The sequence below is a fragment of the Wolffia australiana genome, chromosome 13 (genome assembly GCF_029677425.1).
Source record: "Wolffia australiana isolate 7733 chromosome 13, ASM2967742v1".
Taxonomy (NCBI): domain Eukaryota; kingdom Viridiplantae; phylum Streptophyta; class Magnoliopsida; order Alismatales; family Araceae; genus Wolffia; species Wolffia australiana.
In genome coordinates this window covers 4,428,628-4,500,716 of record NC_135847.1, presented here as the reverse complement: position 1 = coordinate 4,500,716, position 72,089 = coordinate 4,428,628, and the positions used below count along the sequence as shown (strand labels likewise).

The 72,089-nt window shown below is 38.2% G+C and overlaps 3 protein-coding genes across 6 annotated transcripts; 2 read left to right on the top strand and 1 right to left on the bottom strand.

Moving 5' to 3' along the window:
* Nucleotides 1–17,238: 17,238 nt before the first annotated feature.
* LOC144711025 (uncharacterized) lies at nucleotides 17,239–20,189 on the top strand. The gene has a single exon (XM_078584935.1). The coding sequence runs from the start codon at nucleotides 17,279–17,281 to the stop codon at nucleotides 19,859–19,861; it is 2,583 nt and encodes an 860-aa protein (XP_078441061.1). The 5' UTR covers nucleotides 17,239–17,278; the 3' UTR covers nucleotides 19,862–20,189.
* A 5,596-nt stretch (nucleotides 20,190–25,785) lies between these two features.
* LOC144711406 (uncharacterized) lies at nucleotides 25,786–26,121 on the bottom strand. Its single transcript, XM_078585392.1, has one exon. The coding sequence runs from the start codon at nucleotides 26,119–26,121 to the stop codon at nucleotides 25,786–25,788; it is 336 nt and encodes a 111-aa protein (XP_078441518.1).
* An 11,549-nt stretch (nucleotides 26,122–37,670) lies between these two features.
* FAB1A (1-phosphatidylinositol-3-phosphate 5-kinase FAB1A) lies at nucleotides 37,671–48,937 on the top strand. Of its 4 annotated transcripts, none has more exons than XM_078585261.1 (12): nucleotides 37,671–37,787; nucleotides 38,017–38,933; nucleotides 39,024–39,755; nucleotides 39,839–39,992; nucleotides 40,067–40,411; nucleotides 41,207–41,947; nucleotides 42,595–42,926; nucleotides 44,906–45,029; nucleotides 45,103–45,216; nucleotides 45,599–46,128; nucleotides 46,576–47,044; nucleotides 47,872–48,937. In XM_078585261.1, the coding sequence occupies exons 2-12, from the start codon at nucleotides 38,338–38,340 to the stop codon at nucleotides 48,205–48,207; spliced, it is 4,473 nt and encodes a 1,490-aa protein (XP_078441387.1). In that variant the 5' UTR covers nucleotides 37,671–37,787; nucleotides 38,017–38,337; the 3' UTR covers nucleotides 48,208–48,937. The 4 variants fall into 4 exon arrangements, with proteins under 4 accessions (XP_078441387.1, XP_078441388.1, XP_078441389.1 ...); XM_078585262.1 differs by lacking the exon at nucleotides 37,671–37,787 and having other exon boundaries at nucleotides 37,810–38,175; nucleotides 38,274–38,933; XM_078585263.1 differs by lacking the exon at nucleotides 37,671–37,787 and having other exon boundaries at nucleotides 37,810–38,933; nucleotides 39,027–39,755.
* The last annotated feature ends 23,152 nt before the right edge of the window (nucleotides 48,938–72,089 follow it).

Here is a 72,089-nt window from a genome sequence, read left to right as displayed (position 1 = left end):
CCAATCAATATTTGTATCTGCCTCACTTTTTATCTACTCTAGGCTATCTATATTTCTTCTCTGTGTGAGAGGAAAGAATGGGAAAACACCCAACGAGTGGGGAAGAAAAAAAGAAGGTTAGAGAGAGAACAGGGACACTTAAACGTGGTAGCGGAGGGGGAGGCGGCGGCCGCCCATACGCGTAGGAGGCCGGTGTCCAAATAGTCTTCAACGAGTCTTAGCTGTCACGGACGATACCCTTAGCTTTCACCTCTCTCTAGATCTGTCACACTATCTACTCTCTCTCTGGATCTTCCCCTGATTTCTGTCTCTTTCTCTGTCTGTATTCCTCTCTCTTTCTCTCTCCCTTTATATCTCTTGATTTCTGTCTCTTTCTCTGTCTGTATTCCTCTCTCTTTCTCTCTCCCTTTATATCTCTTGATTTCTGTCTCTTTCTCTGTCTGTATTCCCCTCTCTTTCTCTCTCTGTCAGTATCTCTCTCTTTATCTCTCTTCCTCCCTGTTTTTTATCCCTCTCCCTCTGTCTTTGTTTCTCTCTCTTTCCCATTCTGTCCCTCTCTCTTTGTTTCTCTCTCTTTCCCTTTCTCTCCCACTGTCTTTGTTTCTCCATCTTTTCCTTTTTCTATCTCTCTTTGTATTTTTTTTCCCGTTTATTCTGTTTCCCTCTTGTCTGTATTTTCTCTTCTGTTTCTCTCTCCCTCTGTCTGTATTTTCTCCTCTGTTTCTCTCTCTCCCTCAGTCTGTATCTTCTCGTTCTGTTTCTCTCTCCCTCTGTCTGTATTTTCTCCTCTGTTTCTCTCTCTCCCTCAGTCTGTATCTTCTCTTCTGTTTCTCTCTCCCTCTGTATTTTCTATCCGGTTTCTCTCTCTCCCTCAGTCTGTATCTTCTCTTTTGTTTCTCTCTCCCTCTGTCTGTATTTTCTATCCGGTTTCTCTTTCTCTCCCCCTCTGTCTGTATTTCTCTCTCTTTCTCATTCGCTCTCCCTCTGTCTGTATTTCTCTCTCTTCTGTATTTCTCTCTCTTCTGTATTTCTCTCTCTTTCTCTCTCTCTCTCTATGTATATATCTCTCCAATGTCCTCTCTCTCTAATCTCTGTCGAGTTTCTCTCTATTTATCTCTAGCTTTCTCTTTCAGGGTCTTCACACGATTGAGTCAATTTCCATTTTCTCTCAAATCATCTCCAACTTTTCTTTTCAGGGTCACCATTTTCTTTCCATTTTCTCTCTATCTATCTCTAACTTTATTTTGCCTGGTCATACCACTGTCCCCCTTTCTCACTCTCGATTTATCCCTTTCACCCTTTCTCTCTCTATCTATCTCTAACACTAGGACTCCACCTCTCTCTATTTTCTCTCTCTTAATTTCGCTATGCTTTTAGGGGTTTGCTGTACTGGTCTGCATTAAATGCCAAGTTAAAAGGGAGTTACTGTGGAAGTCAGCACATTCTCTCACGTGTAGTGAGAACCTTGTTGGGACTCTAACACCATTTGACTTCTTACATAAATTGCAAAATCTTTTTTATTCACCTCTTCTCCTTTGCGCGTGCTCTCCTCTCTCTCTTTCTCTTGCGCGCTTTCTCTCTCTATATCTCTCCCACCGGCCCTCTCTCTCTTCTCGCTTTCCACCGTCCCCCTCTCTCTCTCTTTTCCCGTCTCCCGCCGTCTCTCTCTCTCTCTTCCCGTCTCCCACCGTCTCTCTCTCTTCCCCTCTCCCACCGTCCTTCTCTCTCTCTTCCCGTCTCCCACCGCCTCTCTCTCTCTCTTCCCGTCTCCCACCGTCTCTCTCTCTCTCTCTTTCTTCCCGTCTCCCACCGTCCCTCTCTCTCTCTTCCCGTCTCCGACCGTCCCTTTCTCTCTCTCTTCCCGTCTCCCACCGCCTCTCTCTCTCTCTCTCTTCCAGTCTGTTGAAGACACGCCAAGTCCAGGGAAGGTTTTTAACTCCGTCTCCCACCGTCCCTCTCTCTCTCTTCCACCGCCTTCCCGCTATCTCTTTCCTATCAATTCGTAGATGACTCGGTATCTGCTGTTGTGAATTGTGACGGGCATGTGCCTTCCAACATACTTTCACGTTGGAATAAAATAGACCTTTCGTTTCCATAGATAGGCATGTGCCTTCTCGATACTTCGACTGTGTGCGAGACAGTTGGAGAGAGAGACGGGTAGGCGCCAAGTGAATGAGAGATAGAAGTAGAGAGAGAAACGTGTAAACACTAAGAGAGAGAATGATAGATAGAGACAGAGAGGTAGAGAGAGAATAAGAGATAGAAATATCGAGAAAGAGTGAGAGATAGAGAGGTAAAGTGGTAGATAGAGAATGAAGATAGAGTTATAGAGAGAGATGTAGAAAGAGAATGAAAGAGAGATTTACAGAGATAGGGAGGTAAGGAGGTAGAGAGAGAATGAGAGATAGAGGGGGAGAGACTTGTACACTCCAAGAGAGAGTGAGCGAGTAATAGAGAGGTAGAGAGACAATAGGCGATGAAGGGAGTGACAGATAGAGAGGTAAAGAGACAATGAAATATAGAGAGAGACGTGAAGAAAACAAGAGAGAGAGAGAGAGAAATAGAGAGTTAGAGAGACAATAGGCGATAGAGAGAGAGTTACTTGTAGACAACATGAGAGAGAGATAGAGAAATACAGAGGTAGAGAGACAATAGGCGATAGAGATAGAGTTACGTGTAGACAACATGAGAGAGACAATGCGAGATAGAGAAAGAGACGTGTAGACACCAAGAGAGAGAGAGAGAGAATGCGAGATAGAGAGAGAGATGTGTAGACACCAAGTGAGAGAGATAGAGAAATAGAGAGGTAGAGACAATGCGAGATAGAGAGAGAGACGTGTAGACACCAAAAGAGAGAGAGAGAGAGAGAGAGAGAAAATGCGAGATAGAGAGAGAGATGTGTAGACACCAAGTGAGAGATAGAGAAATAGAGAGGTAGAGATACAATGCGAGATAGAGAGAATGGATATTTGTATTTCTATTTGTATTTGTCTGACTGTATTTGCATTTTTCTTTGTATATGTATATATTTTTCTTTATAATTGTATTTATATTTGTTCCTATAGTTGGGTGAATATTTATATTTGTATTTATATCAATAGTTATATCATATTTATAAGTTAATTTATAATTCTGAAACAATGTGTAGTTCCTTAGTTGGCAGAAGGGCCTAATAACCATTCAGACATCCCATGTTTGACACGGAGCTGATGCATAAAACTATTCCCACCCTCTATAGATATTACTGCAGTTCTCTGTCCAGTTCTCTGCACCCTCTATTCCCACCCTCTATAGGGAGCGAGGGAGCAAGAGAGAGAGCGAGAGACAGACAGACAGAGCGAGAAGAAGAGCGGGAGAGAGAGAGAGGAAGAGAGGAAGAGAGGGAGAAAGGGAGCGAGAGAGAGAAAGAGAGAGAGAGTGAGGGAGCGAGAGAGAAAGAGAGAAAGGGAGAGAGGGAGCAAGAGAGAGAGAGAGGAAGAGAGAGAGAGGGAGAGTCAGAGCGAGAGGAAGAGAGGAGAGAGGAGCGAGCGAGAGAGAAAGAGAGGAAGAGAGAAAGACAGAGAGAGAGAGAGAGAGAGAGAGAGAGAGAGAGAGGGAGAGGGAGGGTGAGAGGGAGAAAGAGAGAGAGCGAAAAGAGAACGAGATATAGAGACGGACTTAATAAGAGCGAGAGATAAATAGACAGACACAGTGAGAGAGAAAGAGAGGCAGAATAAGAGAGAGCGAGGAAGAGAGAGAATATATAGAGTAAGGACGATAGATGGATCGATAGAGAGAGAAAGAGACAGAAAGAGAGAGAGTCCATGCGCCATACTTCACATACGACACGAAACAAGTAAACCATTACTCCTAAGGTTCCCTGAACGCTTCACGTGGATGGACAGTCGAGTTTAGCCGCCTTCGAGGTCTCTTCAATTTCTGTAGAAATTGAAGTAGGCCCCCCTTATCAGCCTTTATTCCAGCAGGCCCAACGTCAATGTCTTATCATCTCATTCCGGGGGCTGCTGTGCTACTTGTTTGTGCTTCCCCAACTTGGAAAACATAATTTGCTGGACCCCAGCTCTTGTATTCGTTCTACACACTTCAGAATATTGGTATGTAGATAACGATGATAATGGTGATAGAACAAGACCAACTTCCATGCATTGCGTAGTTTCTCACAAATTCAAATTTCGTCAAATTATTTAAGGGATACTTTGGTGGGCAAGAAAGATCTTTGATATATTTGGATATGATGAACCTGACTTTAATGGCACTAGTTGAATGCTTTGGTGGTCAATATTTATACTTCGGTGAGAGTGGGGTTTGTATTTAATAGTACAAATCAATAGCTTCACACCAAGTAAAAGATTTTGTGTTTTGTCCTGCATTCATATAAGATTGATACACAAATGAAATAAATATATAAAATTTATTTTATTCTCGTTTGTTGATTGCTTAATCTTGATCATTAGGATACAAGGAATTTTTGTTTACATCTGTGCAAAATTGAAATTATCAGATTGTTTTTTGGCATAATAGCATGTTTGCAAAAAATAATATTTTATACTCATATATTCTACTGAAAGATCAAATGAGAAAGGAAAATGTCAAAATCGTGAAGAAATAGTTTGAGTCAAGGCAAATTTAACCATATTACCTGGGAATTCAAGGGATTACTTTGGTAAGCCAGATTACTTTGTCAAGCCATTCAATGAGTCGAGATCAACTTCTATTTTTTTGTGTCTTTTACTAATTAAGTGTTCAAATTGATTGTATTCATACAGTTTTTTTAACAATGACTGCACTAACACACAATATCTACTGTTAGTGCACGGCCTTCCCATGTTGTGTCAAACAATCAAACTTGTCTTAGCTTAATGATGTTGTGATTTTATGTTCACCAAACTAGGAATCAATTTGGTAGACTGTTAAATCAGTACCATCCCTTGGTGCAGTCATTGTTTGTTTAAATTTTAGGATATTAAGAAAATAATCAATTCAGCCAATTCATCTTAGAATAAAAAAATACTCAAATCCATTATGTTTGAATATCATGTTGATATACCACATCACTTGATAAACTAAACACTTAATGCATAATGATCACTGGTATCAGCAAAACCGTTTGTTTTGTCACCCTATGTCTCAATACTATCTCAAAGAAACAAAACCAATGAACCAATAAAATTTCAAAGTAAGAAAAATTATATTATAGTGAAAAGATTAATGACCTCGCTAGTCTCTTTCAAATATTTATAAAAAAATATTTGGATATCAGTCAAAGAAATTCCATGCATAAAGAATAAATGATAAACAATTAACTATCACATAATCTATCTTACAGTTATTATTTTGTATGATATCTAGGTAAACACAAAGATGATAGATCCTTATGAATTACATACATTGACCAAACTTAATCCAATGAAGGCCTACATGAATTCAAGATGTATTAGTTGATCAAATCGATTAGCTATTAATGTATCACGATAACTAGATAATAACTTGGTCGATGCACAAATAATAAACCACATCAAATATTTTGTCTATATTGGTACATATTTTCTCCATCAAGGACTTAATAATAATGTAATATTTTGTAAAATTAAATCTACGTTGGAGAAGAAACAACTACCAAATAATAACTACATAACACCTCATTTAAATATGTTTTTAAAATAAATGTAAAAACTAAATTGAATTACTCTATTTATGATAAAATAATTAACTCCAAAAGTCACTAGATTTATGTGACCCTTGACTTATCAATAAATAAATCATAAAAAATGAAGAAAATAGAACCTTAATTTATCAATAATATTTGAGGGTATGATATATAAAATGATTTTCGAAGGCAGAAAATTGTTATTAAAGGATTTACAAATCTTCAGATATCTTGAGGATGTATGACAGTCTTCCAGGTCAACATATGGACTTGTGGTATGATTTATATTTTCAATAAAATTTAATAGTTATTAAGAAAATGAGAAAGTTATTGCCTAAAAATCCTTGAATGAGAAAGATAGAGAGGCACAAAATGTCAATTTGACTTCATTTTAATCCCTCAAACCAAAGTAAAATGTAGCATAAAATAAAATAAAATTTCTTATTAATTTTAAAATAAAAAAGTAAATTCTGGAAAAGATAGATGTGAGAAAGCAAACATATGTCAAAACTTGACCATATAGATTCGTACTGTCTTGACCTTGCACTAGGTCATACCATTTTGGGGTCATAGGACTTCGCCTTTATAATATCTAAAATATTTTGTAGGAGATAGGGCTAGAAGGAGATAGTGATAAGCGGAGCAAAAAGGGTTTTCCATGAGATGGGAAATGAAAACTATTAGCCCCACACGAGGTATGTGAATAAGTGATTGTCTGATAATGATAATGAACAAGGAATGTCCGTCTTTCTGCTAAACAGGATCTATTGAACTCATAATTCATTAGAGATTTTTTTATGAATGTCAACTAAGTATCATAATTAAATTGCTCCCGGTTGTTAGATCATTTGATAACCAGAGTCATTCTTTGATAAATGATCACTATAAGCTACAAGTTCTTTTGCAGCTATCACCTTCATGAACTTGAAAAGTTTAGGTCTACTCAAATATTTCTATGATTCTTCCATGATTGTTAAAAAAATAGACTTCCCCTCGGGGTTTGACTGGTTCAATATGAAATGGGAAGGTCAAAGAGGCTAGAATGGGGGATATAAACCTATTAGATCTGAAGAAAAAATGAAGTTAATATCTCTTTTAAAGGTATGGGGATGGTAAGGATACCCCTGCCAATAGAGAAATGTGTAAAACAGTTAAATAATATTGGGAAGGCCAGGGGCTCCTTGTGTCTTTTATAGGCATCTTTGGGCATTACCTTGTCTCTTGGACTGTCTCTGACCTGAAAAACGGACCTTGGTCTGCCATTTTTTTTCAGAAGACCGGGGTGTCAAGTTATTAACTATTATGGACTATTATGCAAGTCACATCATAGATAAAGCAATGTTCCCACCATGATAGCAAACCAGTTTGTGGGTACATGATAGTCTCCTCAGTATTATGGACTATTAGCTCAGACATTCATGCAATCCTCAGTTAATGAAAAGTTACACATGGACCAACTCATGATTCTAGGAGGACAAACACTGACTCATGCTCATGGGTGGGTATTGTGCTGCCCATCTCTGCTTGCAAAGTAGTGGAAAGAGGTTTCAAAATTGTGACTGCCAGTGGATGATGGTCCAATCCAGTCAGGCATATCGCACCCAAAATTCACTGAAATCAAGAAATATAGTTTCATTGTTCTACAAATTGTGTCAATAAATGTCCAAAACTATGGGCGTGGACGAGTGGGTTCCGAGTGTAATTGGGATATATATACTCGCTCCACGCCTAAAAACATTGAAAAACACTTCACTTAATAAATAAAAACCTCCTGGGTGGCGTCCAGGGCACGGATGGATCGGTCTACGGGCACAACCCTAGGGTTGGCCGTACCCGGCACCGTGTTTTTGTCAATAAAAAAAATAAAATAAAAAATGTCTTATATACTCTATTAATCATGATTCAGGAAAGATTGAGAAAAATTTAATTCGTCATTGGTGAATGAATCTCTAAAAAATTACCCTGAAATAGTTTTATTAAAATACATAAAATATTAATAAAATTGAAATATAAAAATATAAACAGATTTACGCATTATTAAACCGTAAAACATTAGGGATTTTTTGGAATTTTTCTTTGACCACTATCTGATGAGTTAGTCCCAAATAGAATAAAATTTAAAAATTTTCATTTGTGTGTTTAAAAGTATGTTTTTATAAACCATTTTTACATCTAAAAAATTTATGATCAAATGATACATATGTTAAACTATGAGTTAGGGAATTTTTGTCACTTGAAAAAACTTAAAATCAAAAGATTAGATTTAGTTTTGTAAATATGTTGTTTCTATTCACTCATATTTTCTTATTTATAAATCTCTGGATATTTTTTAAAATTATTTTAAAAATTAAGATGTCATTTTGATGGGCTTTTTTGTGGAAAAATTACATTAATTTTTTGTTTTCTTTATTAAATTAAAAGGAAACATTAATTTGAGTCATTCATAAGCTTAAGTCAGACTGGTACCCTAAAGTAAGCGTAATAAATCATGACTGAAAATCAATCAGAACCATAACTTGCCAATCAAGAAATTTTGTTGGCCTTGCAAATAAGGTAAGCCCTACCAAATCAGACTTGCCAAATCAGACCTGACAAATCAGAACTTTAAAATGACATAGATAACAACCTTGTGCACATCCATTGACTTTGACTTATCATGTTGACCATTCAAAGTCAAAGATGAAAAGTTGGAATACCTTTTATAAAAGAATGTGACATTAAAAAGACATTTAGAATGTTCATCTTGGAAAATAAAAAACACCATTTAGATGTTGCTTTGCAGCTCACATCAGTTGAATTGAGGCACCATATTCAACATAATATTGCTTTGGCACCAACTTGTTGCTACAACCTAAAAGAAGCATAGACATACATCACAATTAAAGAACACACAATTGGAAAAGGCAATCTAAATTTTGAATAATAGTAATACCATAAAATGATCTCAAAAAGTTTTTGTCTTTATAGTCATCCTTCACAATTTCCTCCACTCCACCATCTTGCTCTTTTTTCTCCTCATCGACTTTATAAGCCCAACACTTTAAATTCATCAGTATGGATACAGATTCCGTAGATGGCCAGCCTCTTTTGAAAGTGAAAATCCCTATTTCTTTGAAAAAAGATGTTATGATGGCACAATCAAAGCACAAATAGGGAGTAACTCCTTTGCAACAACTACAACAGGCGGATATTTTGCAAACCCAACTTCAGACCACCATTTGAGTGGGTCATCACGAGGACCAATACACGGCTCTTCTAAGTATTCATCTAATTCATCTCTACTAAATTTTTGACTTGGACTTGCAATTGTGTTTTTAGGCTCCATCAATGCAACCATTAATTTTGAGAATTTTGCAAGTATAGATGGTTGTTCTTCAATAATTTGTTGGTTGGTTTAAGTTGAAGAGGTGGACACTTTATTGAGTAATTGTACAGTTGTGTGGATGATGGAAAAAAATTCACCATCAGGAATAAACTCTAGCTTCTTTCATGGGTCTGACATTGTCACAATGGGGAACATATGCTTCAACTTCAAGTGATGTTGATAATCTATCAACTTCTATTTCATCTTAAAATATGCAATTTTAAGTGATGCTTAGAGATCAGGATGCATATCATCCAGTAGATGAATACCAGCGTCTAATTGATCTAATAGAAGTTGATGTGCCCTCAAAGCTGTAGATGTTGTAGTGGCTTATGACTGTGGAAGGATGTTAGTGGCATCATGAAAGCCTTCTAGTTCATCAGAATACTTTCTCCAAAGATCACACTCTTCAGCCATGATTGACTAGCTAACTTTTTTGTACTTAGATAATCATTTGCCATCAGGTTTAATAAAATTCATTTCTCATTAGCTGCTTCAATCATTTCATATGTAGAGTTCCACCTGGTGGGCAAATCTTCGATGAGCAATTTTTTATTTTCCATGCCTAAATCGTGGCATAAAGTACGATAGAGGTTAACTCTCTATGGTGAAGCTCCAGCTGCAATGACTAGTCTTCAATATCTATATAGCATTTCTTTAAATGAAATCTGAGCATTACTGAGGAGGATATATTGGTTGTCAATTTTTCACAAAGTGATATTGTCGCCCTTACAATTCGAGTTAATGTATCTGCTAAATGTTTTTCAAAAGAAGGATTTGATTCAGAAAAATTTAAGGACCTTAAATACCTAGCTCCTTCAGGCCTCGTTGCACACCAAAGTTTAGAACATGTGTCATGCATGGTCCATGATATTGGTCGGTGAAGTCTAAGTCATAACCCTTCATGAACATTTCTAAAGTTTAAATCATGGTTTTATTATTATTGGCATTGTTAGATGTCATTACATGTGCCTAAGAAACAAAGGGAAAACCTTTCAAATTAGTAATTACTAAATAACAAGTATTAATTATGACTTACCTTGTTTGTGAGATTATAATCATTGAAAATGATTTGTACTACCAAGTAAGCACCTTGATGAGAACCAATTAATTGGAAAACACTGATTACTCGTTCACAAAGTATCCATATGGTATCAATCTAATGTATAGTGATCCCAAGTATAGCTACTCGATTTGAGGTTTTCCAAGTGTCCATCGTTAGTGATATTTTTTCTGTTGTCCTGTGTACCTCTTTCAGCTTCAACTTTTCCTGCGTATAATTTTCAGCTGTCGTGAGTCGTATGGTCTTGGAACTTGGAAATATGTGTCATCACTTTGTTCATAGAAGGTTAAAACATTCCTAAATTTTGGATTGTCAATAAGTGACAATGGCAGATACACACTCACAATAAGGTCCAACAAAAGTGCTTTTGCTTCATCGGGAGATCTGCGTGAATACTTTGTGGTCTTTGTAAAATAACTTGAGATAGGTTTCACAGTTGTAGGAGGTTTTAAGTCATTGTGTTTTTGATACCCCATGATTTTAGATGCTTCCATTACTTTAATGTGCCCCCTGTCTTATCCCTGGCCACTATTATAAGTGTTCTTTTACAAAGTTTGCATTTGTAATTATCGTCACGATTTTTAATATAGTATTGAAAGATAGGAGATGAATTTTTATGATGGAAAGTTAGTGTATCATACATTATCTTTAAATCATTTCTTGTAGTGCACATTACATGTTCTTCACCCAAATCCATTAATCCAAAGTTGATTAGACTGGGAACTTAAAGACAAAATAGTGAACAACAAATCAAGATGACATAGTGAAAGAGTATAAACCAAGATAATAACAAATAAGAAAACCAAAATAAATCCAACTTGAACAGGAAGAAAAATATAATAATAAAACTATAAAGGAAGATGAAAAGAAGAATAAAAGAAGAAATGGAAATGAAAATGAAAAAGAAGAAGAAGAGAACAGAAAAAAAGGAGGATAAAAAGGAAGAATAAAACTACAAGAAGAAAAGATAAAAATAAAGGAGGACGAAAATAAGATGAATGAAAGAAGAAGATAATAATAACAAGATAGGAAGATGAAAATAAGATGAATAAAAGAATAAGAGAACAACAAGAAGAAAGGAAGATAAAAATAACATGAATAATAAGATAATATAATAAGGAGAAGAGAATAAAAAATAAGAAGACAACCAAATGAAAAAAATGAAGAAGAAAAAAGAGGAAAACAAGAAGGTGCGAGAAAACAAAATGAAGAAGACAAGAAGAGAAGAGAAGAAGAAAGGAACAAAGGAAGAAGACCAGATGATATGAGAAAAGAAGAAGAGCAGAAGATAAGAGAAGAAGAAAGGAATATGAACATTAGAAGAAAAGAAGAACAAAAGTAGAAGAGAAGGAGAAATGAGGAACGGAAGAGCGCGTGGAGGGTGGTGGTTGCGTGAGGCGACAGGGAGCGTGGGGGCAATGGACATCGCATCAGGCGACAGCGATCGCTGTAGGACAGCGATGAGCGTGCGGGCAGTGGCGAGTGTGCAGGGTAGTGCTAATCATGTAATATGGCGACAAGCGCACGAGGCGACGGCAAGCACGCAGTGTAGCAGCGATCGCGTGGGCAATGTCAGGTGGATAGAATAAAATTATCAGATCCTACTACGATAAGCATGGATGATCATGTGGCCATTAGCGTGGTGACACTAAGGATAAACAACAGGTGCTCTTTAGAGAAAGAGTTCATGGAAGTAATTTGTGTGAATCCCTTACTAGTGTCATACTTATGTGTCAATAAGTTTGATTCATATCATGGTTGTATAAGTACTCCATTGACTACGACTCTACAAGTATTATGCGTAAGGGTGAGCATGTTTTGACTAAGACATTTGAGTCTCCAACCACGAGATTCAAACATGTCTTAGCTAAAAAATGGTAACAAATATACAAAGGTGATTGGGGAGTCAAGAGGGGATCATCTGCCCGTGGTATAAAAGGAGATTAACTTGAGGAAATTGATGCATCAAATACTTGGCCAAGGTAATGGGATATTGGACAAGGTGTTCTCCTATGATCCACATTTGATGATTAACAATACTCTTAGGCCATTGGGGAGTCTAATATGGATCATAGGAGAACACCTTGTCCAATATCCCATTACCTTGGCCAAGTATTTGATGATTAACTATACTCTTAGGCCATTGGGGAGTCTAATGTGGATGACGGATTATATATATACAATAACCAATGAAGGTAAAGATTCTGTGAGAGTATTGAAACACTACTCTATATCTTCGGAGCATGAGGTGTAGCTTGGCACCCACAACTGGAAACTTAACCTATTGATTGGGTTAAATCAATCAACATATAGATTAATTAATAAGGTTGATCAATAATGGTATTGGACATTTAGAGTTAGACGGTCACACACATAAGATTACATGACATAGGAAGATATACTTTATTAAGAAGAACTTTTCTGAAAGTTCTTAATAAGAATTTTTTTTTCATTGATTTAACCCATTTTAGGTGTCCATGCCAGCCAGATCTGGGCTCCCCCCGTCTTCTTTATCTTACTATCTACTTATTCTACATGGGTACCTTGATGGTGAGGAGATCAAAAAGATATTGAAGAAGTTGGGGAAAGAAGGATAGGAGATTGAATGGTCCTTTGATCTCATGAATACTTCTAGATGCTGGGCACGTGTATGACTTGAAGACAATCTCCAAGGGAGAAAGTCAAGGGAGCAAAAAGTTTCCTAAAAGGTTAAAAAATTCACTTTCTTTAGATATTAATTGAGAATTGATTTCAGCCTTTTCTCCATGGAAAAGTGTTTTTTCGAGCATCTATTTGCAGCCCAGAAACAAACACCACTTCATCATTCATTCGCATGATAATAGACTCCAATGGTTTTGAGATATTATTATTATTTGAGATAAGGAACCCTGATGGATTCCCTAGATGCTATATTAGAAGAATTGGTTATTCAAGAAATCATTTAATAAGACTTCAAAAAATAGGTGTTAAAGATATAAAGTTGACAAAATTCCTTCAAAAATTATTAGAGAGATAACTTAATATTAGATGAATTGGTTACAAGTTTTAGTTAGAGATTTGGGTTTGATTTGTATCACCACTCATTAAAGACCTTTAAATCCAAAAATAATGAACGTTTGACATGCCAATATTCAAACTTAGACTAACTTATTTATAAATTTGGATTTGTCTGGGACAAAATAGATGTAAAAAATATTGATTAGATAGTATAAGCAGAAAATTGCTCATTAATTAACCCATAACTAGGGTTGATTGTTTTGTCAACTTCATCTTGAATTTCAACACAAACTTTTGGTATAAGATCAATTGATTCTAGTTTGGCTTTTATTAAGAAAACTCAGATCAACATTTTATCTTCCTTTAAGTTCTTCAACCTCTCACAATTTGAGGTTTCATACATTATAACTTTATTTATAAAATACATGTTTAGATATATACAAGGTCCATTATTTTATTTTAATGAAAAAAGACATTAAAATAACATAAAAGTTAATATTTTAGCGTAGATATATTTTCAGTAGGATATACCTAGAAAGAACTCTATGGAGATACTTATTATTTTTTAATTTTCATTGAATTATATTTATTTTTTGTCTTTTAAAATGAAAAAAAATTCAAAATATAATGCTTTTAAGTTTGCTTATTTTAAGTATAAAATGGAGTCAAATCTTAAGCCGGAAATAAACCTAGAATCCTAAATATGTCTTCGCTTTTTAGAATATGATGATTTGCATAAACAATCCTTTTTATAAAATGGAATAAACTTACAGATATGGTGAATAATGTGGACCCTCTAATGATCATGGTATGGAATTTCAGAAATTTATTTTAATTATTGACATGTATTATTGCTTGCACCTAAATATTTTTGAACTTCCCTAAAATGATCATATTTTGTACTGATTTTACAGTATTCAATTTGTCAGATCCAATTATTGCTTCTAAATACGATAGACGATGTCAACAAGTGTAAAAGCTCCTATATTGTGAAACAATTACTGGGCATTCTTCTACTTGTGCATGTAATATTTATAGCTTTAATATTTATTCTTTTACATGTAATCAATCAATATCATGGTAAAATCATTTTCATCATAATTTTCAAGATAATATTTTTAAATAATAATTATCTTTGTGATACTTATTTAAAATTTATAGTTATGCTCAATCACGAATAATTATCACTTTATATATACGAAACATTAGAAATATGGGGAATAATGGTTTGCATGCCATGCATCATCAACTATCATCTACTGCTGATGGGCTTTCTTAAACTCAACATGGATATGCAACCAGAACAATGTGAGACCAGATGGTGGAGATGACATCCTCTAAGACTGGGACGGGAGAATTATCTTAGATTTCTCTTATTTTTAGGGAATTCAAACTAAAAGAGCAGCGACGCTATGTTGAAACATGATGTCATGCTCCTTTGTGAGGAGAGAAACCTTCACATGATTATCACAGAATTTGATTCCTAAATGTTGATCAGTATTGTGTGATACCATGAAAAATGTACACATAATTCAATCCATTTGATATGAATTTAATAATTTCATCTTGTTGAAATATGATGATCCAAGCTTGGAAAGAGGTTTTTACACTCAAGACATGAGCATCATCACTTTAGAATCCTAGATCGTATTTTTAAGCATTACCTCCATGAGCCATAGCTAAGAAAAATTTTTAAGCATTAAAACAAATAAATTATTAAAAATATCTAAAACATATAAATTTATTTCTTCTTGTCACTTATAGATTTACTTTAATTCTCGAAAAACCTCTAAAAAATTACTACCGTTTCATGTCGTTTCACTTGGAAACTAAAGCTATAACATCCATATAAAAATCTATGACCTTCCTAATATTAAATAAAATTAGGAAAAAAAATCTAATATAAATTTCCATTTAGTCTTGGATATAAATCCAGAAAATTTTCTTAAAATATATTTTACATTTCTAAACAAATTATTTCCAATTTCCAAGCTTACAAAAATTCAGGAACTAAACTAATGACGTAAAATTCAAAAACTCTATGCTTCAGGTAGGTTATTTTCACACTAGCGTCTACAGAACACTTGGGTAGGCATCACATAATGTAGGGAAAGGAAGGCTGATGCCACAAGCATTTGTGACCAGCTCCCAAAGGGGAACTTGAAAGTTAATGCACTCACCAACTATGTAGTATGTTTTTGCAATCACTCTCTATTCTCAACATGTATGGACCGTTCCAGGAAATTACATATCAGTACTTACTTTGAGTGCCTCAGCATGCCATAAATTCACTCATATTAGACTCTTACACTCGCAAATCAATAGAAGTGGTTTTTGTGGAGGGACAGAGGTGGGTACAAAAAATGACTTGCATGGCCACTGTCTACACCACATAGTTCCTACAACTACTCTTTCTGTTGTTGTTGAGGGCAACATGCCCTTCTCCTACACACACCAGTGCCATCGGGAATGAGGAATAATTCCTTGCGTAGAGGCATACTCCGCGACCCACCAAGGTGTGACTGTTTTATGCATTCCACATCTGTAGTAGGTGTGGAGTCATATGTAAATTGGAATATTCATGCTCTCCGGATTCCAACTATTTTTTAACCTTTTCATTGATCTCCAATTGATGTCGGTGTAGTCATCGACTAAACATCAACACCTTGACAACATCACACATCATCGTCATCATCGAACATTGATGGCAGTAGATCTAACTCAACAGTACAACACAAATAACATTGAAGGGTGTGGAATAAGTTAACGATGGCACAGTACGAGAACAATCAACGTCTTCAGTCCATGTCAATCGTCATTCTCCCTAACTGTTTGTTAAACTCATCAAGATCCGTAAACTTCAACTGCTCATCAACCTCATCGTCAACCGACGATGCCATTGTCGTCCAAAGTTGACAGCAATACATCATGTCGACACTGTCATCTATGATACATCAACTACTCATCAACAACATCGTCAACATCACACATCATTGTCATATGACAACATCAACAACATCGTCAACATCACACATCATTGTCATATGACAACATCAACAACATCGTCAACATCACACATCATCATCATCTGACAGCATCACACATCATTGTCATCTGACAACATCAACAACATCATCAACATCATACATCATCGTCATCTGACAACATCAACAACATCACACATCAAAATCATCTGAAAACATCACGCATCATCGTTATCTGACAACATCAACAACATCTCACATCATTATCATCCAACAACATCGTCAACATCACACATCATCGTCATCTGTCAACATCAACAACATCACACATCATCGTCATCTGACAACACCAACAACATCACACATCATCGTCATCTGATAACATCAGCATCAACAACATCACACATCATCAACATCACACATCATCGTCATCTGACAACATCAACAACATCATCAACATCACACATCATCGTCATCAGACAACATCAACAACATCATCAACATCACACATCATCGTCATCTGACAACATCAGCACCATGATCAACATCATATATCATCGTCATCTGACAACATCAACAACATCATCAACATCACACATCATCGTCATCTGACAACATCAGCACCATGATCAACATCATATATCATCGTCATCTGACAACATCAACAACATCGTCAACATCACACAACATTGTCATCTGACAACATCAACAACAGCATCAGTATCACACATCATCGTCAATTGACAACATCGTCAACATCACACATCATCATCATCTGACAACATCGTCAACATCACACATCATCGTCATCTGACAACATCAACAACATCATCAACATCACACATCATCGTCATCTCACAACATCGTCGACATCACACATCATCATCATTTGACAACTTTAACAACATCGTCAACATCACACATCATCACCATCTGACAACATAAACAACATCGTCAACATCACAGATCATCATGATCTGACTACACCAACATCATAACACGAGTAACATTAGTGAGTGTGGAAGATGGTCGACAGGGAAAGAGTACGAGGAACGGCAACCATCATTCTCCCTAACTATTTGTTAAACTCATCAACCAAGATCCCTAAACATCTTCCACTAATGAACCTCATCGTCAACCGAGGACGTCATCGTCATCCAACGTTGCAGTATAAAATGCTGGATTTCGAACTCTGAATTGAAGGGGGGGAGACTCTAGAGCAAATGCAGCGGCGGCGGCGCTTCTTCTCCGCGGCGGCGACCGGCAAAATCGCCGGCGGAGCTCCGCCGGCCATCGCCGATCCCGTAGAATCCATCTCCGCCGCTTCCAGCCGACATTCGAGAGCAATTTCCGACGATTTTGATGGCCAGGAGAGTCGTCTCTCGCAACTTTCCCGATTATTTTCGAATTCCCGTTCTTCTTCCTCGAAAAGTTCGAATTTTGAATGCTTCCCCCGTCCGGATCTGGAGCTAGCCGATCGTTCCGAAGAGGGCATCATCAATTGTCTGCTGGAGAAGCAGCTCAACCCCCGGGACGCCTTGAATTTCTTCATGCGGATCAAGCGTATAGATCAATCCTTGTGCGGGGTGGATGCCTTCTGCGTTCTGATCCAGATTTTGGTGCAGTACCAGCACTTTTCAGCCGCTCGGGCGCTTATGATTAAAGCGTTTTCCGATCAGAAAGGCACCGATTTAACCCTCCTGTCAGCTCGCCTGATACATTGCTCCAAGAAATACGGGTTCGACTGTGATTCCAAGGTCCTTGACCAGGTCTTGACCTGTTTACTCCGAGCAGGCAGAGAAGAAGACGCTCTGGCGAGCTTCTACGCCATGATTAACCATGGAGTAACCCCTCATATCACTGCAAGAAACTGCCTTCTCTCCGCTCTATTCAAAACTGGAAAATCAGATAAAGCTGGCAATCTGTATGAAGAAATGCGCCAGAGAGGTATGGATTTTGACTGTTTCACTCTTGATATTATGATGCAGGCTTTTTTGAAACAAGGTAAAGAGATGAAGGCTGAGGAGTATTTCTCTGAGATGACAGCCAATGGGTTGGTCCCCGATGCGGTGGCCTTCTCTACTGTAATTCAGATTCTCTGTAAAAAGCCTGATCATCGAAGAGCTTGCCAGCTTCTTGATCAGATGAAAAGCTTATCCATGATTCCTTCATCCACGGTCTACACCTGGGTGATTGCTGCCTGCGTGAAGGAGAGAAATTTAACCCAAGCCCTTCAATTGAAAGATGAAATGTTGTCATCTGGCTGGAAGATGAACGTGTTTGTGGCCACTAGCCTTGTTCAAGGTCACTGCCAAGAAGGGGACTTGAACTCAGCGATGGAGTTGCTATCTGATGTAGTAAACAGGCATGGTGTGTCCCCCAACAGTGTGACTTACAGTGTTTTGATTGATGGGGCTTGTAAATGCGGTCGCGTCGAGAAGGCCTTGGAGGTTTATCAAGAAATGAAGATAATGGGTTTCTTTCCAAGCACTTATGCTGTAAACTGCTTGATAAAGGCTCTGCTAGAAAGTGATGACTTGGCCGCTTCGATTAAGCTGTTTGATGAGAGTGTTGCCCTGGGCATGGCCAATGTGTTTACCTACAATGTTGTTATGCATTGGTTTTGTTCACAGGGGAGGATGAAAGAAGCTTATGATGTGTGGGATAGGATGGTGGAGAAAGGGATCAAGCCCAGCATTGTTTCTTACAATAACCTCCTTGTTGGTCACTGCAAACAGGGAGATGTGGACTCGGCGGCGATGCTGTTTGAGCAAATGTTGGGGTTGGGGGTGAAAGCTGATGTCTTTTCGTTTACGACTATGATTGAAGGGTATTTCAGGAAGGGAGATGTTGACTCAGCCTTAGATTTGTATGGGACTATGCTGGGTTCGGGTGTGTCTCCCAATGATTTCACCTTCAACACCATCATCACTGGGATGTGCAAGATGGGTCTCCTTTCTGAAGCCATGGCCATGCTCACTAGATTCAAGGAAGAGCAGGGGTTTCAGCCTATGTGTATGACCTACAACAGCATCATTGATGGTTATGTGAAGCATGGTGACATAAGTGAAGCGCTCTCCGTCTACCATAAGATGTGTAATGACGGTATCGCCCCTTCTGTGGTCACCTACACCATCTTCATGGATGATTACATCAAGAGAGACAGTGGGGACTTGGCAATGAAAATTAGAAACGATATGATCAGAAAGGGACTCCAGCTTGATGTTGCCGCGCATAATACCGTGATAGACGGGTTCTGCAAGAATGGAAACATGGACATGGCTTTAAAGCTCTTTAATGAACTGCTCGAGAGCGGCTTCTCGCCGACTGCAGTCATCTACAACAGTCTCATAAGTGGGTATAAGAGGCAGAACAACATGAAGGCATCATATGATCTGTATAAGAAAATGTGTGAGGAGGAAATCCCTTGTGACGTGGCCACTTACACAACTATGATCGATGGGTCGTTGAAGGCGGGTGATCTCGGCTACGCGTCGGAGTTGTTTGATCATATGATGTCCAAGGGGATATCCCCAGATTTTGTTACTTACTCATCTTTAGTGCAAGGGTTTTGTGGTGGAGGGAGTCTTGCAGATGCGAGAAGGATCATTGATGAAATGAATAGGCAAAACAAGACCCCCAGTGCCCTTATGTACAATGCCTTGATTCAAGGGTATTTTCGGGAGGGTAATTTGGAGGAGGCGTTCAGACTGTATGATGAAATGCTGGAAAAGGGTATTGCATCGTGTGGCCGAGGGTTTGGTATTAATAACAACTCAACCAATCAGGGGAGTAAGTGTACTTAGTGGCTGATAGTTAGAATTTGTGGCTTGAGCTTTTCTTTTGTAAAACCAAATACTTAGAATGCATGCCGCATGAAATCATCCAAGATTGGAAAAAAGATGGAATTTTGTTTTGTGCAGATCAGATTTTGAGGTAACATCAGGATAACTTCGCCACTGTGTGAAGCTACAGATGATGGCCTGTCTTGTACACTAATTCTTTGAGACCAGACACAGGTTAGTCTCCCTCTCTCTCTCTCTCACTATCTCTTCCCCTAGAAGTATCTCTCTCTCCCTGTGTCTCTCTTGTCGACATGCAAATTCTCTCTTTATTTATTTCGCTCTTGATCTATCCGTGCAACTCTTCCTGTATCTATGTCTCACACACTCTTTATTCGTATCTCCTTTTATCTCTCCATTTAAATCTCTCTCGCTCTCTCTCTCTCCTCTGTATCTCTTTTTAATCTTTCTGTGTGGAACTCTTTCTCTCTCACACACAATCCCCTCTTTCTCTGTATCTCTTTTTATCTTCTTGTCCCTCTTATTCACATTCTCTCTCTCTCTCTCTCTCTCTCTCTCTCTCTATTTGCATCTCTTTTTAATCTCACCATGAGCTGTGCTGCTCATGCAATCATTCTTTCTTTGCATCTGTTTTCACACTCGCTGTATCTCTCTCACCCTCTCTGCCTCTTTCTCTCTCTCTCTCTCTCTCTCTCTCTCTCTCTCTCCTATCTTCTTCCTCTTTTTTATCTCCCTCCCGCTATCCACCTCTCTCCCTCCCTCCCACCTCTTCTCCCTCCCTGCCTCTATCCACCTATATATACTGCTAACAAACCTACACTTCCTTTATATATTGCTCTTCACGCACTCTCCCTCTCTTTCTCTCTCTCTCTCTCACACACACACAAACATACACTTTCTTTATATATCTCTCTCATACACACTCTCACTTTCTCTATCTCACACATAGGGTTTGACTGTCCCGGTCTGGTTCCGGTCTAGTCATGTTGACTAGTCAATGTGAAAATCAAAGAAGAAGAATGAAAAAAAAGCATGGAAAAAATGATAAAATAAGACAAAAAGAAGAACAAGAATAAAAAGAGAAAAAGAAGGAAAGAAAAATGAAAGAAGAAGAATAGAAGAGTAAGAGAGGAAGCATGGGAGAAGAAGAAAATAAGAAAAAAAGAAGGAAAGAAGAAGAATAGAAGAGTAAGAGAGGAAGCATGGGAGAAGAAGAAAATAGGCAGAAAAGAAGAAGAATAGAAGAGTAAGAGAGGAAGAATGGGAGAAGAAGAAAATAGGCAAAAAAGAAGAAAAGAAGAAGAATAGAAGAGTAAGAGAGGAAGAATGGGAGAAGAAGAAAACAAGAAAAAAAGAAGGAAAGAAGAAGTACGGAAGAACGAAAGAAGAAGAATAGAAGAGGAAGAGAGGAAGAATGGGAGAAGAAGAAAACAAGAAAAGAAGAAGGAAAGAAGAAGTAAGGAAGGACGAAAGAAGAAGAATAGAAGAGGAAGAATGGGAGAAGAAGAAAACAAGAAAAAAAGAAGGAAAAAAGAATGAAAGAAGAAGAATAGAAGAATAAGAGAGGAAGAATGGGAGAAGAAGAAAACAAGAAAAAAAGAGGGAAAGAAGTACGGAAGAACGAAAGAAGAAGAATAGAAGAGGAAGAGAGGAAGAATGGGAGAAGAAGAAAACAAGAAAAAAAGAAGGAAAAAGGAATGAAAGAAGAAGAATAGAAGAGTAAGAGAGAAAGAATGGGAGAAGAAGAAAATAAGAAAAAGGAAGATGAAAAAAGAAGAGAAGAAAAAAAGGAAAACGGCAATGAAGAAAGAAAGTAGAAGGTATGAAGATGAAAATAAGAAAAAAGGAAGACAAAACGATTAGTAAAGAAGAACAAAGAAGGAAGGAAGATGAAAAGAAGGAGAAGAAAAAAGAGAATAAGAAAGGAGGATGAAAAGATCAATAAAATAATAAGGATAGAAGTTGAGAGGAACATGAAAAGATGAATAAATGAATAAGAATAGAAGAATAAAGGAAGAAGAAAAGATGAATAAAAGAATATGAATATAAGAAGAGACGAAAATAAAAGCAAGAATCAAATTAGTAAAAGAAGAAACGAGGAAAAGAGAAGAAAAATAAAATGAAACGAGGAGGAAATAAAAAAAAAAGGAAAAGAGGGAAGATAAGAGGATGAGAGAGAGTGAACAGGGAAGAGGGAAGGAGGGGGGGTGTGAATGGTGAAGGAGAGAAAGAAAGGAGGGGAGAAGAACATGGAAGAGAGGGGGTTGTGAATGGTGAAGGAGAGAAGGAGGGGGGAAGAGAGAAGAAAGGTGAGTAATAGAATGGGAAGGGGGGATGGCGAATGGGGGAAGAGAGAAAGGGGGGAGTGTTAGAATGGGAAGAGGGGGGTTGACTAAATCTGGTCTCATACCAGTTCTGTCCCACATACCTGTTCCGGACCGGTCCACCCTGAAATGGTGAACCTGCGGTCTCTGTTCAGTCTGACCAGTCCCCGGTCCAAAATGGTGAACCATACTTACAAATATACACTTTATTTACATGTAAATATATCACACACAATAGTACACTTTTATTTTACATTTAGGACAATAGGACGCCCCTTAAAGTTCTTTATTAAGTTTATCTGCTCATCGTAGCGGTTTCTGCACTAGTTGCTGTTCATCCACAATTCCTACTCCGCTCGATCATCATCTAATTTCTACACTCCTGATTTACCACCACTTCTCTAGAGCTTCTCTCGCCTGTGGCTGTGACCTTCTTCAGTGAAGCCCCCAATTCTCAGGTTATGAGCACGATCAGTATTTGAATCTCGTTGAAGTATTCATATGGTATCCATCTGCTTTGGGCGTGTCCATGGTTATGAAGGGGTTATCCCTAGTAAACCACTATCAACACGGCTGCTGGCCCAACCTTTTGTATTTGCAATGCCTTCTTCACGAAATAGCATCCTGAAGGTTGATTTGTGATCTCGATTAAGATAAATATTACTATTTTGTAATTAAACACTGTAAATATTTGTGTATGGAATGGGGGCATTATGTGCATTAAGGTCAAGGATCAAGATAGAGGATTTGGTTTTGGGATCATTTCAACTATGATTTGATTCGTGGTCTTTGATGGAGATGAATATGAATTAGATTAGAGTGTCAATTGTCAAGAACAGAACGGAGTGAAGAGTGAGATTTAGTGGTGGATGATTCAGTTTTGAGATATGTGATGCTGAAGATGATGAGAATAATATGGATTATCCCCTGTAACATCCTTAATTAGGTGCAGTAATCAAGAAAATATTTGTTGAATTGAAAGGATTTCCCATAAAATCTATTAGAAGAGACCTGAGTATGGGGTAATCTGTGCATTGAGATTGTGGATGTTGGGATAGAATCCCTGCTGCCACACCTTTTCAGCACCAAGAGAGAAAGTAGAAGAGAACAAGGGAAAAAGAAGAAAGTACAAGAGAAAACAAAACAAAAGTAGTTCTAGTTTTCACAGTTCAACATTGTTCCTTTTGTCGAAGGAACATATAAATGGGAGTGAAAATAGTCATGACAGAGAACTTAAAATTAAGTGGGACCCATATACTCAAGGTTGCCCCCACAATTGCCCTTATGATCTTGACATCGATCCACACAAATGCTTTGAACTCCCAACTTCACATATAGCTCCACAAACTTTAGCCTTCTGGGAGCTTTTGAGAATATGACAGCCAGCTGATCTTTGAGCTGACATGGTGCACACTAAATTTACCTTCTTCAATATACTCCAGATAAAATGAAACCTCATGTTGATATGCTTCAAGTGACTATGGTATACATGATTCTCATTAAGGGCAATAACATACTTGTTGTCCACAATTATTTTCAAAGGCTTCAGGCTTTCTTTTTTATTTCGGCAATCAACCTAGCCAACAAAATTCCCTGACATGCCATCAAATCATGGATATATACTTGGCCTCATATGAAGAGAGAGAAACAATCTTCTATTCCTGTGAGGCCCAACTTTTCAGGTTTGGCCCGAGGAAGAGTGCCATGCCATTTGTGCTCTTATGATGAACAAGGTCTCCATTGTAGTCACTATTGCAAAACCCAACCAACATTTTTATCTGACAGCTTTCTCATAAGATAGACCAAGGTCTAATGTTCCCTTGGTATACATCAAAAGCCACTTCATCACCATCAAGTGTTCAACCATGGGTCTCTCCATCTACCTGGTTAAAATTCCAGCATAATAATATTCAGGTTTGACAAATATATAAACGACCATTCGTCTTCTTAACACAAGCCAAGAGTCTCCCTTGCTAGTCATATATGACATAGCAGGCATCCGAGGATCTCCCTCACTTGTATTGAGTAATGCATGATCCAAAGTCTTTATCAAGGTCATCAACATGGCTGACACTAGGGTTTGCCCAACCGATATCCATCCATCATCCAGTATCGGACAACCGATATCCGATATCCGGGAAAAAATGGGATGGTGTCGGATAACGGATATCAGATATTGGTCGATATCCGTCTAGAAGGGGTTAGACAGATATCGGTATCGGATATCGGGGGGGTGAGGACGAATAGGGTATCTGATACCGGATATCGGTTTTCCGTATCCAGATTTCGGAGACGGAAACCGGATGCCGGATATCGGTTTGCGATATCCGGATATCGGAACCGGTATCCAGATATCGGAACCGGTATCGACCGATAAAAATAAACTTTACTTCACATTCTACCTGTTAGTTTTAAACGTATTGTATGGTTTTTGATTTATGATCAATGCCCATTAATATATAGTGTGCAATTTTTTTTTCTTCCATATGGGATAACAGGATTCAAAGTTAATGTAAACTCTGAATCCCGTTATCCCACATGGAAGATGTTAAAAAAATTTCTCTGTATAAATTAAATGAGGCTGATATATTATTTAATATTAAAATAATGTTCATATCTATTACCGCTCAATTTTAAGAGCGTTATATATATAAATTATTTAATTAATGAGTACACCGTCCAATAAATAGAAACAAAATTTTCTATATCTTTCCATAGGGGATAAAGGGATTCCGAGTTTAACACAAAACCCGAATCCTTTTATCTCCTATGGAAAAAATTAAAAATCCGCAACTGTATATAATAGTTGAGATGTATGACCAAATAGAAAGCTCTTCCGATTCACCCGTGCCCACGTTATCTATGCGAAATGCGGGATATCTAATAAATCAAATTATTTTTATAATAATTCTATGTGGATATCGGTTTTCGATATCCGCATCGGATATCCGATATCGTCATTTGCCCCGTTGAGACGTAGACGGATGTCGACATCGAGACGGATATCGGTATCAGATATCGCCACTGTAGCAACCGATATCCAATACCGATATCCGGTATCCGGATATCGAAAAAAATGGATACCAGAAAATGTATTTCTGGTATCTGATACAGCATCCGTCCCGATACCGGCATCCGGTATCAGTATCGGGACGGGCGAACCCAGGCTGACACACCCTTCTCATCAATGCTGACTAAGTTGGCTTCTCCTCTTTCTTGTCGTTGTAACGTTCATAAGAAAAATGCCCAACTTTTTTGACATTTTAATACTTAATTTTGGACTTATCTAGAGGATAGTAGTCTTCATCCTTTCCCCCTCTGGTGACTTCACTGCTATAGCCACGACCTCTTTTTCTAACATGCCCACATCAACGCTCACAAGAGCTTTAATATTCCCTTTTCTTCTTGATATTTTTGATGGCTCTTGCTAGAAGAGCTTGCCTCCTTAACTGGAAATCCTTCAATTTTTCTTCATGATTTTTTAGGGATCCGACTATTTTTTCAACATCATTAACTACATTTCCCCTTAATACTCAATGGCGGATGTAATGGGATCAAATTTTGCTGGAGGAGCTTGGCCACCACGTCTCCTTCTTCTATATTTTATCCCATGGCCTTGAGCTGAGTGACGATCGTAGAAAATTTCCTTGCAAAGTCAGTCACGGGTTCATCTTCTCTCTTCATGAGCAGCTCAAACTCGCGTTCGAGGGTGTGAACTCTAGCCTTCTGGACATAAGCAGCTCCCAAATTCTTCACCTTCAAAATCATCCACGTCTCCTTAACCGTCAGCTTGTTGTCCAACTGAGCCAACACATCATCAGATATTGGACCATAGATAATTGAAAATGCTTTTTGATCCTTATTCTTCATCACCGTTTTTGCCTCAATAACTTCCCATAAACTGTTCGCCTCCAACAAATGAGCATTCTTATAGCCCATAGGGATTAGTTGTTCTTGGAGAGAATAGGAAAACCATGACCAATCTCTATTAGAGACCTGGGCATCATGACAGATGTTCTAGTAGATGTGCCCTATATTAAAGACATCCCACAAGCTTGAGAGATAGAATCACCAGTCCATTGTTGCATGAATCTGCTCATGCTTCTTCGTTGGATCATACTCCAAGCTCCAAAACCTGCTAATCCCGGCTGCCACACCTTGACAGTACCAAGAGAGAGTAATGATGGGAGAGAGCAAAGGATTTAGAAGGATGAAAAAGAGAAAACAAAACAGAAAACCTCGTTCTAGTTTTCACAGCTCAACATTGCTCCTTTAATCAAAGGAACACAAAGCAAGAAGTGAAAATAGTGATAAGCAGAAACTTAAAGTTAATTTTTACCCATCTACTCAAGGTCACCCTAACAGAGGTTTAAGGCCTAGGATTTGACTTAGAGATATTTGTGGTTGTGATTTGAATAGTCATCTCAATTAAGATGAATATGAATCAGGATTTGGTGGGGTTCACGATGAAATATTAGTCAGATTGGGATGTGTGCAACAGCTTTACGAGGGAGAGCATACTACTATTCAGAATATGAATTAGGGTATGAGTTCAAGTTTCACAACTTTTCCACAATGATTTGATTGTGATATTGATGAAGTCTGAATTAGGAGCAATTTTTAGGTAAAAAATCGCGATAGATCTACAATCATTTGGCCTGGCTAGAATAATATGGAGAGCTTAACCTGTCAAAAGTTCATAAATCCGGATTAATGTAGGAATTCCGTGAGGATTTATTGATGAAGATGATAATGAGACAAAGAAGAACTGATAATTACTTTTTGGAGAATGGATATGAACATGAATTCAAATGACTGAATGAATCAGGATTAAGCCAGGAATATCAAAAATATTTATCCACTTAGGAATTCCAGGATAATTTGATGATGTCCATGGGAAATTTCCAGTATGTCACGAAGGTATTTTTTTTATGAATTTCTGGGAAGGATCAGAATATTTTATATGGGGTCAATTTGGACAGAATGTGGTGAAATTTTGGTTCATTTATAAGGAAGTATGGTGCAGCATGGTATTGACACCAAGTGCATGAATCACATACATAAATTAATATTTTAATATAGATATTCTCATATAAAAATATTTAATTTATAATCTGAAAGTCTTATTGATATATTATTGCATGGTATAATTGACGATAATTGATTTTTTAAATGCATATATTAATTAATATATCATAGATATTAGATATCGGGTAGACATGATTGACAAATAACCAAGCCATGGGCTTCTTCCTCTGAATCCAATAAGAATAACCTGAGAAGAAGAGGAAGGAGATGAGGAAGATGCAGAAGAAAAATAGGAAAAAGCTTAGAAACAGGAAAAAATGGAAAAAATAAAAAGAATAGGTCAAAAAAAAAGAAATAAGAGAAAGAAGGTTAAAAATATAAAATAAAGAATAAAAATTATAATTTGAAGAATACGAAGAAGTAGAAGAGGAATGAAATGAGAAAGATACAAAAGAAAAATAAATAAGTTTAAAAGAAGAAAAAAGAAATAAGAATCAAAATAAAAAGGAAGAACAACAGGAAGATGAAACATAATAAGGAGAATAATAATAAGGAAAAATAAAATGATAAATAAAAATAAGAATAAGAGAGATGCTTAACTGAAATAAAAAGTGTACAAGAAAAATTTTAAAAATGTTGATGAGGAGGAAGGAGTCTTTGATCGGAATGAAATTCAGAATAGGCACTTGACTAAATGACCCACCTAAAAAATAAACATATCTTTTCTGTTTCAGCATCAATTCAGATTGGCTCTTTTTTCATTTATAAAATGCAGTTTGGGGAAAAATATCTGGAAATCAGCCATAAATTGATACCAAATCCTCAAAATTTTGTAACTTCAAAATGAAAATTTTTTGGTCTACACCCTTTATCTCAGGTTTTTTATCAAAACATGCAGAAAAAAAATGAGGAAGTAATATATCTGGAGAAACTGACTAACCTACACACATTTCTCACCTTGATGTGGAGTGTCTTCTTCCTCATTTTTTTGGCATTAACCGGTTCAAAAACCACATAGAATCGCACAACTGTACTGCCGGAAGTTCTGTGCGGTGTCCGGGGCTGATGCTCGACATATTGCATGGAGTTTGGTTGGAAAATTTGATATGAAACATGAAAATAGATGCACAACAGAGCGCAGAAAATTCCATTCCTAACGAAGAATTTAGTTTTCAAGTTGGTACAGAAAGAAAGACAGAAAATTTCAAATTTTCATGTAATTTCTTATCAAAAAATATTTACGGACTGAATTTAATTACAATGAACTAAAAATGAGGAAGATTAATTACAATAAAGATTATTTTTATGAAGTTAAGTTCACAACAATGTTGGGGTATAACAGCTCGTATGCAAAACAGATTTAACTTTTTCATAAAATTAGTATATTTTTTTGATTAAGATGTTTTTTCACATAAATAGCCAACCAGGGAGGTATTTTAGATATTTATTATTTTACTAATTTAATCTAAGTATTTTTCCACGACTTGAGCTCAATACTATCTAGGTAATAGGGATTCACTATTGATGTCCTTTATTAGCATCTGTTATTATCATCTGTAATATCTATCATGCAACCATTATGATAATGGATATAGTTATTGTGCTAGACGACCATTTAGTTACTACGTATGATAATGTTGCACAGATTTCTTGGAGAAGTATTGGATTGAAAATGTTGATTAGAGACAATGATAATGAATTACTACTGACATTCGTGTTAAGGATAACAAATGTTGTTAATGGTAAATCTCCATTTTGAATACAACCCTTAGTTACTTAATCAATTACCTTTGTGGAGATATGTGTTAAGAGGGTTCTATCCATGGTTTTTTCTTTTATTCCTATTTTCTATGCTTTTTGATTATGCTCACCTCATGACTCTCTTTAGCCCCTTATTTTTACCCTAGTTTGGGAACCCTAACATCTCGTATTCCAAGTCTCCTAGGAGTCCATTTGACTATGCATAATAATTTAGAAAATGCTACCCATTTCTCCATTTACATATCTGTATATAAAGAGCACACATACCCTTCTTACCTTCATTAATCTAAGTATATCCTCAATATATTATGTCTTGCCTGATTCCCTCAGGTTGACTTCACACTATCTCATCCCTACCCTGACTCCATGAAATTCTTCAACCCAGATGTCATTTTATCATTGACAGTACTTCACATTCCTTTTCAAACTCAAACTGTCTCTCCCTAAAAATAATAAAATATTTCAAGAACATTTGAGTTTCCCACTAGAGCATGTCAATACATCTCTCCTCAGGAACTGAGAAGTCATGGAAACAATATTCATAAGTGAATGGAAAATTTTCAGCTGTAAGAATACTAACTGATATAAATCACCTGAAAATTTTATTTTGAAGGAAGAATTTGAGAAGGATATCTAACAGCTTGCAATCTGGTCTTATAATATATTATTTTTTCTTGAATTATAACCTCAATTTTTTAGAGTTTATGAGAAATAATGGGGGAGAGACAGGTAAAGTTCTTGTTTCTTAGTTTTCTTAAAGAAATGGAAAGATATTTCTCTTCTCATAGGTGGTCAAATAGGCATAATTCAAGAAGTTACCTCAAATTGATTGTAAATATATCAGATAATAGATCAACTAATCTCTTATTCACTGCTATTTGACGACTAAGAACAATAGCGACTGTGTAATTACAAAATATCAAAAATATTGAACCAATATGTTACATACAGACTGTTGTTTAAACCCTTGATAGACTAGACTTTTCTTCTATGCACCAGCTGGATGTTGAAAATGAGATTCAGTATTGAAAAATGCATTTGACAATGAATTAAATATTTAAGTATTCATGATTGGTTAAGAAACCAACCGAGGATGAATACCTGTCAAATTTGGTTCAGAAATCAACATTGATTTCCCCCTGATTTAAACAAGCAAGGAGCGGTGATTGCCACCCTGTAACTTTGGTATGCTTCCATTTTCATCTTCCTCCATGTCGGTGAAGTTCCTAGGCGTTTTGGTACCTTTCTGATCATGCCAAGCCTTCCTCGAGGTGTCACAGACTATTATTTGATTGTACAAGCTCCAAATGAGTCCCCCCCCATAGCTCTGTAATTTTATTAGTTGGAAGATGATGAATTCAAGGTCTAGGAGATATTTTTAGTCCAAGGGCCTTCATCCACTTTTGATGGCATGGAAATGCCCTAGGGATCCTCCCAGGATATTGGATCACATGTGGCAGTTCCCCTTAGCTAGAAACCAATGTTTGGCTCGAGGACGATGATGGAGAGGGGCACAGATACATGCAATACTGACTTTGATAAAATCACGAACATGGACCCCTTTAAAATGAATGCACCCTTCCATGTTAATAGTCCTGTCAATGGGGTCCTTTTCTTGATTTGTTTGTCAAAGGACCCCACCTTCCATGTTAGCGGCCACATCCAATCAAGAGGAATTTAAAAGTAAGAAAAAGGTTAGATATATGTCCAACAACTGATTGTCATTCATAAAATTGGATGGTCAGGATTAAAACATAACTTGAAGTTTGGCCTGTTATGATGCCGGCTTCAGGCCAGGAGGGATCTTGTCAGCTCAGCCCGATACGGGGTTGAAATAAAATACTTTAGATACATCTTCCTATGTATAAAATATGAAGTAAAAAGAGGGCAATATTAAATCCATGTGTGATGTATATTGAATCAAATTATTTATTTCCCCCACGCATGTACGCCTGCCACATTCCCTGATTATAGGTCCTTGGTGTTGTGAGCCTTTGGTGCCCTTCAATGGGTTTGCCTTGTTAGGTGCTTCCTTGGGCTACAATGGCTTGCACTTTCTGCCCGTGGGCGGGATCAAGCGCATTACGCTCGTCGGCATGCGTTTGGCTTGGGCATTGTTGAGCACCTAGCTGGCACGGCTGCAACACCTAACTAAAACACCTTTTGTTTCATCCCTAAAAATTATAAAATAATCATCGCTAGAGAAGAATTGGAGCCATTAAAAGTTATATTTCTAAAACATCTTTTGAATGAAAACAATAGGGCCTGTAAACTATATTAAAATCCTAATAAAAATGTTCTTTAAAACATAATGGTCCAATTTATGCATAAATTATAAACTCAGCTTAAAAATATGATAATATCAACAAAATGATGCCAAAAAATCCATAAAATGTGTAGGATTTCATGCACCAATTTGGCTTCATCAGTTGCCAACATATCAACTACTTACACTCAAATATAAAGATGTTGCTCATGTATAATGAGATAAATGTGAGAGGTATTGGTATGGGGGCATGTAAACTGATAGCAAGTGACTGGTAATTTCGTTGAATTAGGTTCTGGAAGATTCTTTAACCATTAAGAGATTTATTGAAAATTTCACTCATAAGTGCAAAATTGGAATGGATAAGAACTTGTGGTTGGTTCATGTAGACATTTTCATCAATATTACTATGAAGAAAGGCATTGGATACTTCAAGTTTTTAAATAAAGAAACAAACAGAAACAGAATGGGAAATAAGTTGGCTGTAGTAATTTTAATATTATTCCTAAAGGTATTACCACAGTCAATGCCATTGAACATGGACATTTGAAATCAGACAGACATTGCGTCCATCTAAAGAGTTATATGCATTCAATTTGGTTTTATAGATTCATCGGCAACCAAAGACAGGGATGTATGAAGGTGGAGGGACCAATACACATGTTGAATCAAGGATAGGAGCATTTTATTGATCCTTGTGCGGGCTCCCTTTAATTCATGGATCACAGAGCCAAATAAATATGGGTCATAAAATTGTTCGTGGGTTAATGTGAAATAACAAGAGTGTGGTGGGTGTTTACTAGAGAGGTATTATGTTTATGCATAGATGACTCAAATGGACTTAGTATCTGGGAAAACAGAATTAGTAGGAGATCATGTGTTCAACACATTGTGTTGGATGATGATGGGATGATTCTAGATGACGAGAGGTGGGAGGATGAAGATGAAGACAATGAGTCTAGAAGGAGGTCAACAGTGCTTTACTAGAGAAATGGAAGTTAGAGCATGATGGTTGATGATTATTGATGGAATTGGTCTGCCAAAAGAATTCTAAAAATATTAAGGGAAATATAAAATCAACCATTTTTTTGAGTCACATAAGTTGACAACCAAAATAAGAGCTGATGTATTTGCAGAAAACATAACTGATTCAGATGGGAGTTGTTCCACCATTTCTGAAACGGAAGAAAAATATTGACTACATTTTTATAATTGAGGGGCTAAAACCAAGATAGTTATTTGAATGGATCAATAACTATAATTCATAAAATAGACTATAATGATTGAAATGGGGTTTATCCCCAATTATTTGAGTGTGAAAGATGCAAAGGTGGTGTTGTTTGATGAAAAGTACGGATAAAAAACACTTTAAGTTTGTAAAGCTAAACACAAATATAAAATGTAATGCTTTGTATTTTTTCAATAATGTGATAACAAATTTTGAAGGATATCCCTCACGGTTGTGCGACAATTCTGGAAATGTTGCTCGCTTAGAAATGTTGTCAGTGAAGCAAGATTCCCTTTAATGTGGTACAAGAAGTTGATAACACACTTATCATTTTTATATCATAAAATGTCCACTTTTTTGGAAAAATGACTATATATTTGTTGCACCATGCTCAAACTGATTAAATCTAGTTTTACAATGATACTAAGTTTTTTTGGACCTTTATATTATTATGGAATTATGCAACATCATATTTTTAATGAAGATAAATTTTTATGTTGGAATATATTTTTTAGAGACTCTGATATCAGATTCAGAAAAAAACAATTTCTTAATTGGAGTGTATTTTTTAATTTTTTGATATTATGTTGGGGGATTATTTTCTTAAGTTAGAATATCCTTTTTGAAGAATATATGAATTAATATGTATTTCGAATTATTTACAGGGTTTTATGAAATATTCAGCTTTCAGAAAATGCCATGACACATCGACAATCAAACACATGGATCAATGAGGAGAGATAAAATATAACAGCAAAGAACAGTTAAATGTGCAATTGTAATATCTAATGATCAAATAGAGTTTTGGCTGAAAGCTTGAGGGTAGCTACCTTTATTTATTTTTTATCCATCCATATCCTCTGATATTAAGATAGACCTCTCTATACATACAAAAATCATCTTTGAGTTCCTTGTACTTAAGTATGCTGAGTGAAAGGAGTTAATCTTAGGATCCATCAAGTTTTCTTGGTGCTGGTTGGTGATCAATGTTCAAAGGCAAAAGAGAATTGGAGGGGTCTCCCACTGTCCCAAATTGCCTAGATCCTGGTAGAATTTAAGGATTTTCGGTGAGTCTCCTATGTTTACATCATCATCTGCTTATCAACGTCCATACATCCACATCCATCCAATCCATACCATCCAAATGCATCATCCATCCATATCTGATTCATTTACCACTTATTCCATTCTTATAAACATTTCTTTTCATCTAACCTTTTATCTTATTTTATAAGTATACCTCTTCTCATCTTCTAACTACCATTTAAAAGGTCAAGAAATCCCCAATATGTGTTCCTTGTGAGAGGATACTTACTCATCACTAACTATTCATATTTTTAAACAAGTCAAGGCCTTATATTGATTTAGTCAAATACCAATGACAATTAAACATCCCAAATTTGAGCTCATCAGCCATCCCAAAACATTCATCAAGTTTTTGTCTTTTGACAAATCCTTCACCAAGGAATAATTTAGATGGAATTCTAAATACATATTAATTTCAGCAGTACATTGTCTAACATATAGTAAATTATGATTAATTCTGGGCATATGTATAATGTTATTAAGTTCTAAAATTCTCAAACTTGTACTATCTCCAAGATGGAGAAGTCGGGGTGTGTAGCAGAGGGCATGATATATAATGCAGTTTCCATCAGGGATGATGTGGTGGGTGGTTCCACAAACTGGAAATCATAAACTGTTTGATATGGTAGATTAATTTTTATAGTTTTCAAGATTTTTTAGATTTTGTAAGATTTGCTTGCATATGGTGATCCATGGCCTATGTAATGTTCTGATATTTGTGTGAATAGTTTAACTAAGGTAATTGATATTATTGTTGAGAATGACCAAAATGGCCATAGACTTGGCAGCATGTGGCATTTAATTTTCTCATTATAACCATTGTTCCTAACATCACTTGGATGAGCTTAATTGGATTTCCATGATTTTCTGCTCAGGAATGTTGGACTTTTTTACAGTAAGCTTTGCCTCAGTTGACTGAACATATTGAATATGGCGCTCAAGAGAGCAGGGAACTTTTAATGTTTTATGATGTCAATATTGAAGCTCCATAACTCTTCAGGAGTTGTAAAAACAATAAGTCACACACTAATGATTCCCTAAAATGTTTGGCAGTGACTTTTCTAAACACGGTTTAGACAGTGAGAAAAATATCATTCATAACAGTTGATAAGCTTCCTACTTTTTTTTAGAATTTAAATTATGGAATGGGAGGATAGTCTCAATTAATATGATATTCTCATTGATTCAATGGGAATTCAAAAGGAGAAGGAACAACATTCTCCAGAATATCAGATCAAGTAAGCTTTATAGAAGGAAACACATTTGAGGGCATCAATGTTATTGATCAAATGTGTATGATTCTGGCATGTTATTTTTGGTGAAGTGTGCAGAAAAACTGATGTAGTTTGGTGCTGGATGCACATTATCACAAATGTTATAGTGAGTGGACATTTGCTTGTATGTATCATGAATGTCTCTAACGCCAACTCAATATACTTTGGAAAAGGGATGATTGAAGCAGACAAATAAGGAATGAATTTAATTCCATGAGTTTTTGTAATGTGTTAATCACAAAGTATTAATAAGGGAATATACACTCCCTTATTTTATGCTCCAAGATTCACAAGTTTCATTAAATCTTGATCATGATCAAGACAAACTCTATTTTAAAGGGAAGTTCTTATTAAATAATGTTTGTCATCATTGGTGTTGAAGATAAACATCATCATCCCATCACCCCATCCTCGATGATGTGATGATATATTCTCGTCGTTTATCTTCCACATCGTGACAATGCCACTAACAATGACAATAACAATATCAATATCAATGATATTGACAATGATAAGACTGAATCATCATTGTCTCTCTCAAAGCTTTCTCAGATGACAATATCTTCAACTGTTGGATCATGTCCCATTTTGTTTGACATCCATAAACAAACCTTAACAAACACTACCAAAAAATAAGTTTTGATGATGAATTAGAATCCATCATGTGTTGCATACCTTATCATCATCAGTCATCCGTCTCACCCTCAGAATGGAAAATGTAACAAAAGCCTTTGTGCCTTTAATTACATCTTATGTCTTTGCATCATCAGTTATTTACTCCGCTTGCAACCATCTCTCCTCTGTCCTGTCATCCGTTCTCTCCAGCCCCTTGGCAGGAAACAAAAGAAATTGGGATTCTGTCCCGTCCCATCGCATAATTCAAAAGATTTACAATTTTACAGCGCTCCAGTACATCATCCGTTCTATCCAGTTACCCGATGGAGGTGGAGCAAAACTAAGTGTTGGATGACAAACCAGATGAAAGTTGTCTCCTTTCAGTTTTTATGTATGTAGTCCATCCACCAACCTTACCAGAAAATATGCTTCTGTAGTGAAATTTATCCATGTCAATGTCAGTCACCATCAACGTTGCAGTCTCTTCCGTCCACATTGACTACAGTAGAAATAGTCATCATTCTTGTTGTGAACAAAAATTCATCATCAACTAATGGTAGTTGTCCTTGTTAATGGCATTGATCCTTCCCACTAATGATCCTTCTGTCGATGTTGTTTACATTGCTGTAAAAATAAGTCGTCATGATCTCCACGGACACAAATTCTTTATCAAGGACACTTGTCCTCTTTGTCGACAACAGTAGTCATCCTCATTCACAGCAATCATCATTTCTGTTAATGACACTTCCTTTGATCATTGGAATAACAATTGTCGCTGTCAACGAAAACCCATCCGCCATGATAGTTGTCATCCTGGTCAACTATAGTCAGCATTCTTGTTGACAACAATCATTTTCCCTAATGATGATGACATGTGTGCTTGTTATCAATAACAGTGGAGGCCCTCATCGATGACAATGGACATCATCGTCAACTATATCAATGATGTTAGTCATCGATGATATTCATAAGTGTCGTCAATGATAGTATTATTGTCGTTGACGATAATCGACATCCTGGACAATGATGCTTCTGTCAATGATGTTTTACTTCGATGGTGCTTCTGGGGTTATCGTAATGACATCTGCCATGGTCATAAGATGAATTAATTGTAAATTATATAATATATATATTTGAGTACAGTATGGAATATTTATTTTCAACATTATTAATCCTTCTAAATTATATATCAATTCTCCCACTTTTCATCATCCTCTATCACCAGTCTCACATCAGTATAATCAATCATCATCCCTATCGACAGTTGCAACAAGCCTAGTTGGTCAGTCTTTGTCACCGTTCACGACAATTATCATCCTTATCGATAACACTTCTTTAGATCATCATGCTGTCATTTGTCATCCATGTCAATTACAATCATCATTCCCATCCGCAAAACTTCCTTCGATCATCATACCGTCATTTGTCATCCACGTCAAGTACAATCATCATCCCAATCGGCAACACTTCCTTCGATCATGATACCGTCATTTGTCATCCTCGTCCATTAAAATCATCATCCCCCTTGGCAACACATCCTTTTGCCGTCATACCATCATTTGTCATACTCGTCAATTACAATCATCATCCCCATCGACAACACTTCCTTCGATCATCATATCATCATTTGTCATCCCTGTCAATTACACTCATCATCCCCACCGACAACACTTCCTTCGATCATCATATCATCATTTGTCATTCCTGTCAAGTACAATCGTCATCCCAATCAGCAACACTTCCTTCGATCATCATACCGTCATTTGTCATCCTCGTCAATTACAACCATCATCCCCGTCGGCAACACTTCCTCCAATCATCATACTGTCATTTGTCATCCTCGTCAATTACAATCATTATCCCCATCAGCAACACTTCCTTCAACCATCATACCGTCATCTGTCATCCTCGTCAATTACAATCATCATCCCTGTCGACGACACTTCCTTCGATCATCATACCGTCATATGTCATCCACGTCAATTATAATCATCATCCCCATCGACAACACTTCCTTCAATCATTATACCGTCATTTAGCATCCTCGTCAATTACAGTCATCGGCATGGTAGACGACGAACCCTGGGCCCATCGACGACGTGGGATGATGTCGTCCAGTTATCCGTCATCCGTCATCCGTGCAAGAAACACTAGACCCTGGTTAGTTAGGCCCACCCGCACGTGCGGAGGCACAAAGAGACGGATAGGGCTGATATAAAACGGGGGGAGAGATGGGAGGGGGCGGCGATGGCCGACCAGTAGGAGGGCGCCAGGTGTGGGGCGGAGCTTCATTCCCCGTGAGAGGACGAGGGTTCGAAAGCTACAGCAGCGGCGCGTGTTCTCTCTGGTAGAAATACTTTCCGATTGATCCGTCTTCCCGTTTTATGCCTTTTGATCCGCTTAATTGATCGATCCCCGCAAGAAATTCATCAGTTTATCCATTTTTTTTCCTTAATTTTTGATCGGTTTTCTTAATTGATTGGCGTGGGAACTTGGTCCCTGTAGCTTACGGTTGATCAAGTGGAATCCGCTTCATCGCGTGGTTAATTGATCGGTTGTCTTCGGTTTTGGACCAGGAAATTGATCGTTTTGTTGATTTAATTTGAGCGGGGGGAATGCCGAGGTGGGCTAGGGTTTCGGCCTTCTTCCTCGAGCCCATCGATGGCCGTGGACTGATCCGGCGGAGTGATCGGCGCCGTTAGAGACAGCTGTCTTGGTTGGAATTGGCCGAGGAGGTTGGCACTAATGAAGTTTGCATGAGGATTTCTGCCCAATTGGCTGGATTTTTGGCCTGATCATCCGTCTGATCTTCTGATTTGTTATCTGATTGAAGGCAGGGAACCGTCCATGAGGATGTCTGATTAAAGGATGAAGGAATTCAAGAAAGTGAGGCGTAAATGGAATCGCCAGAGAGCAGATTCTCTGAATTAGTCGAGTTCTTGAGATCTTGGCTGCCTCAGAGGCCGAGGCCGGCGACCGTGTCGAGGGCTTTCTGGATGCCAGATCAAAGTTGCAGGGTTTGCTACGAGTGTGACTCCCAATTCACCGTCTTCAACCGCCGCCACCATTGCCGGCTCTGCGGCCGCGTCTTCTGCGGGGGATGCACTGCAAACTCCGTCCCCATCCCTTCCAATGAGCCCGAGAACAGTCACAGGATAGAGGTTGAAAGGATCAGAGTCTGCAATTACTGTTTCAAGCAATGGGAGGAAAATTTAACAGTACCCATTAATGGAAATCAAGCTTCCAGCCCTGGTCTTAGCCCTTCTCCTTCATCTGCAAGTTTGGCCAGCATCAAGTCTGGTGGAACTGCCCGCAGCTCGAATACTACAGGGAATTCAATGGCGTACCCTAATGGCGCATGCCAGAAAACAGAGTTTAATTCTTGTCAGATCTACCCAGATGGAGAGGATGTAGTGACAGAGGAAAGAAGCTCGGATTCTGTGGCCCCAACTCAAGACCCCCCTCTCAATTCCTTTGGGTTTTGCATTAACAGGTTTTCCTCCGATTCTTTTTTTTTAAAAAAAATTGTTTTCACCTGCTTTGATCTGTTGCAATTATTGTGTTAATTTTTTGTCTTTCATAGTAGAAGTGATGATGATGAAGATGACGTGGACAGTCGGCAGTGCCTTCATTCCAGTGATTTTTATGCGCCTAGTGTGTCTGACGAGGAGAATTCTCATCCCTCCCGCGAGAACAATGACCAGAAATGTTTGTCCTCCACTGACAGTAGAGGAACAGAATTTGAATCCTCCTCTTCTCTTAATAAGATGATAGATGAAACAGGATCTGAGGGTATGATGTGTGACGGCGAGCCTTCATCTTCGATATACAACATAGAGCGCACAGACTCCCAACTTGTGGACACTGAACCTGTGGACTTTGAGAATAATGGGTTGCTTTGGCTTCCCCCAGATCCCGAAGATGAAGATGATGATCGAGACACTGGCTTTCTTGATGATGATGATGACGATGGTGATGATGATGAAAGTTCTGTATCAGGTTGGGGAAACTTACAGTCCACAAACAGTTTTGGCAGTGGAGAATTCCGGTTGAGGTATCGTCCAACCGATGATCACAGGAAGGCCATGAAACATGTTGTTAATGGGCATTTTCGGGCTTTGATATCTCAGCTGCTTCAGGTTGAGAATCTATCGCTTGGTGAAGAGAATGATGCGGACAGTTGGTTGGATATCATTACATCTCTCTCATGGGAAGCGGCAACCTTGCTGAAGCCAGACACAAGCAGAGGAGATGGAATGGATCCAGGCGGATACTTGAAAATCAAATGCATCGCCAGTGGGCATCGTAGTGAGAGGTAAGGCTTCTAAAATGTACTTTTTATTCCGGGTTCATCTTATTTGGAAGACTTGAAATCCTAATTCTAGCATCATTTTACAGCATGGTGATTAAAGGAATAGTTTGTAAGAAAAACGTGGCACATCGACGTATGACGTCAAGAATAAAAAAACCACGCTTCCTGATCCTTGGTGGAGCTCTGGAATACCAAAGGAAGGCAAATTCACTGTCAAGCGTTGACACCCTTTTGCAGCAGGTGTTTTGAACTTTTATAATGTATTCAAATTCTTTTATTTTCTTAAAATTTCAATATCTTATTGTTCCTTACAGGAAACTGATCATTTGAAGATGGCAGTAGCAAAAATTGATGCCCAGCACCCAAATGTTTTATTGGTTGAAAAGTCAGTGTCTCGTTTTGCCCAGGAGTGTCTTCTGGTGAAAGGGATATCTCTTGTTCTCAACATGAAGAGACCTCTTCTTGATCGCATAGCCCGATGCACAGGCGCACAGGTTGCACCATCCGTTGATAACTTGTCTACCCAGATGCTGGGACATTGTGATCTGTTCCATGTTGAGAAGCTTCTCGAGGAGCATGGAAGTGCAGGCCAGGGTGGGAAGAAACTTGTGAAAACCCTGATGTTTTTTGACGGCTGTCCCAGGCCTTTGGGTTGTACGGTGAGTTTCCCACATTTTATTTTTCTTTTTATCTTTTTCTGTAATGTCATTATTTCGATGTCACAAGGTTGTCTTTCAGGATAGTTGTTTGGTCATTAAGTTGTAGTTCTCGGGGCTTTCTTTCTGGAAACCATCATAGTTCGTAAAGTTTCATTATCTTATGAGTACGTTGTATTTTTAAACGACAGTGGCGCTTAGAAGTGCACCGCCGAGGCTAGATAGTGACAACTGATTAACATACTTTCAATTATTTGATTTGATGATTAAAAATCTTTTCCAAATTTTTTCATTGAAACAGACGATCCAAACTACCAACCATTTTAGTGATGAACTGGCTTGGCCTTTCATTTCATCCTTTATGCTGCTTGAAACTTGACACCTTTCTTAACTTAAATGCCAAGACTAATTAAGTTTTTTCTCACTCGTGCTCCTTATTCTCACGATTTCTTGTGTGCTTTGAATTGAAGGGCTTTTTTCAAACCTTGGGTCAACGTTTTTATGGAACATTACAAAAAACTTGAGGAAACATTTTTTCGAACTCAGAATTTGTTAATTATCGAAGATGCAAAGAATGCTAATAGTCTAATGTATTAATAATTTCAAGAGTTCGTTAATTTGGTTAAATGGCATTGAATCCCAAGTTTTCGATAATGCCACTTTTTGTGCGTAATTTGTTTTAATTTTATATTTGCAAATGCATTTATCTGCCCGTTTTGGAAATGATAATTCCTAAGCAAACATTTAATGGGCTTATTGAATTTCATGATTGGACGTGTATTCCCTTTGATGCGGCAGGTTTTGCTGAAGGGCGCCAGTGGTGATGAACTAAAAAAGGTCAAACATGTCATCCAATATGGGGTATTCGCTGCTTATCATTTGGCCCTCGAGACATCATTTCTTGCGGACGAGGGAGCCTCTCTCTCAGATCTCCCACTGAACTCCTCCGCTCCGCCTGCACCACTAGACAGCCCATCTCGTTTGTATAGGTCGATTTCTGTGGTTCCTGGGTTCACCATCCCCACGGGGGGCATCAGAAAGTCTAACTTCAGTGTCCAGATGGTCAACAAAGGCCCTGACCAGTCTGAAGACTCGGTATCATCAATTCACTCAAGTCAGCCAAGTTTTCGGGCATCAGAAGAACTGAGTTCCTTTCTCAGCACCCAGTTTCATAATTCCAGATCATTTTCTTATGACAAGTATTCACCCAGAGCCCTGTCAAATGCACGTTATAGTATCACTGCCATGGATCGATTTGAAGATGGAGATTTGAAGGCAGATTCTCGGCGTGGCAATTCAGAGGGTCAGCATTTCGACATCTCGCGCTCACAGTCTCTTCCTGTAGAAGACCATTCTGGGGCGCTTGCGGAGGATTTCCCCCCGTCACCTTCTGATCACCAGAGTATTCTTGTGTCCTTGTCCACGCGTTGTGTGTGGAAGGGGACCGTCTGTGAGCGGGCCCATCTCTTTCGGATCAAGTACTATGGGAGCTTTGATAGGCCCCTCGGCCGGTTCTTGAGGGACCATCTCTTCGACCAGGTTCTCTCTCACTCTCTCTCTCTCTCTCTCTGTCTGCTCTAATGACCCATCTCTCCCGCCTTCCTTAAGTCTGTTGGTTTTTCTGTCCATCTGCCTTTCCATTGGCCTGACCATCCGTCCTCCCACCCCACTTAATCTTGTTCTCTCTCTCTCTCTCTATCTATCTATCTGTACATCCATCCACCCATCTCTCCCTCCATTCATCCACCTGTTCTTGTTCTCTCTCTCTCTCTATCTATCGATCTATCTATCTATCTGTTCTTGAGGAATGTTCCTCCACCTGCCATCCATCCACTTGTTATCTGCTGGTCCACCCCTCTGTCCATCTGTTCTCCCCTGGGCTTGTCCATTATCCGTTCGTATGCACATCCACTCGTCTGCTTGGCTGCTTGACTGCGTGACCACTTGACTTTGGCCCCTCAGCCGTCCATCTGCTGACTCTTCGGTCCACCCCTCTACCTACAGGCATATCGATGTACTTTATACCTACTATTCCGTCCGGTTTTTGGTGCACCAACCTGCCCATCTGTCTGTCCTGTCCATCCATCCATTTCTATCTGTTTATGTTATATGTGCTGCAAATGTTACAATATCTTCCATGTACATTATGCCATCTAAAGTTTGTTAACGGCAGGTCTTTGTTTCAGGGATATCGATGTAGATCATGCGATATGCCATCGGAAGCTCATATCCATTGCTACACTCATCGGCAGGGCAGCCTAATAATTTCTGTGAAGAAATTGCCCGACTTTCCTTTGCCAGGTGAGAGAGATGGAAAGATTTGGATGTGGCACCGATGTATGCAGTGTCCCCGCGTTAATAAAATCCCCCCTGCGACCCGTAGAGTGGTCATGTCTGATGCAGCATGGGGTTTATCTTTTGGAAAATTCCTCGAGCTTAGCTTTTCTAATCATGTGGCTACAAGTAGGGTTGCCAGCTGTGGCCATTCTCTCCACAGAGATTGTCTCCGATTTTATGGGTACTCTCTCATCTCATTCGTTTATGCTTCTCTTTCTTTATCATTCTCCGTCTCTCTCTTTCTCTTTTTCTGTCTCTTCCTCCCTCCCTCTCCTTCCCTCCCTCTCTCTCGCTCTCTCTCTCCCCCTTCCTTCCTTCAGCCCTTCCTCACTTTCTCTCTCTCTCTCTTTCCCCTGCTCCCTTCCTCTCTCTCTCTCTCTTGTCCTTACTCCCTGCCTCTCTTTCTGTCTCACTCGCTCTTTCCCTTGTTTCCTTCCTCTATTTATCTCTCACTCTCTCTTTCCCTTCCATCCTCTCTCACTCTCTATCCCTTTCTCTCTCTCTCTCTCTCTCTCTTTCTCTCTTCCCCTTCTCACTCTCTTTTTTTCTCTCTACCAGTATTTTTCTCTCTCTTTCTCTTTCCCCATCTTTTCTCTCACTTTCTCTCCCCATCTTTTCTCTCACTTTATCTCGCCCCATCTTTTCTCTCACTTCTCTCTCCCCATCTTTTCTCTCACTTCTCTCTCCCCATCTTTTCTCTCATTTTTCTCTCCCCACACTTTCTCATTTTCTCTCTCTATCTCTCTCCCTTCATTCATCACTGTCTCTCTCTCATTCTCTCTCTCCCTTCCCCTCTCGTTCGCCCTCTTCATCTTTTCACTCACTTTCTCTATCATTTTCTCTCTCTATCTCTCTCCCTTCATTCATCACTGTCTTTCTCTCTCATTCTCTCTCTCCCTTCCCCTCTCGTTCGCCCTCTTCATCTTTTCACTCACTTTCTCTATCATTTTCTCTCTCTATCTCTCTCCCTTCATTCATCACTGTCTTTCTCTCTCATTCTCTCTCTCCCTTCCCCTCTCGTTCGCCCTCTTCATCTTTTCACTCACTTTCTCTATCATTTTCTCTCTCTATCTCTCTCCCTTCATTCATCACTGTCTTTCTCTCTCATTCTCTCTCTCCCTTCCCCTCTCGTTCGCCCTCTTCATCTTTTCACTCACTTTCTCTATCATTTTCTCTCTCTATCTCTCTCCCTTCATTCATCACTGTCTTCTCTCTCATTCTCTCTCTCCCTTCCCCTCTCGTTCTCTCTGTTTATTTCTCTCTCATTCTCTCTCTCCCTTCCTCTCTCGTTTTCTCTCTTTATTTCTCTCTTCTTTTTCTCTCTCACATTCTCTCTCGTCCTTGCTCCATTCCTTTCTCTCTCCCTCTCTCTCTCTTTCTCTCTCACTTTCTCTCCTCCCTCTTTATCGCTCATTTTCTCTCTCTTCCTTCGTTCCTTTCTTTCTCATTCTCTCTCTTTCTCTCATTTTCTCTCCTTCCTCTTTCTCGCTTACTTTCTCTCTCTCTTCCCTTTCCTCCCTCTCTTCCTCTCACTTTATTTATTTCTCTCTCTCCCTCCCTCCCTCTCTTTCTCTCACTTTATTTATTTTTCTCTCTCCCTGCCTCCCTCCCTCCCTCCCTCCCTCTCTTTCTCTCTCTGTTTCTATCTCTTTTCTCTCCCCCTCCCTCTTTCTCTCACTTAAGTTCTTTTTCTCTCCCCTTTCCTCCTTCCCTCACTTTCTCTCTTTTCTATCTTTCTCTCTCTCCCCCTACCTTACTCTCACTCTCACTCTCCGTTCCCTCCTCTCACTCTCTTTCTCTTTCCCCTCTCACTCTTTGCTTCTCTGTCCCCTTTCATTTTGTCTCTCACTCTATATTTCTCTCTTCCTTCTCGCTTTTTCTCTCTGTCTCGATCTCTTTCTCTCTATCTATACTGATATATATTTCTCTATACATCAACAATTATATCACTCTATTTTTTTTCTCACCCTCGATCAATCTTCATCTTTATAGTTTTATTAATTTCAACTTCTCTCAAACTCTCTATTTCTCCGTTAATTCAGATCTCTCTCCCTCTCGGTCTAAAGTTCTAATCCTCTCACACTCATTCTCTCTATCTCCCTCTGTTTTCTATTTCACTCTAAATTTCTCTCTCACAAACACCTATTTCTAAAATTTCAGATTCGGGAAGATGGTTGCCTGTTTCCGATATGCATCTATTGATGTCCATTCGGTGTACTTACCCCCTTCAAAACTGGACTTCAATCAGCAGCATCAAGACTGGGTACAGAAAGAAGCTGACGAGGTCAGTCACCTAGAACTGTCTCTCTCTCTCTCTCTCTCTCAACATCTGGTTAAAACATGGGTGCACTAATCAGGTAGCGGCAGAAGGCGAGCGTCTTTTCTCTGAAGTGGAAGACTCTCTGCAAAGACGGGCTGGGATTTCAGATGACCTACAGGCAATCCTTCAAGCCGAGAAGGCCCAGTTTGAGGTGAAGTGCCATCAACACCCTCGCTCGCTTATCATTGCCCCTCTCTCTTGCCCTTTGACCCATAACTCTTCCTTCTCTCTCTCTGTCTTTGACCCATAGTTCTTCACTCTCTCTCTCTCTTCCCGTTTGACCTGTAGCTCTTCCCTCTCTCTCTTCCCCTTTGAACTGTAGCTCTTCCCCCTCTCTTAGTTCCCTTTGGAAGTTAACCCATAGTTCTTTCCCTCACACTCTCTCTCTTCATTTCCCTTTAAGTTCTACCATGTTTTTCCCTCTCTCGTTCTTCCCTCCCTATTTTTCTCTCTCTCGCAGCTTTCCTTTAAGTTGAGTCGTTGTTCTTCCCTCTCATCCTCTTTAAATTGACCTGTAGCTCTTCTTCCCCCAGGAATCTCTCAAGAGAATAATGATGCCCCATGGCCCCTATCCGGGCCAACCGATTGACATCCTCGAGGTCAACAAGCTTCAACGCCAGCTCCTTCTCCAGGCCCATGCTTGGGATCAGCGCCTAACACTCAGAGAGAAGGATATTCCCCTCGACACGGCCCTGGCTGAGCCCAAGGAAGCCGAAGCTACCCTCTCCGAGTCGCTGGAGGCAAGGTGGACCGGGCCGGCCCTCACATTGGGCCGCAGCTCCCCATCCAGCCTGAGCCTCCTCCTTCCCGCTGGTGTCAATGACACCATTGTGCCGGTCTTGGACGACGAACCCACCAGCGTTATTGCTCACGCACTAGCCTCGGCGGAGTATCACGAACCTCTTGCGCAGTCCCACCTGGCCCAGCCTGAGGAGGTGGGCCCTGGGGTCAATGACAGCGTGCGGGTGACAGTGGCGGGCAAGTACACCGTCACGTGCTACTACGCAAAGAGCTTTGAGGCGTTACGACGCGGTTGCTGCCCGTCGGAGAGGGACTTCATAAGGTCCTTTTAATTTATTTATTTTATTATCCAGTTTTATTAGAAAAGGCATTATTTGAATTTTTATTTTTAGTTTTCAAAAAAAATATTAGTTTTCATTTTACCTTTTTATTTTTTCATCTTTGATGTTTAGATTTTAATTTTTCAGATTTACTTTTTTTACATTTTTAATCTAAATATTTTTAATTTTATGTTTTATTTTTTAATATTTAACTTTGAAGTTTTCATTTTTTAACATTTAACTTTATTTTTTAAATTTTTTGTCACACAACTTTGATAATTTAAAACAGTAAAACATTAAGAAATTAAAGTATATCTTAATATCTTGATTTTGTACTCTCTTAATCTCTTTACTTCTTAAATTGTTATATTATTAACGTCTGAACCTCTTAATTTAATATCTTATTATTTTCTTTTTATTTCTTAATTATTTTTTTTTGACTTCACAAGGTCATTGAGCCGGTGCAAAAAGTGGGGGGCGCAGGGGGGGAAGAGTAATGTGTTCTTCGCGAAGACGCTGGATGAGAGATTTGTGATAAAGCAGGTGACAAAGACAGAGCTGGAGTCGTTCATGCAGTTCGGAGCAGAGTACTTTGCGTACTTGGCGGAGTCGATGGGGACAGGGAGTCCTACGTGCCTGGCAAAGATCGTGGGGATGTTCCAGGTGGCGGGGGCAAAGGGAGCGGGGAGGATGGACGTGCTGGTAATGGAGAATCTCTTGTACGGGAGAAATGTGGTGAGGATATATGATCTCAAGGGGTCGGCCAGATCGAGGTACAATGCAGACTGCAGCGGGAGGAATACAGTCTTGCTGGACCAGAATTTCATAGAGGCCATGCCCACCTCCCCCATCTTCGTGGGGAACAAGGCCAAGCGCCTCCTTGAGCGAGCCGTCTGGAATGATACTGCCTTCCTCGCTGTAAGTCTCTCTCTATTTCTTCTCTCTTCCTGTATCTCTCTCTTTTCTGAACGTTCTTTCTTACCATCCTTCTCTGTCTTCTCTTTCCTGACTCTCTTTTTCTTGAGCTCTCTCTTGCGCTTGCTCTATCCATCTATATTCTGTTCTGATGCATATATCCATTTATCTGCTATCATACCCATCTATCTTTCTCTGCTGATCCATATATATATATTTATCAAATTATATATACGTTATCCATATCTCTGTGTCGATCTATGTTTTATCCACCTGTCTATTTATCCCTCTTTATCTATTCATCTGTCTGTCTGTCTGTCTGTCTTCCTCTATTTATCTTTATACTTGTCTGTCTCTCTATATCAATGTATCTACATCTCGGTTTTCATATCTGTCAATCTTTCATTTTCTCTCTATCCCAATTTACCTCTTTGTCGATCCCTCTTTATGTCTTCTTCGATCTATAAATGTCTCTATCTATCGACCTATCCTAATAAATCTCATTATCTGTCCATTAATATCAGTTAACTGATCTATCTAGAACTCCATTCGTACCTGCCTATCAAACTTATCTCTATCTTCCAATATGGATATCTATCCATTTACAGCTCTTTGTCAATCTATCGACAATGCTATCCCTCTGTATCTCTCTGTATCCATCCAAACCGTTCGATATCTAGCTCTCAATATCTACAGCAATATCCGTCCCCACATCTCTCAACATCCACTCTATAGAGTTTTCAATCAATATCTCTACTTCTTTTATCCATATATAATTTTTTTTATCCGTCTCATACAAATTAGTGTATGTAACGATGGAGCATTTGCAGTCGGTGGACGTGATGGATTACTCGCTACTGGTGGGGGTAGACGAGGAGAGAGGGGAGCTGGTGCTGGGGATAATTGACTTCATGAGGCAGTACACGTGGGATAAGCACTTGGAGACGTGGGTGAAGGCGTCAGGGATTCTGGGCGGGCCGAAGAACGCGCCCCCCACCGTCATCTCCCCCAAGCAGTACAAGAAGCGCTTCCGTAAGGCCATGTCCGCCTACTTCCTCATGGTCCCTGACCAGTGGTCCCTTCCCATCATCGTCCCCAGCCGCTCCCTCTCCGACCTCGCCCATCTCTCCTCGTCTCTTCCCCAGCCCCCTCACCACCACCTCTGATCCTCTCTCTCTCTCTCTCTCTCTATCCCTTTCTCTCTCTATCTCTATCCCTTTCTCTCTCTCTCTCTATCCCTTTCTCTCTGATCAGTGGGCCAGCTTTTTTGGTCAGGGTCTGGGTGGGTCACCCCACTATTCTTTTACCGAGCCGTCTTTGAGAGGTATGATGGGTGATGGCTAAAGGTAATGGGTAGGGATTTTTTTCGTGATCTCTCTCTCTATCTTCATCTCTAATTCAATTTCTATGTAGATTTCTATCTCTCTCTCCATCTCTTTTTCTTTCTCTATTTATCTCTCTCTCTTTCTATCTTTCTACTCTCTCTCTGTCTCAATCTCTAACTCTCTTTCTGTGTATATTTCTACTTCTATTCCTTCTCCCTTTCTATACACATTTCCATGTCTCTCTCTTTCTTTCTTTGTATATTTACATCACTATTTTTCTATTTCTCTCTATCTCTTTGTATGACTCTCTATTGATATTTCCATGTCTCTCTTTCTCTCTTTCTATTTCTATATCCCTCTCCCTCCACGCCTCTTTGGTACATGTTTCTTTGGTGCATGTTTCTCTATTTTCCAGAGCCGTCACAAAAATTATGTAAAAGTTTGGAGCTCACTGCCACCTCTCTCTCTTTCCCTCTACATCAATGTATAATAACTGGCTTGTGTATCCAACGGAATTTTGCAGTGCCCGCATTCCTTTACCCTGTTATATTTAACAGGCTTATTTCATATCCATTGATTCTATGTTCACTTTGCTTGTAACAAAAGGTTATAAGTGGTAGTTTTTGTTTCCTGTTTCCTTTCTTTCTTCATATATATAGTTGTGAATTAACTGGTTCTGTTGATAACATTGTTTTGGCTTCATGATCCTTTCATGTGCCCTAAGTTGGTCCACAATATTTATAAGTAGTGTTGGAGCCTCACATGAACAATGCGAATGATTTGGATTGTGTGCTAGTTCAAGGATTCGACAGTATTTTTTTTATATCTAATACATCTAAAATTTTATGTTATTTTTATCTTTTACAGCATCTGACAAAGAATTGAACAGAGCCACTTGCATTCTCAATATCTAAGTGCCAATGTTTATTTTATCTCAAGTTATCCTGAGTATTCTCACTTTCGCTCAATTTATTTCTGAATATATTTGAAGCATTATTCATGGTGGACTGATGACATCCAAAACATACTATTGATTATCATGCAAAGAACGTTAGTTGTGAAGATTTATGTAAGTCACGTGTGGAGATTATTTTTCAAGAGATTCACTGTCTCAGAAGCTTTCTGATTATTATTTAGTGAAGACGTTGAGGCAGACCGACAATATAGTGGCAAAGATCCATGGCTGGAAATAAGAATTCAAATGGAGCCAATATTATAACATAAATTCAGGTTCCTCCATCATGAAGAAGCATCCAATTCACATTAAGAAAAAAATCAAGAATATTTGTGTACTAGAAATGCTTCAAAAAGTTACACCTCTAGTGTTGAAGTTCCAAGGGGAATCATAGTTTTCCCTTGGATTAGTGACTCCAAAAAGAGGACCAATTCTTCAATTTTCTCCTTGTCATTTTTGGGTGAAAGTATGCAAGGTTCACTATTTCCTCATATTCTCCCTCATTTCATTATCATATTATTCATCTTGATTTTTTGTAAAATGATTCATCCATGAATATCACAAAAAATTATTTAAATTTAATCCTTTGAGACTACAAAAATGTATCATTAATAAAAAATCACAAAATTTATTGTCTGTAAATATTTCATAATATGCTGAAGTTTTCATAAAAAAAGAAATTCACCATGGCAAGTACAATTCAAATCCAATGAGACGAAATCAGCTCATAGTAGCAAAGTTAAAGTGAAAAAAACACCATAATGTCATTATCATGCTTTTTAGAGCAACATAAGTCAAATTTATTCCATCTTTGGATTTACATATGAGACGTCAGGTTGTCACTTGACAGGGCTCAGGGGTCAACCGGCCTTAGAAAGAACTCCAATGCATTTTAAAAATAAAATAAATATATCTTTACAACTTTAAATTAGTTTTCATTATTTTTATTATCTCATTAGATTTAATTCTAAAAATTACAAATGCAATATTTTAACAGGAATTTTACTCTTTTAGTACCTTCTCTTAGCAAATAATGCCTTCTTTCTTAAAATCAAGCAAATTGGATTTGTTTGTTAACCTTCCATCAATCATTTTAATATGAAGAAAACATATGGATAAAGTGATGTTGGTATCTAAATTAATCTAGCCAACGATTGCTTGTCATGCCTAATACAATTTTTCAGCAACACTAAAGATCAAAGATAAATTTCTTCTTAGTATATTATATAAAGTAATTCAAAAAATATTAAATATCTGAATATTTCACTGATAGCTCTTGTATTTATCTACACATACTTTGTTTGTAATTTGATTAAATATTCATTTATGTACTTGGTATAGTCAGCCTGAAATAAGGTCAACTTGTAAACATGGATGAACATTGACTTTTGAGTTCATATTGGATATTTTTTTATCTAGGTGTCTCAGACACTCCACCAGGAGCATGGAGGTGAGACCATGAGAGTCCTCCATAGAGGAGAATAGGCGTCTGATAGCCACCTTTAATGTGTGGTAAAATTGGTTGGTCTGGTTTCAATGGCCTAAATGAACCCAGAACTAGTAGAATTAATTAGGTTAGAAGTGTGGATTTTTTTAATTAACAAGTATAATAACAATAGGTCCATCACATATCAAGTACAAAACACATACATCAAGTACAAAACACAGATTTTTTATACGAATTTTTTTCATCACCTGATCTTCTATCTTCTTGGTTTTGATGAAAGAAATACTTTTATATCTGATCATAGGCAAATTAATCATTACTTTTACTGCATGTTTTCAATTTAGCCATCAGTATTATTCTTAAATTTGAAATATCTTCTTTCCTTGATGTATAACTGGTTTTTTTCAAAATTGATTGCATTCAAAGGTGTAGTTCTTCTATCTCTGGATAGATTATTTAACTATTTTGTACATAATTTCCGTCTAGATAATGTGCCAATTAAGCTCTATGCAATCGATCAATTTTTTATAAGATCATATGATCTGGTCATACTGTTTGAATAAAAATTTTGTTTGACTCATGATCAAGCAATCATGATAAGATATATTAATGATGATCTTTCATTAAGGAAAGAATAAATGTTAAAAATGGACTAAAGGTGAGTTTGCTCTCTTCTGTAGGGTATGATGATCTGATAATTTATCGTAGTGGTTGGTGTGGATTTTGGTGATCAAATGAGCCCAATTTTCACCACAATCTTTAAGATTAACTCAGTAATCAGACCAATGATCATTGAGTGACGATGAATTTCCTATGCTGATAATATTGGGAAATCCAATCTGATAAGTCAAGTAGAAAGATGATCAGTGCAAATAAGCCCACAACAGACTTGTGGATGAGTAAATTGTACAGAATCTCACTAGAAACTTCAAGGGATGAGTCGTAGTGACATTATCTCCACCATAAAAAGTATTCTTCTCAGTATGGGTGATCAATATGAAGGTTTGTTGATCATATTGATCATTGATCTCTTTTGCAATAAAAAATATGTTGCATGATCATTTCATGTCCCATAATCACCTAGATGATCATATCGTGTGAGTGATTAGCATGATCATAGCATGATTGTGTCATTTGAATTGATCATGTATCTGTTGGTTGATGATCTAGACTAATGCAAAGGGGTTAAAAAAGATTTACCTAGGTAGGAAGCATCGTGGAAGAGGAGAAGATGGAAGTGAGGCATTATGGGTTGCATCCCTACAATGCATATATGCACTTACCATATCGTAACATAATGGCACTTTTAGTGTTCCATGTCCTTGTTCCATAGGTAGGTGTTGGGTTCTTTCTGTTGGTTTAAGCATCAAAAACAGGGTTTTCCATGGATGCGGAGGCATTAATCGATTCTCAATCAATCTATGAAATCATACATCACATGTACCTTATGGGGAACTTGTTCTACCCTTGACCTGCTCACTTTGTCATAGTTTTGAAGCCGTTCACGTACTTGGGCTCTAGAAGAATCCTCGCAATCACGTTGCTCTTGGATCTCCACCTCTTCTTCTTCAACTCTCATTGAAAATCTTGAAGATCTTCTCACCATGAAGACACTCTCCTTGGTTGATTAGAGAAGAGAGCAGAGTGGAGAAAGGGGGGCTCTCAATTCTGGCTGGCATGGGTGCTTGAAATGAGTGCCCCTTCCTTATTTATATTTTACTTAAGTTTTCCTATAAAGTAAAATATATTCACCAATGCCCATATGATCGTATGTGTTATGACTCTTTAGGCCCATGTATCATTCTAGTTAATAACTTTAGTGGCCCAATAACAATTTTTGGCCAACCTTATTACTTAACTATATCAACATATAGATTAATTAACTACGGATCGATTTATCCAATCGATATGTTAAGTTTCCAGCTAGTGCGGTGCCAAGCTACACCTCATGCTCTAGAAGATACCGAGTTGTGTTTGAACTCTCTTATGGAACTGTTGCCATCATCGATTACTGTATATGTATAAACCATTATCTGCGCAAGACTCTCGAACGACTTAGGGTATGGTTGATCGACAAACCCTAATCGATCATTATGATTAGTACTGATGCATAACAGGGATCATTGGAGAATGCCTTCTCCAATATCTTCACTACCTTGGCCAGGGATTTTCTGCATTGTCGTCCTTGAGTAAATCTCCTCTTATACCAAGGGCAAATGATCCTATCTTGACCACTCAATCACCTCTGTGAGCTTCTTACTACATCCACGCTATTACTTGTTCGAATCCCATGAGTAGAGGCCCCTAATTTGTAGTCAAAATGTAGTTTTCCGTCCACGAGATGTCCTTGGTGTCTCAGGTCAGTGGATCACTTATACAACCGTGATATGAATCAACCTGATATACGTTTAAGTATAATATCATTCATAGATTCATACAGATCAATTTAGTGAACTCTTCCTCCAAAGAGCTCCCACTATCTGTCCTTAGTGTCTCCACACAAATGGCCACAATATCAGCTTTACTTATCATATAAGTAGGATCCATAAGTACTATTCCATCCAGATAAGTTGATGTCCATCTTAACTATCCATCGAATAAGAATATTTAGAATACATATTTAAAGACTAGTGAGCAATGTAATATGATATTATCATAATTTTCATTTGGTCATTGCATGTATTCATGGACTTCGTTATAAACATCACACTGGAATAATAATGAACATAATATTTTATTCAATGAAATTAAATAAAACATAGCAGTATGATTTGGCTTGAGGGTCACATAATACCCATCATTGGGTTGTCTCATCTTATGAAAGCAGACTCATCTCTGTTAGAGATCATCTAATGAGCGCAGTGATGTAGGATCAATTAGATGATAGAGGACAACTAAATATAATCCTAGGGTTTGATAAATAAAGCCACAAAATCCACTTGATTGATTTGAACCTCTAAATATACAAACCTGATGTAGAATACCCCTTCCTCGATTCAGATTAGGAGTATTATCTCAAAACCACCATAATAAATAAATATCCAGTCTCATATCATTGACTATGTAAAATCATGAATCTATTCCACTAAATTTGATGGTGGTGAAAAAATAAACAGGAAAAACTAGAACAAGTTATGTGAATCACCAAAGAATTAAGAGTGTACCTTTACACAGCAAATGGCAAATCATTAGGACAGTGCACGATAATGCATTATTAGGGTGGCATGGGGCTGTGTTAGGATGTGCATGCATTGGAACAACAGTACATGAATGTGGAGGTGATGAACAATGATGCAAATTGAGGAGGGACAATCAGAAAGCATGAGCGGCAATGATGGCAAGGAAAAAGAACACAGTCAGTGGCTTGTTTGAGCACGATACATGATCATATGTGTAAAAAGTTGTTGTGTGTGCCTTCACACACAAGGTTGATACTTGAATGAAAACATGTGAGAATGACATGAATGGGGCTTTGAGAATGTATGCTCAAGTAGTGACATGCAATAGTCGGTGCCTGAACGTCAATTTAGGGGAGGCAGCAAACACTATGAAGGTAATGCATCAATAGTGGTAGCACACAGGAGAAATGTACATTATTAGTGTCTCAGTTTAAACAACTGAAAATTCAACATTTTAACAGAAATTCAGAAATAAAATCCTACTCATAAATGAAAGACATATCTCAGATCTGGTCTTCATGATAATGGGTTAGATTGTCCTTTTTTATTTTAACCTTGGATATGGTTGCCTTAGTTCTTGAGGGAAGTTTTTTCAATAAATAAACTAATATTTTTTTGATTAATTTAAATATTTTAATAGAAATAAATGTATTCATACACATAAGAAGATAAATTGTAACGAACTTAATTAGGAATTTATCATAAATTTTTGAAATATATTTAAATAATAATTCAGATATAAATAAACCTAATATCCTTCACTCATATCTGATTTTGTCATCCAACACTAGAGACAAAGGCAGATGTCAATATCAGGATAAATTTTAATATTGTGATTGTATCACCAGATATCTGACTTGCCATCTCACTTCTCACTTGGATATGCAACACAACATCAACACAGAAAATGGACTGTAAAATCCATTTTTTATTTTTAAACTAGGCACATATATAGGGACTTATGTTCCAACCGACATAGTGACCGAAACATAAGTCTTTAGAAAAGTCAACATTACTAAAAAAAGAGGGTGTAGTTTATTTCTTTAATTTTTGGGAGTTTCTGAAGAAGATAATGCCACTTTCTCTTGCTTCTTTGAACTCCACGAAACAGCTCTTGAGCTGATGAGAAAAACATATCCACTTGTACTCTTTCTTTCATCTCTATCTCCTGCCCAATCGCTATCCACATATCCTCTCAACTGAATATTAGATGAACGATCATATAGTAATCCATACTCTTTGGTTCCACATATATATCTCATAATTCTTTTCACTTCTCCAAAATGATGAGTAGTAGGATAACTCAAAAATCTTGACACCAAACTCACAAATAGCATAATATCTGGTCTTGTATTTGTCAAATACATTAAACTCCCCACCATGCTTCTGTAAAATTGCTCATCCACCAAAGTCATACCATCATTCAAAGTCAACTTTTCATTTGAATTCATAGGAGCAGTACATGGCTTGCATGATATCATATTAATTTTTTAAACATTTCTGTTGTATACCTTTCATGAGAGATAAATATTCCCCTTTCATCTTGAAATATTTGAAGACCAAGAAAATGATGAAGTAAACCAAGATCAGTCATCTCAAATTCAGACATCATTAGGTTCTTGAATTCTTGAATAAGAGAATCAAACCATCCCATATAAATCATATCATCAACATAAATACTCACAATCATAACATCACCTTTGCTCATCTTGATGTATAAGGTATGTTCATTTTCACTTCTTTGAAAGCCATACTTTATCAAAAAATAATGTAACCTTCCATACCATGCTCTTGGTGCTTGTTTAAAACCATATAAAGCTTTCTTCAACTTGTAAACTTTGTCCTCTTTTCTTTTAACCACAACTCCTTCAGGTTGCATAACATAAACTTCTTCATTCAAAATACCATTCAAGAAAGCAGATTTAACATCAAACTAATATACTTTCCATGCTTTTTGAGCTGCAATGGCTAACAAAATTCTAATTGTTTCAAGTCTTGCAACAGGTGAAAATGTTTCAAATAGTCAATTTCATAATTTTGTGCATAACCTTGCCTTATACCTCTGTATACTCCCACCCACTGCATGCTTGGTTTTTACTCCAATAAGTTTAATTGAAGACGTAAAATCCACAATCTCCCATGTGTCATTTTTCTCAATACACTTAATTTCATCTTTCATTGCATTATTCCATTCTTTCTTGCTTTTAGCTTCTTGAATACTTACTGGTTCATCATGTGACAACAGTGCAAAAATACTTGTCTCATATAACTCTTTTACTGACCTTGTCTTTCTTTGTGGTTATGGGGATTCATCTCCAATCACTCTTGATTCAGAATTTATATCTGAATCATTAATAGAACATACTCTCTCCATTTCATTCTTTCTATTTCTGAATTCCTTTCTCCCTCTTGATATTTAGGATTTTCACTCCAATCCCAAAAATTTTCCTCATAAAAAATAACATCTATTCTAATAATCACCTATTTTGTTAAAGGATTATACAAGCTGTAACCTTTGCTTTCATTACTAAATCCAATAAAAATGCGTTTCTCACTTTTCTTGTCCAACTTCCCACATTCACTTTGATCAATTAAAGCATAACCAATACATCCAAATACTCTTAAATGACAAACAACTGGTTTCTTCTCATACGAGGCTTCAAAAGGTGTCATATCATCCATGGCTTTCATAGGAGAAATATTTTGAATATAAGCTGCAACAGCTACAGCTTCAGCCCAAAATTCAGTAGGCAAATTTTTTTCATGCACCATGCTCCTAGCAGCTTCAACAAGTTTCCTGTTCTTCCTCTCAGCAACTCCATTCTGCTGAGGAGTCTTCCTCACAGTCAATTGTCTACGAATTACAACTTTTCTGCAATAGTCCTCAAATGGCTTTGAAAGAAATTCTCCTCCTATATCTGTACATAGAATTTTCAAAGCATGTCCACACATATTTTCAGCCATTGCTTTAAATTCAATAAATCTATGAAATATCTCTGATTTATCTTTCAAAAAATAAACCCAGCACATTCTTGAGTAATCATCAACAAATAGTAAGAAATACTTACTTCCACTCAAAGATGAGGTTTTGATAGGACCACATACATCTGCATGAACTATTTCCAAGGATGCTCTTCTTCTCCATGGATGTTCATTTGAAATTTTTCTCGTCTTCTGATTGCCATAGATGCAGCCCTCAAAAATATCATTTTCTTCAGAAATAAACAGTATGCCATATACAAGCTTTTGTTTACTTAAAACTTTAGTGCTTTGAAATTCAAATGACCAAACCTTTTATGCCATAACCATGTATTGTTCATCTTTGCTGAAATCATTGCATGATGGAGAAACTCTTCTATTTCACAGGGAACATCCTCTTATCAATGCTGTTAATATACATGACTGGCTTCTCCTTCCTTTGGTTCTTAACAATACCTGTATTATGCTCAAAGTGAAATTTCATACCTTTCTCCATCAGTTGTTCCAAACTCAATAAGTTATGATGAAAATTTGGAACAAAATATACATCTTCCAGTCTCTTCTTCCCTCCTAAAGTCTGAACTTCAATTGTTCCTTTTCCTTCAATCTTTACTTTCTTTCCATCACCCACTTTAACTTCTTTTCTTGGTGTCTCATCAAATTCAACAAACATATCTGACGTAGGACGACTATGGAATAGGGCGACTGAGGAGACGGATAGGTTGACGATGGGTAAAGGGTGATAGACGGGTTTGTAGGGAGGGAAAACAATCCACAGAAATTCACACGATCGATTTTGGACTTTAAAACCGATGAAAATCTGGTGGTGCAGCTCCGACCCTTATCGAGGGTGGGAGTACTATCTTCCCCCACCGCGACGATGCCTAAGCACCGAAATCAATCCCCGAATTCACATCGCGAGGAAACACTCGAGAAAGAGGGAGAAGAAGTAGAAAATCCCAATCCAAATCTAATTCTGACGGCGGTGGAAACTTCTAGAGAAAACACTGAACGGAGAACACTTCGACACCAAAGAGTTCAGGCGTACCTCAGCACCGTAGTGCGTGAAGAGGATGCGGAAAATTCCGATCGTGATGAGGCTGGGTGAATCCGGGCGTTGAGCGGCCCACTGGATGGGACGATCCTGGGCGCTCCGGGTGTTGAATGGCCCTGGTTGAGACTAGATGATGTTTTCGCAGAGTCAGGCGTGGAGGAATACCCGCGCGCGCTTCGCGCGCGGAGCGCCGGCGTGCTTGCGGAGTGCGCGGAGTGCGGCGGAGCGCACCCGGAGCGCACGTAGCGTGCGCGAATCGAAGCGTCGACGGCGTCGACGATGAACCGTTGGACGGCCTCGACGACGTTGGTGGCCCGCGTGTGACGTGGCGGGCCGCTGCGTGCGCGGCGCGGATAAGCGGTCGATGCGCGGCGTGCGTGGGCGACCAGGGGTGGCCCTGGGGGACCCTGGATGGACGGCCAGGGCTGCCATGGCGGGGCTGCTTGGGCGGCCCTGGGGCGGTCTTGGTTGGGGTTGGCTTGGGCGGCCCTGGCGGGGCTGCTTGGGTGGCCTTGGCTGGGGCGGCCTGGGCGGCCCTGGCGGGGCTGCCTGGGCGGCCTTGGCCGGCCTTGGCTGGGGCGGCTTGGGTGGCCCTAGCGGGGCTACTTGGGCTGGGCGGCCTTGGGCGAGAGAGAGGGTGAGAGGGAGAGGGAGAAAGAGAGAGAGAAAGGAGAGAGGGTGGAAGGCCAACGTTGCTGGCGGCAGCGGCTGTGGCGGCGGCGGTGGCAGCGATGGCGGCGGCAGCGACGGCGACGGCTAGGGTTAGGAGGGGCAGGGGAGGTTGGGCAGTCCTCCAAGAAGAGTTAAACTGAAACTCAATTCTTGAAAGTATGATTGCCTAAAAGTTTCTTGAAAACAATGGCCTTTATATAGGCCTTGGAGGAAAGAGAAATTGACGAGAAAGTAAAGACGAGAAAATAAAGACGTGCGTCGTGTCACGCCAACGGGCAGTTGTGAATCTGCCTTTGGCGTCGTGTCATGACGCGCGTAGAGGCGTGCGCGAGTGGAGACATGCAAGTTGGCGGTTGTGGCGTGTCGGCTTTAGGGTTGACGCCGGTTGGCCGTGGCGGGTTGACTTTGGTTGACTCTGGTTGACCATAGTCCAAAGCATGCGTGTTGACTCCGGTTGATCGTGGTGACGCGTTTGTCGATGAGATGTTGGCATCCTCGCCATCAATATCTTTGTTGAAAACCATGTGATTGCTGCAAGTTGAGTCAAGAAGAAATAGATCTTTCAAATCAAAATAAGATGTAATATTAGACATAAATGCGTCATATTCATCAGCTTCCACATAATTGGCTTGGTAATTTTGTTTTGAATAGCAGTATGCTTCAAGATGCCCATATCTCTTGCAATAATTACACTGAAATATTCTTCTTCCTTTTGGATTTGCATTATCCTCCTCTCTTCTATTCCATTGATATCTTCCTCGGCCTTGACCTCTTCCTCGGCTTAAACCTCTGCCTCTAAAACTTCTTTCATGTCCTCCTCCAAATCCTCTTTTTTTATTGAAATAATCTCCTTGTTTATTGTCTTGTCTGCCTCCTCTTGTCCATCTTCCTCTACCTCTTCCTCTGTAGAATTGACTTGAGCGTGACAACATAGCTTGATCTTCTTTTTTAGACAAATCGATATTTGCCTTAAATGCTTCTTCAATTGACTTTTCCTTTGACCAGTTCATTCTATCTTGATGTGAAATCAAAGAACTCATCAAATCATCATGAGTATATGTATCAAAATCTTTTGATTCTTCAATTACAGTAACAACATGATCAAACTTAGAAGGCAAACTTTGTAGGATCTTCTCCACTATTTTCCTCTCTAAAATATCTTCTCCATATCTGCTCATTTGATTCACAATTAAGAAAAATCTAGTAAAATAGTCTTGGACAGATTCTTCAACCTTCATAGATAAAGATTCAAAATCTCTTCTCAATGTTTGTGATTTTACCATTGCTACTTTATCACCTCCATGAAAATCTTTCTTCAAAATATACCAAGCATCATGTGATGTAGTTGCCTCAGAAATCTTTGTAAACACTTTTTCAGTAACAGATTCTTGAATAATAAACAAAGCCTTTGCATGTTTTCTATTCAAGTCTCTAAATTCAGTTTTCTTTGTTTCATCTGGTATAAAACCATTTTCAACAATATCCCATAAATCTTGACTTCAAAATACAGACTTCATCTTGGAACTCCACATAGAATATTTTTCTCCATTAAAAAGAGTTGCAGTAATGATAGACCCTTCCCAGGGTGCTTTCTCAGCCATTTAAAAGAAAAACAACACCAAAACAAAACAAAAGTGAACTCAACTTTAGCTTACTGTTGTAATGAATCAGTAGCCTGAACTCTTGGAGTTTTGCTTTTACTTCTCCTTCACAATCCTTATGGAACACCTGCTCTGATACCAATCTGTTGGGGCTTGTGAAAAACTCTTACTTCTCACTTGGATATGCAACACAACATCAACACAGAAAATGGAATGTAAAAACCATTTTTTATTTTCGAACTAGGTACATATATAGGGACTTATGTTCCAACCGACATAGTAACCGACATACAAGTCTTTACAAAAGTCAACATTACTAAAAAAAGAGGGTGTAGTTTATTTCTTTAATTTTTGGGAGTTTTTTCAGTTTTTATGTGTCTCTTAAAGCCCAAAATTGGCCCACCTTGATGTGGCCCGATGGGGTGCACCATGCTGCAGCCTACATAATATTGCCTCATAGCAGGCCATTTGAGTGAAACAAATGTGGAAGGCAAGTCAATCACACGTTCCCTATTGCGTTTAATTTCATTGATACAGTATATTCATATAATATGCATGCAATGCTTACAATAAAGTACATAAATACATGTAATAACCAAGTGAATTATAGATATCACCATTCTTTTATTAATAGGTGTTCTAAATATTCATATTCGATGGGTACCAGATACATCAAAATATATGTAAATAATTACAAAATCTAGTCCCACTTCTATGATGAGTATGGCTAATCTCATAGCCATTAGTGTGGGAATGTTAAAGACTGATAGTTGGTTCATTTTTGGGAAAGAGTTGTCCAAATTTATTTGTTTGAATGTTTGAATGTTATTTCACCTTACTTTCAATCTCATTGATTCATGTTCTGGTCTGGTAACTGGTTCTTAGACCTGAGAAACTAAAGACATGTTATAGATAGACAATTGCGTGTTGAATATTACCTACAAGATCTGAATGATAGAATTCTACATCGGCTTAGCTTGAATGCTGTAAGACGTTCACCAAAGTAACTGAGTTTTCAAGATTGAATTATTTTCCTTCAGTATAAAAGGAGACAGCTTAAGAAAGATGATGTGATGAAGCCCAGTGCTGGGAGTGGAATTTCAGATAATAGAGCTTCGATGAGTTTCCAATGCATCATTACTAAATGGGATGATCGATTAGGGTTTAATAGTGATGAACTCAAATTTAGGATGTTAATTTGTATTTTATTTAATTAATATTAATTTATAAAGCTTTACTCATAAATTAATTTGACTCGTTAGTGATGATCAAAGATAGTCTCCATAGGGAATGCCTATTAGGGTTTACATGCTCTTCCAATGTTGATGAAATAGGGATGAGAGGATATACTTATAAAATAGAGATTATGATGTGATGAATATGAGGTGGTGAGAGGGTGATAATAATTTTTAATCAGGATTATGTGAATAATAATATGAGGAATATGCAGGAGGTCGTGGATAGATCAAATGGGAATGAGAGAGTGAGATAGATGAAGACGTGAAGTGATGATGGATGCAGAAGATGAATAAGAAGATAGGATGATGAAATGAAAGAATGGATGTGAGTAGATGTGGATGGATGATGGTAAAATATCATGGGTGAAGAAGAGATGATAATGATCTAATTAACGGATGTGATGGAAGAACATATAGATAGTTTGAGATAGAGAAGAGGATGAAAAACTAGATGATTTAGGGTTTTTATATGAGAGAAAGGTGACGAGATAGAGATTGAGATCGGAGATGGCTGCATTAGGGTGACATGATGGAAGAGGTGATGACAATGAGATGATTAAAATAAGGATCTAGATCTAATTAAAGGGATATGAAGGAGAGAAACCAATGTAAGGCAAGAAACTAACCTTAGATCCCTATGTTCCCCTGGGATCAAGGAATTTTGCTGATGTAGATCAGCCTCTCCACTTCTCTGTTTATCTTCCCCAAGCACTTAAGACACCAATAATATGTTGATGGACCTTCAAAATGCTCACTCTCTTTCAATCAACCTCTCTAGGATGAAATGAGTTCAAATATAGTTTTAACAAAAAATCCAAGGCTCAATTTATAGATCCAACTGTATGGATGGAAAGAGGCAGGAAAAAGGAAGCTTCGCTCAAACTTTCTGCATGAAGCTCCTTCTGCATTGTCAGATATCACTATTAAATTTTGGATCATTATCAGCCCTCCAATTTGTTTGTCCCACGATTTTCTCTCTCATATAATTTAACAAGATCAAAAAAAGTTAACGAGCCATTAAATAATTCCAAAAAATAGATATGAATTCATAATAATGTTAGAAATGTATATTTTGAATTGAAAAAATGATATCTCTTGGAATATAATGCTAAACAATTTAGGAAACATTATATTCCGACTCAAAAAGTACGCTTTTTCAGAGTTTGATGTCATAAAAATCATTCAAAATACTTGAAAATTCATAAAATTCAAAATATCATTATAAAAATAAATTTAATCATTTTATGCTTGATAACACACACATAAAAATTATTTAAGGGAAATACATATCTAAATATTATCAAATACTTAATCATACCCCAAGTTTTCCTTGGAGAATTGAGCAGATGAACAATTATAAGTACATAATAAATGATGATAGTAAGGTTCTATGAGAGAGTTGTTATGCTTTATATCTACTATAGCGCAAGGTGCAGCTTGACATTCCACGGGTTAGAAACTCGATCAATTTAACCATGTTAAATTATTCATTAATTAGTTAATTTAGATGTTCAGGATTCAACCGTGTTAATTTACATGCTTTATGCCAATAAGTGTTATTGGTCCAGTAGAATTATTAGCTAAACTTATCCATGGACATAGAGGGTGACATAGAAACGGTATAATGCACATCGAAAGATATACTTAAAGTTTAAGGTTTTCTGAAAAAATATAATTGACTATAAATGGGAGAGAGACCTGAAAAATTCACTGACAAGCCAAAAATAGGGGTAAATTTTATGCAATTTTAAACCCTTGTCGTTGTCAATTTTAGCTTATACAATAAAATTTATAAAAAACTCTACTTAAGATGTGTAGTGATAAGTACGAGTGTCGTCCAAGGGAAGCTTGTAAGGAATCCAATTGATGTTCTTCATGAATAATTTGAACCTAATTGGGGTTAATTTAATCTTCAACAAAGATTAAATCATCCTAATTATATGAGAAATTTGGAAAGGGGGGTAGAAGAGATGAGAGGAGTAGATGAAATAAGGGGCTCTAAGTTGAATTAATTGATACAATTGAAAGGATCAAAGAATTCAATTAGAGAGATTAAGAAGTAAATTTAGAAGTGTTTTGGTTGGTTCTTTAGGTTGGACAATTCAGTAATAACTACTCTATTGGATAATGAAATGGAAAATTTAATATCCTAGAATTTTAACCCTTTTTATAAGTTTTTTTATAGTTTTATTTTATATGCACTTGGAATAGCTAGGAAATCTCTCAATTTCTCTTCTAAATCCTAGTCAAGGCTTGTACATTCCGCTCAAGCCAAGCGATTTAGAAGTTCAGACATGGATCAATAAGAAACATTAAGAAATTCAACTAACAACATCCAAAATACACCAAAAGTTCAAATACAAAGAAGGAAAAAGTACCAAATAGGTTGATCCAAGCTGGAGCTCCTCTGTGTCTTGCAGCTGTGATAGAGCACCATCAAGAATGACCCCCTCCTCTCGAAATTCGGCTTTTATACTTAGGTTAAATGGTAAAAATTACCATTTGACCCCTAATTAGTAATTAATTTTTATCTATCAATGTAGGCTTGATCTAAATGGTCCAAACATACAGATAGAAAGAGGGGATCAATAAGAGCAAATCCATAAAAAAGTCATCTCAATCAGACTTCCGGATCAAAAGTTATGAATAAATGAATTTAAACCAATTTCAGCCATTGGATTTAAATCCATTTATTTATAAATTTTCTTTTAAAACGCGCGCTGAGGTGTCGTCCTCTCACTGGCTGGCGACCTTTCAACTTCTAAAGGCGGATTCATTCTCGTTGCACCACGTACCCCCTGGCAAAAATAAAAACAAAGAAAAAACTCATAAGTCGCAAATTGTGTACTTTTTGATACGCACGTACGTGTGCGTTTTATCTTTGCCCTCACGAATTGCAACTCCCCACGTCACCGCCCGTGCACGCGCGTTTTACGTGACGTGCGGGCAGTGAACTTACCTCCCGGCGCTGATCCTCATCGAGCGCCGTCGGATTCTCATCCGACGGCCACGATGAGGCCACGTCGATCGGTCGAAAACCTCCCTCGCACTTTTGTAATAAAGTCCTTCTTAAAAACTGGAATTGCCGCCTGACGCCGCCCACAGGTAATTGTGTATATGTCCCTTGCACACTCTCTCTCCTTTGGTTTCTCCTAAAAACATTAAAACAAATATTAAATAATTGCAATAAAACCCTGGAACAGTTTAAATGATATCGTTATGCCTGCAACCACGATCGAGAGCTGTTTTTGAGGGCATCATTGCAACTAAAATTTACGAAAAGCCCCTCAAAGTTTGAAAATAATCTTAATAATCATTTTTTCCTTATAATAATATCCTTTTTCTTAATAAAAATGCATTTCTTCCTCAAATAAATCTCAGAAAAATCCAATAACATAGTAAAAAAAATTCTAAAAAATTCCAGAAAATTCTGGAAAATTCAGTATTTCATCCCCAATAATAATTAAGCTTGAAATTAAATTTTATACCTGCCATTTTCATTTAAAAATAATTATTTCAAGCTCAAATAAATCCCATAAAATTCATAAAATTAGTAGAAAATTAGGGAAAAATGAGAAATCCTTTGGAAACCTTAAACTTATGTAAATATATGATAAAAACCCCATTTTAAGCTCTTTAAATGCATAAAATTGTGCTAATAGCATGAAATAAAGACCAAAATTACGGTTTTATCATTCACCCGTGAAAGAGTTCTTCAGGTGCCTATCCTTCTTCTCCCTTTTCTTCCTGAGTGCACTCCCATCGTAATGCAATCAGAATGGGGAAAAAAATAGTGGATCAATTACATGTTTCGCCTAGAGGTGAGTTGACATGAGGAGAATCATCTAGAGGTTTCACACTTCAAAAGATCAACACTAGTCGCTTGAGGAACCGAGTAATTCCACATCTAATATGCATGAAGGTGATTTGATCATCAGGTTTACAATTCTTTTGTAGTTCATTTCAATTATATTTTGTCATCCTCTGCCTAAAAATCTCTCAATCATGTCAATAATGCCTCATAACATATAACGTACCTGCCCTGGTGGAACCAACTAGCTGGCTCTAGTGCAACCCAAATAAAAAAGGAATTTAAGCTCATTTAAGCCATTCCGCGCCAGTTTTGGGTAAGTATAAATGTTCATGGGAAGAATTTTGGATTGATCAATTATATCTAACATATTTTATACATATTCATGTTTTATAATTTTTTATTTTATAAATGTTGTCTTTGGATTATTTTACATGTTTGTTGGTGTTTATCATAATTTCCATAGTTGAACATTTGTGATTGGAACTATTATCAACTGCTAGAAAGAATCACTTATGCTGGAAATCAACATATCTGAACAAGATGCTGGTAATAGTATGGACACTATTTCCTTTATGCCTTATCAATATATCTCAATATGGTGATGATTTCCAGCACCTTACTCAGGAAGATTGGGGTAATCACCTATGTGGTGCCATAAATAGCAGTTATAAGTCTAATTACAAAAAATACATTTAAATTTATATCTCTAGCTTTTAACCTTGGATGTTTAATATTTGATATTTATATGTAATCATGTGGGACTATCAAGTTTTCATAAACATAGATGAATGTTGACTGTGAGCATTAAATATATAGTATTTAAATACCATACAATACCTTTGTGCATAGCTCAATAGGTCTTTGTTGATTTTTTTAGAAATGAGTTCATGTTATGATTTACCTGCATGGAATTACAATCCCTCATCTGAATCAAGATGCTTTAATTTATGCATTATTTATCACTTCATTCAGAGCACATAGGTATTACAGTTCACTTGTTGAGTGGAGCTAACTTCACAAGACGGACGTAACCATTACTCTTTCAACTTGGTGAGAAACCAGAAGTTTGGGTTAGAAATTTCAAGGCTTCTGTGATGTCGGACATCGTCGAAGGCGTCGTCCGACGGGTAAAATCACTAGGTGAATGTAACTACGTGATGCGAATGCCCTAGGCGGAGAGTATGTGCAGGGCCGAAAAGTGGGGCTTCACCGAGTTCCGAGCTCCAGGCGGGCAACTGATGACGATGACGGTGACCTTCTGACCCTCGTCAGAGCGACGATGGCAACTACGGCGCTGAACGGAACAAGTCCGTAGGGGCTCGCTCGTAACAGACGGGCTTGACACATACCTTTGAAGACACTCAACACGTAGTTCTCTCGAAACTTTCTCTCACCTAATCTAACCCAGCGCGGTGGAGTACAGTCGAAAAAATACTGGAAGACGTAATATAACCAACGAGCAAGGGACGGCGTACCTCATCGGTGGTGTTGTTCGTCGTTTGAATAGTTGTTGTTGCAGGCGCTGGTGCAGATTTGATGTAGGGAGGGGTGTGCTGGAGAAGAGATCGGCGCAACTCGAAAGGGAAGTGAGTGCTGTGAGGCCATGGAAACGCGATGGACCAGCGCAGATGCCGAACAAAATTGGTGAACGGAAGTCATCCGGACACGAGCGTGAAGCCGCGACGGAAGAGCGCAACCGCAGTGCTGGCGAGCGGCATCGTGCACGGTTCAAGATAATCGATGCCCAGGTACGGCGCAGTCGTGACGACGATCTGGACTGGCTTTGTAACGATGTGGGCGGTCTGAACAGACGGCGACCTGGGTGGCCGGCGGCCAGAAAGGTTTGGGAGACTCGGATGCGATCAACGGCCTGGGTGGTAGCCTGAGCAGGCCCTGGGTGACTTTGACGAACTGGGCAGATGACGTCTTGGGCGGCGTTGTGGGCGGTAGTCTAGGTGAACGACCACCCACGCGGGCGATGAGTGAATTTCCACCGCGCGGACGATGAACGGTCAACCTGGGTGATCGACGGCCAGTAGGTCTGGGCAGTTCAAGTGCGGTCAACGGCCTTGGTGGTGACCAGAATGGGCTTGGAATGATCAACAGGAGTTGTGAGGATGGAGTCCAAGGGCAGCGTTTCGGGTGACAGCCGGAGTGGAGGACAATCGGCACAAATGGCGGGTAAGTTTTCTCCGCGCGGACGGTGAACGGTCAACTTGGGCGATCGACAGCCAGTAGGTCTAGGTGGTTCGAGTGCTGCCAGCGGCTCTAGTGGTGACCGGACCAGGCTTGGAGTGATCAGAACAAGTTGTGAGGATGGCATCCAGGGGCGGCGTTGCGGGCAACAACCTGAGTGGAGGATGATCGGCGCAAGCGGCGGGTAAGTTTTCTCCGCACAGACGGCGGTCGTCGACCTGGGCAGGTGGAAGTCTGGGTGATGGCCTTGGATAGCCCCTGGGTGTCCGGGGTGCCCTGACCATACGGTGATGTGGGCGGCGACCTGCGGGAACGCCCTGGGAAAGTTTCACCGTGCGGCTGACGTTCGGCGACGAAGGACTTGACCTGCGTCCCTCAGTTGACCAAGCGGCACAGGTGACTCAGAGTTGGCGTAGGCCTCTCTTCTCCTTGCCCTACCCTTCCTTCTTTCTTCTCTCTTCTTCCCCCTTCCTCTCCTTCTTCCTCCTCTCTTCTTCTCTCAAGGTGAGAACTGGACGATGGTAACTGCCAACAACACAATCCAGATCTGAAAAAACAACGCGTGGTCATCATGGCCTTATATAGGGCCATGATGGGTCACTTACAAAGGGTCCAACAAGGGGCCCAGTAAGGACCCCCAGTTTACAACATAATTAAGAAAACTAAGAAAGAGAAAGAAAATGATACAAAATTAAAACGATACGGATGTGTCACGACGACTAGGGGTACTCATTGTGATGAACATAAAACAGAGAATAAAACAATGGAAAACAGATGACAAAAAATGCGAACACGTGCTTTACCCGGGGTACTTAAACCCGGGCGTCTTCACGGACGCTTTGGCGTGCCGGTCGGGCTGGACTCAGACTGGTGGCGATGCTGGTGATGGCGATGACATCGGCAACGGCTCTGCTGACGATTCGTCAACGTCGTCCAGATGCGCTCCATCATTCTATTGTATAGAAAAATATTTACACTTTTCCTTAAAAGGATAAGCTGAGTAAGGGCCTAAACCATAGAGAGCAAGTATTTGATAACTAAATTATAAGTTTCATTTCTATTATTTATTTTTTCATGATTTATATTTAAATGAAATAAAACTAGTGAAAATTAAATCTAAAGACCTCTAAAATCACTAGAAAATATATTTCCTATTCAACCTAATTTATTCAAAATGTTTAAAAATAATTTTAAGATTATTAATAGAATTTTATAGTAGAAACAATATGAATTAATTATAAATAATTACCTTTGTTGATGCTTACGCAGTGCCAGGTGACGATTGATGGCAGTGGATGTGAGTGGAGTGGAGTGGATGAAAGAGAGATGATGTCAGATACATTTAGGACGAGCATTGGAGTACGGGCGAGTGATGATAATTTTACCATCGCTAGTGGGACAGAAATGACGCAGATACGCATGATGAACAGTGGTGTAATAGGTGATGTGCATGATGGTGGAAACCTGGGGTATTGGTGAGATAACCTAGGAAAAAGGATGGCGATGTGAGTCAGAAAAAAGATGAAGTTCACACTAACCTTGTCGTCATGTGCTCAACAAGTCAAGTGGTGCTTTATATTCACTCTTCATGATTTGAGTTTCACTCATTCAATCCTTTGACTCTTGGAGTACAAAAATGAACCACAATGAAATTTTGAGTGGGCCAATTACTCAATCAAATGTAATTAGGAACAAAATCCAAGGGTGCCTTTTTTACAAGGAGGGGGGATTGTATTTGTTTTAAATATGGTGTGTAGGGAGATGTGACCATATTTTAAACAAATGTGGAAATGAGTGTAAAAGATGATCAAATTAAAATCCTCACTATAAAAATATATTTCATGCCTTATAATTTTAGGATTCATTTTCATGCCTTATATTCTATTTAATTATCTCAAACTAATATATAATTAAGAATCATTGCGCATATGAATGTACAATGGAAATACATCTAAAATTGATGAAACCATGGATAATTATAGCAATTCATATGCATAAAATGATGATAATGACTTATTAATGCATGATATCTATGCATGTAATCAAGACAAAAAGGAAGTATGCTTAAACTTGAATCCAATACATGTCAATGAAGGGTGTTTCTAAGAACCTCTAGGTCTGAAGGATATCACACATATTATCATATTTACATTTTCTATATGAAATAGAGAGGTAACCTTGTGGTTTTATTATAAAAAATCATAAATTTTATTCATTAATGAAGAAATTGGATGGTTCCGTAACATTGGATTTAGTTATTTATCACATATTGTTGAGTCCATTTGATAATGGTCCATACAGCTATGAGCTAGTGATATCAATTAAAAATACGTAAGTTATGTGTTAATTTAACATAAATAAAAGAGTAAGTGAATGTAACGGACACGATGATGGACGATGATATGAACAAGGATAGAGATTGGATGTGGAGTGGTACGATGGAGAGGATATAGAGACGAGATAAGAGAGTAAAATGTGAGTGAAGATACGATAATAAACCCCAATTACGTTAACTATGGTGTTGGAAAAGAGACAACGTAAGGCGAAGAAATTTACCTTAGATCCTTACATTCTGCCAGGATCACGGCAATTTACGAGTGCCGGTAAGCTCCCCCTCTTCTCCTAATACTTCTCCCCACACACCCAGGACACCAAGAACACACTTGATGGATCTTAAAACTCACTATCTTTCAATCAGCCCACACAAGTAGGAAGCAAGTTCAAGATGAATTTGACATTGATCCAGGCTTCTATTTATAGATCAGAGGTATGAATGGAAAGAGGAGAGGAAGACAAAGCAACCCTGAAAATTTCAGCTCAATTAGAGTTGTAGATCAAAAGTTATGGCCGTTTAAAGTTGAGCCAATCCTAGCCCTTGATTTCCTTCTCTCTCCTCATCAGCATCTTCGTTTCCTTCTCCGTTAAGAAGTCAAAGCGCATGATATTCCGTGCAGGCGCTCTTCGTATTCTGTGCCACATGTACCTGAAAAAGGACAAAGAAAACAAAATAAAAAACATTAAAAAAACTCTTTCTCGAGTGTTGATGTGGCGGCGCGTCAGTGTGCCATGTCACCCTTTTCTTTCTTCTTCTTTTTGTTTTAAATGAGTGGATGTGAGCGTGACACATCACCCTGAGCCAAAAAAAAGCCAAAAATACTTCAAAAATTCATATTAAATAAAATAAAAGCCCAAAAAATACGTATAAATATATTTTTTGACTTAGAAAAATCATATCTTACCAAATTTAATGTCTAAAAATTCCGGAAAATCATATTCTGTCTCAAAAATCATATTATTTTAGAATATATTGTTAGAAAAATCCCGAAAATGCATAAAATTCAGAAAATCATCCTAAAAATGGATTTAATCATTTTAAGGTTGATAGCATGCAAATATGAGTGATTTAATGCAAATATACATGTAAATATGATCATATCGAAGCTCTAAACATGCATGTTATTACTACACATATCCTTAAAATGGGATGAATGATCCATGAACCCAGCCAATAAATTTCATTGGAAAGTTATCTTATTAGGCCAATGATTATATTTCAAACATGACCATCTGTCTTTTTATCTTCTCCCTTGCAATATTCTTCATTGTCTCTCCTTATTGAGCTCATTTCCATTAGATGTTCATTAGCCTCTTAGTGGGCTTCCCTTTTCAACTTGAGTCATACACATCATACGTTTTTAAATAATCACATAAGTCAAATTTATTAAGTTGACAATATCACATTATCATGTAGTTAGATGCATTCATTTGAACGAAGCAAATGATGATAGTATTATTCTATATAAATTTAACAACTAATGACTATATCATGAAAAATGACTATAAAGTTAAGAACTAACCATAAGTTTTAGGATATTGACAAAAATATTCAAAGCCAATTTTATTTGAGTTTGTGTGGGAACAATAGAGAAATTAGTCCCACTTTGGAGATTATTGAATGTTATAAATGACTCTAAAAATAAGTAAATAAAAAAATGATCACAGAGTCTTGAGTTTCCATCCATTCACTCAATGTGCTTATAGGGTGCCTTGTAGTAGGACCATTGAACCTTGATTTCTCGCAATCCAAATTGATGCATTAAATCCTTCACATTTAGAGGCTAGATTTGGCATCGTATTAGTCATATTATCCTCATTTTAAGGTGTAGGACCATTTTGTTACAACTACAAATTTTATTATGATTTTTAAATATTTTAAAGCCCAAGAATCATCATCCATAAAAGTTTTTCGCATCATAATTTTTAATGGGTTTTGTCATTCTCTCCAGTTGGTTATTTCATATTTTGAAGGTCTGAATTCAAATTTTAATTAAAAAAAAGAGAAGAAGAAGAAAAAAAAAACAACTTTTTAGTTGAGTGTTAGTGGCCCTCAAGCAAACAAGCGCAGAGCAGTAAAGTGAGCCCACAGCCAGTGACCGGCGTTCAAACAGTAGTAGAACCCAACATCATCAGCAAAAGAGCATATCAAGCCACACATGGCCCAAACATGAGGGACCGCATTCAAGAGGTCTAGCACAAAGATTACCCCTGCACAATGGAGATATTTATTTAACTCATTTGATAGTCCCAC

What these genes read in the sequence shown, in the direction of transcription:
- LOC144711406 (XM_078585392.1), bottom strand. Translation starts at nt 26,121, where the DNA reads ATGGGCTATAAGAATGCTCATTTGTTGGAGGCGAACAGTTTATGGGAA.
- LOC144711025 (XM_078584935.1), top strand. Translation starts at nt 17,279, where the DNA reads ATGCAGCGGCGGCGGCGCTTCTTCTCCGCGGCGGCGACCGGCAAAATC.
- FAB1A (XM_078585261.1), top strand. Translation starts at nt 38,338, where the DNA reads ATGGAATCGCCAGAGAGCAGATTCTCTGAATTAGTCGAGTTCTTGAGA. An exon ending in TTTGGGTTTTGCATTAACAG is followed by an intron (nt 38,934 to 39,023) that starts GTTTTCCTCCGA and finishes TGTCTTTCATAG; the next exon opens with TAGAAGTGATGATGATGAAG. An exon ending in CCGAGAAGGCCCAGTTTGAG is followed by an intron (nt 45,217 to 45,598) that starts GTGAAGTGCCAT and finishes TTCTTCCCCCAG; the next exon opens with GAATCTCTCAAGAGAATAAT.